The 65,889-nt window shown below is 56.6% G+C and overlaps 6 protein-coding genes across 9 annotated transcripts; 3 read left to right on the top strand and 3 right to left on the bottom strand.

The window, feature by feature from the left end:
- The first annotated feature begins 3,446 nt into the window (after positions 1 to 3,446).
- Positions 3,447 to 12,619, top strand: ROBO3 (roundabout guidance receptor 3). Its single transcript, XM_065738589.1, has 26 exons — positions 3,447 to 3,594; positions 5,216 to 5,542; positions 6,071 to 6,228; positions 6,299 to 6,419; positions 6,495 to 6,633; positions 7,107 to 7,234; positions 7,452 to 7,576; positions 7,650 to 7,821; positions 7,897 to 8,105; positions 8,350 to 8,431; positions 8,516 to 8,681; positions 8,768 to 8,934; positions 9,018 to 9,124; positions 9,204 to 9,420; positions 9,496 to 9,608; positions 10,043 to 10,214; positions 10,323 to 10,508; positions 10,577 to 10,718; positions 10,786 to 10,856; positions 10,929 to 11,099; positions 11,172 to 11,325; positions 11,391 to 11,552; positions 11,952 to 12,058; positions 12,136 to 12,213; positions 12,283 to 12,387; positions 12,459 to 12,619. The coding sequence occupies exons 1-26, from the start codon at positions 3,447 to 3,449 to the stop codon at positions 12,617 to 12,619; spliced, it is 3,888 nt and encodes a 1,295-aa protein (XP_065594661.1).
- A 284-nt stretch (positions 12,620 to 12,903) lies between these two features.
- Positions 12,904 to 17,951, bottom strand: ROBO4 (roundabout guidance receptor 4). The gene is made up of 13 exons (XM_065738590.1): positions 17,813 to 17,951; positions 17,443 to 17,721; positions 17,234 to 17,372; positions 17,031 to 17,158; positions 16,618 to 16,733; positions 16,324 to 16,543; positions 16,130 to 16,254; positions 15,571 to 15,742; positions 15,341 to 15,491; positions 15,134 to 15,264; positions 14,775 to 14,897; positions 14,419 to 14,698; positions 12,904 to 14,305 (listed from the first exon to the last, which is right to left on the bottom strand). Exons 1-13 carry the CDS (start codon positions 17,928 to 17,930, stop codon positions 13,015 to 13,017), a joined length of 3,273 nt encoding a protein of 1,090 aa, XP_065594662.1. The 5' UTR covers positions 17,931 to 17,951; the 3' UTR covers positions 12,904 to 13,014.
- A 1,299-nt stretch (positions 17,952 to 19,250) lies between these two features.
- Positions 19,251 to 23,816, bottom strand: HEPACAM (hepatic and glial cell adhesion molecule). Of its 2 annotated transcripts, XM_065738342.1 has the most exons (7): positions 23,457 to 23,816; positions 21,452 to 21,793; positions 20,941 to 21,222; positions 20,758 to 20,851; positions 20,192 to 20,262; positions 20,054 to 20,124; positions 19,251 to 19,971 (listed from the first exon to the last, which is right to left on the bottom strand). In XM_065738342.1, the coding sequence occupies exons 1-7, from the start codon at positions 23,518 to 23,520 to the stop codon at positions 19,753 to 19,755; spliced, it is 1,143 nt and encodes a 380-aa protein (XP_065594414.1). In that variant the 5' UTR covers positions 23,521 to 23,816; the 3' UTR covers positions 19,251 to 19,752. The 2 variants fall into 2 exon arrangements, with proteins under 2 accessions (XP_065594414.1, XP_065594413.1); XM_065738341.1 differs by lacking the exon at positions 23,457 to 23,816 and having other exon boundaries at positions 21,452 to 21,875.
- Positions 23,817 to 24,962: 1,146 nt separating this feature from the next.
- Positions 24,963 to 39,607, top strand: CCDC15 (coiled-coil domain containing 15). Its single transcript, XM_065738306.1, has 10 exons — positions 24,963 to 25,127; positions 27,033 to 27,182; positions 27,903 to 28,091; positions 28,678 to 28,818; positions 32,342 to 32,500; positions 34,191 to 34,310; positions 36,092 to 36,195; positions 38,220 to 38,399; positions 38,467 to 38,615; positions 39,363 to 39,607. The coding sequence occupies exons 1-10, from the start codon at positions 24,963 to 24,965 to the stop codon at positions 39,476 to 39,478; spliced, it is 1,473 nt and encodes a 490-aa protein (XP_065594378.1). The 3' UTR covers positions 39,479 to 39,607.
- A 39-nt stretch (positions 39,608 to 39,646) lies between these two features.
- SLC37A2 (solute carrier family 37 member 2) lies at positions 39,647 to 48,376 on the top strand. 3 transcript variants are annotated; one of them, XM_065738592.1, is made up of 19 exons: positions 41,253 to 41,348; positions 42,878 to 42,959; positions 43,058 to 43,145; positions 43,441 to 43,519; positions 43,605 to 43,740; positions 43,910 to 43,986; positions 44,058 to 44,224; positions 44,535 to 44,572; positions 44,819 to 44,938; positions 45,015 to 45,105; positions 45,191 to 45,253; positions 45,612 to 45,697; positions 46,276 to 46,324; positions 46,657 to 46,730; positions 46,987 to 47,065; positions 47,169 to 47,266; positions 47,387 to 47,451; positions 47,539 to 47,590; positions 48,292 to 48,334. In XM_065738592.1, the coding sequence occupies exons 1-18, from the start codon at positions 41,290 to 41,292 to the stop codon at positions 47,579 to 47,581; spliced, it is 1,494 nt and encodes a 497-aa protein (XP_065594664.1). In that variant the 5' UTR covers positions 41,253 to 41,289; the 3' UTR covers positions 47,582 to 47,590; positions 48,292 to 48,334. The 3 variants fall into 3 exon arrangements, with proteins under 3 accessions (XP_065594665.1, XP_065594664.1, XP_065594663.1); XM_065738593.1 differs by lacking the exons at positions 41,253 to 41,348; positions 47,539 to 47,590 and adding an exon at positions 39,647 to 39,860 and having other exon boundaries at positions 48,292 to 48,376; XM_065738591.1 differs by having other exon boundaries at positions 47,387 to 47,590.
- Positions 48,377 to 51,557: 3,181 nt separating this feature from the next.
- Positions 51,558 to 52,620, bottom strand: TMEM218 (transmembrane protein 218). The gene is made up of 3 exons (XM_065738623.1): positions 52,511 to 52,620; positions 52,312 to 52,414; positions 51,558 to 51,703 (listed from the first exon to the last, which is right to left on the bottom strand). Exons 1-3 carry the CDS (start codon positions 52,618 to 52,620, stop codon positions 51,569 to 51,571), a joined length of 348 nt encoding a protein of 115 aa, XP_065594695.1. The 3' UTR covers positions 51,558 to 51,568.
- Positions 52,621 to 65,889: the final 13,269 nt, after the last annotated feature.

Below are 65,889 nucleotides of genomic sequence, written 5' to 3' on the forward strand. Positions count from 1 at the left end.
CTGCTCGCCGTGCCCCAGCTGCTGAGCCCTGCCTGCAGCCCCCGGCCTGAAGGGAGCCCGGGCTGATGAATGAGCTGGGCTAACTCTGTATTAAAGAGCTGGAAATGGGATGTTAATATACCCCAACTGCTCATCTCGAGAACACATGGGCTCCGGCTTCCCAAAGGCAGCGGTAATGAGGCGGGCTGGGACGCCCACCACCTCCTGCACCTGCCAGGCACACAGAGGACAGCCTGACACCGTTCCTCTAAGGCATGCTGGCATCTTCCCACCGAGCATCCCAGTGCCATCCCACAAAGCATCCCAGCGTGCTCACTGCAAGCATCCTGGTACCATTAAAGCGTCTGACCGTCCTCTAAAACAACCCGGTGCCATCTCCTGAAACATCCCTGAATTATCTCCTGAAGCATCCCAGAATCATTTCCTCAGTGCAGCCAGCACAATTTCCTAGAGCATCTCAGTTCCTTCCCCTAAAGAATCCCAGCGCATTCCCCTAAAGTATCCCGGTGTGCTCAGCTAAGATACCCCAATCGCTTATAAAGCCTGGCATCACACTCTGAAACTTCATACCACCACACCTAAAGCATCCCAGTATTGCCACCATCACCACCAAAAGCACACCAGTTTGCTCTGCAAAAATATTCCAACATCATGCCCTAAAGCATGCTGGCACCGTCTCCTAAAACCGCATAAAACACCCCAGTGCACTCGTCACATCAACTCCGCAGTACATCAGTGTTATCCCCCGAAGTATCCACCAAAGCACCCCTAATGCATCCCACGTTATCCCCTTAAAGCATCCCACTATGCTTCCCTAAAGCATCACATCACCTCCACAACCTTCCAGGCGTCATGCCCTGAGCACACCTCTATAATCCCCCCACAGCGGTCCCAGTACTCTCCCCTGAAGCATCTCACATCACCCCATCAATGTTGCTCCCCAGTGCACCTCACGCCATCCCTTGAAGCATCCCGTGTTCCCTAAAGCACCCCATGTCACCTCCCCAACCCCCCAGCCATTTTCCCCTGAACACACCGTGATCATCCCCGCAGCATCTCAGTGCGCGTCCCTAAAGCTTCCTGCCCGCTTCAGCAGCACCCCGCGGTTATCCCCTAGGACACCCCACTTTGCCCCTCTCGGGAGGTGCTCTGTGCCCCCCTTGGTCCCCGGCCCCGCTGCTGGCTGTCACCCCGCCGCCCCCCAACCCCCGACACGCAGCCCTTTGCAGTGTCACACCGCTCTGTATAAATATTCAACACTCCGCATTTCCAGGCGGCAGCGGGGGGCTCCCGGGGGGTATGCTAATAGCGGGGCTGGATGGGATTTACACCCCTCGCAGGCACGGGGCCGCTCATTTGCCCATACAAATGCCTTGTCGCTTGTCATTACCGCCTGGGCCGCCGTGCAGCTCTGTGCCTCAGTTTCTCCATCCCGATGCCACCCGCAGCGCGCAGGGGGTTCTGATGTGCAGGAAAAAGGACAACACCGGTAAAAAGGGACACGGAGATGAAGTCTCCATAACTGAAACTGTGGGTGGAGCACCCAGGCACGCAAGCCCTGAGCAAACAGCCGCTAATCGCCGAATTAAAGGGCAATTAGGAGTCGTGGCGGCGGAATCAGTCTGCTCGCAGCCCCCACTTGCTGTTTGCCCAGCTGATTGTGGGGACAAATGTGGGGATTAGGCACCAGCGGTTCCTTTGTCTGCTTTCCCCGCTCCCAAGAGGACGGGATCAGGAGTGGGCTCTGCGTGTGCCACCCCTGGGAGCCCATCACTCCGCCTCGGGCCTGGGGTGACCCCCAGGTTAACAGGGGGGTTTCTCTGTCCTGTTTGCCAACCCGGGATGTGCCACGTCCTCCCTGCTCAACTTCTAGAGGTGCTCAGATTCCCTAATGCCACAGCACTCAATGTTCTGGCATCACTTCCGATTACCACTCCCAAGGACTGTTCAGGTAATAGTTGGATGAATGTTTTTCTGCAGGCCATTTATTTCCACTTTTTCCGACTAGGAGTGCCTGGGCTGCAGAAACCCCGACGGGAGAAGTGGGAAATCTTTGTGTTATTCTTAAATTAATATTTATTTGCTTTCTCTTTGCCCATGAACAAGAGGGAGCGTGAATAATGCATGGCCCTGAAGCTGCCCAGAAAGGAGTGCAGCATCGCTGGGCTCCAAGGATTTCCCTGTCTGGGGCAGCTCCCAGATGTGCACAGATGTGCGCCCACCTGCAGTGCCAGCACGAAGCATTGCTATGCCTCCGGACAGCCGCAAATTCAAAGCATCCAACTGCTCAGATGTAGCCATGCTCGGGCACACACGGACCTGCAGATGTGTGCACAGCTGCCACACCGGGGCTCCACAGCTGTGCCCTGCAGGTGTCGGAGGGCACAGCCGGGTGTGAGCATCCCAGGGACGCAGTTCACCCACAGACGGCTGTGCTGCAACGCAAGGACGCTGCCGGATGAGAACCCATGCTGGAGCACATCTGTACCTCTCATCTGCAGATGTTCATCCAGATGTGAGCATCGGAAGTGGCCCCTTCTGGGTGCACGGATGGGAGCATGGGCTCCTCCAGATGTGCATGCAGCTGTTTCCCCGTTTTCTCCCCATCACCCACTCCCACCTCTTCTGCCCACCTCAGCTTTGTGCTTTTCCAGCCTGGTCATTAGTGGCACCATAATGAGCCCCTTCCCGCTCCGGGGGGGTGCACTGAGGGGCCGCAGTCGGACTCCAATTAACGCCGGCAGGAGCCAGCTTCCAAAAGGCGCATTGCTTCACACGTTCATAAAGCAGCTAATTGCCAATTATGAATTCGAGAGATACGTGGTGACTGTAGAGCCGTGGGGTGACGGCTGCCCCAGGGGCAATGCTAGAACTGGGATCCAACACAGATTTTGGGATGAGCTGGGGATCCCCAGCTGCCTCTTCCTCCCCTTTCTCCTCCTGAAGTCAAAGCGGAGCTCCATTGGTGGAGCTCTCTCGGGACATGCCAGGATTTCAACAGCCCCCTCCACCCCCGATTCTCCCCCACAGGGGATCCCCCCAACTCCATCCCTTTGCCCCTTATTCCCTCACCCCCCCCACCCTCAGGTCACCCCTGTATAGGAAAGTCCCACCCCATCTCTCTGTCCCCACTCTTACGGTGATTTCCATCCCCCCCCCTCCCCCCCTCGGGACACCCCCTCTCTCCGCATCCCCCGCTCCACATCGCGATGGCCGCGCCCCCGCTCCCCGCCGGGACTGGGGGCGGTGCTGCGGGCTGGGCCGTGCCGAGCTGAGCTGGGCTGGGCTGGGTCCGGCCGCGCTGTGCCGAGCCGTGCCGGGCCGTGCCGCGCTGGGTCCGGCTGAGCCGGGCCGAGCAGAGCCGAGTCGTACTGGGTCCGACTGAGTCGTGCCGAACCGGGTCCGGCCGTGCCGCGCCGAGCCCGGCCGGACCGAACCGGGCCAGCATGCTGCGGTACCTTCTGAAGACGCTGCTGCAGATGAACCTGTTCGCGGATTCGCTGGCGGCAGAGATGTCCAACTCCTCCGAGCTGCTGCTCGGCATCAACGGCAGCGAAGCCGCGCTCGACCTCCGCAACCTCACCGCCGGTAACGGTACGCGTCCGGCCCCGGCCCGGCCCCCGCTCCCCCCCGTCCCACCGCCCCATTCCCCGCTGTCCCCGCGTCCCGCTCTCCCGCCGTCCCTATCCCGTCCCGACGCGGGACAGCCCCCAGCTGGTACCTTCCCCTTTTTCCCAGACCGCGTGTCCCCATACCGGGATCTGTCCCGTGTCTCCAAACCAGCCCCGTTTTCCCGAGGCTGTCCCTTGTCCCCAAGCGGGGAGCGGTTCCTCGTCCCCAAGCAGACCGTGTGTCCCCAGCCTGGCTCCTTGCTCCCAACCGAGAGTGACCCGTGTCCCCACATTGCTCCCGTGCCCCAAACCGGGGCAGTTCCCGGGTCCCCAGACCGACTCCGTGTCTCCAAACTGACCCTGCGTCCCCGAACCGACCCCCCATCCCGTGTCCCCTAATTTGTCCCGTGTCACCAAACCGGCCTCACGTTTCCGTGTCCCCGCAGTTCGCTCCCGTGCGCGGGAGCCGGGACATCCCCGGGGCACAGCGGGTGCTGGAGGTGCGGGGCCGTTCTCCCGAATTTAGGGCACTTTTGGAGTTTTCCCTATTTCTTTGAGTCCGAACTTTCTGCTCCGTTTGGGTGCAGTGACCGTTCCACGCTGGGATCCCCGCGGGACACCCGATCCCACCGCGGCCGGTGGGCTCAGGAGGGGGCGCGGCGCGGACTCCCCCGTGCCAATTAGCCCCGTGCCCAGCTGCGGCCCCCACCCCGCTGCTCCCCCCTACCCCCCTGAACTCTGCAGCATCCTATCCCCATGGCAACGCATCCCGTCCCTATGGCAACGCATCCCCCCGCCCCGCAGGGGTGCCCTACCCCCCCCGTCCCCCCGCTGGTGCCACGATCGCCACGACCCCCCCAGCCCTGGCGGGCTGACACCCGCACCCCGCACTGCGTGGCGGCACTGACACTCCGCGACCGAAACCCGAACTGCAGCTCCGGCGCTGCCCCACGGCCGAGCGGCCGCGGGACACGGAGGGACGCGGGGTGGTGGCACTGGGGCCGCGTGGGCCGTGTGTTCCAGCCCCGTTCTGATGGCTCCGTGTGCTCAAAGCGCTGCTCTGAGCTCTGGCGTGGCACAAACCCAATTGCAGACATCGGCGCTAATGAGCGTTAGTTATTTCTGCGGCACTAACTGTAGGGACTTCCCTGGATCCACTGAGATCCCAATATACCCATATCCCATGGCCCATACACCCAACGCAGAAGGACAGGTTTGGGGTTTTTTTTCCTTTTTTTCTTTCCCTTTTTCTCTTTTCCTTTTCCTGTTCCTTTCCTCTTCCTCTCCCTTTTCCTTTTTCCTTTTTTCATTTTTTCCCTTTTTCCCCTTTTTTTTTTCCTTTATTCCTTTTTTTCCTTTTTTCCTTCTCTTTTTTTCCTTTCCTTTCCCTTTTTTTTTCTTTTCCTAACCTCACGTCTCTGGGGGTCCCACACATTTCCCAGCCTTGCCCCCACCAGCACCAGCATCCAGCAGGAGGACCAGGGAGGGGACACAGCAGGGTCAGATGGGGGGACACCTCCCCTCTGCAGGCTGAGCCCCAGCCACGCTCCGTCTCGTGTCCTGCTGCCCACACATCCCCAGGGCTATGCCACACCCTTCCCCAGGCTCCCACCCACGGCTGGAGGACTCTGCGCCCCGCATCGTGGAGCACCCCTCGGACCTGCTGGTGTCCAGGGGCGAGCCGGCCACGCTGAGCTGCCGCGCAGAGGGCCGCCCGTCACCCACCGTGGAGTGGTACAAGGACGGGGAGCGCGTGGAGACGGACCGTGAGGACCCCCGCTCCCACCGTACGCTGCTGCCCAGCGGATCCCTCTTCTTCCTCCGCATTGTGCACGGCCGCCGCAGCAAACCCGACGAGGGCATCTATGTCTGCGTGGCCAGGAACTACCTGGGTGAAGCCACCAGCAGGAACGCCTCGCTGGAGGTGGCTGGTGAGCCCCTGTTGTGTGCTCCCCACCTCCATCCCCATTAGGGGCGGGGATATCACCCCGCTGAGTGCTGGAAAGTATTGTCACCTCAGATAATGACTCTATGAGGGGGATGTGGGGATCTGGGAAGTCTTCCAGACTTCCTGTTTCCCATTGTCACCTCTGATCTGGGCTACTGCCAGTCCTATGGGGACAAGGGAGTGGACGCTGAAAGAAAGTGAAAATGTTGACCCAGATGACATCCCACAGCTTCCTTCACTTTGCCCGTTGGGAGACACAGCCGTGGGTCCTGCGGGGCTGGGATGAGCCCCAGCAGTGGGGTGGTGCAGTGCTTGGGGGGACGGGGAGGGGACGGCGTGACAAGCAGGATGGGGACAGATGCGGGATGGGGTTCAACCTGTCATCCACATAAGGGCTTGGTTCGAGAGCTGGGAGAAGGCACTTTGTGCTGCCAAAAAGGGCTTCTGCAGCAAAAGGAGGGCAGGGATGGGGAAACTGAGGCCCAGCCGACACCGCACCGTGTCCCTGCAGTGCTGCGGGATGATTTCCGGCAGTCCCCCGGGGATGTGGTGGTGGCAGCGGGCGAGCCGGCCGTGCTGGAGTGCGTCCCACCCCGCGGGCACCCCGAGCCCACCGTCACCTGGAAGAAGGACGGCACCTGGGTCAGCGACAAGGACGAGCGCATCACGGTGAGGGCCGGGGAGTCCCCAGAGCCACGAGATCGGTGTTCGGGCGTCGGCTGAGCGCGGCTCCCCGCAGATCCGCGCTGGGAAGCTGATGATGGCCACCACGCGCAAAAGCGACGCCGGCATCTACGTCTGCGTGGCCACCAACATGGTGGGGGAGCGGGACAGCGAGCCGGCCGAGCTGGTGGTCTTCGGTGCGTGGGGACGGAGAGGCGGCTGTGGGGGGAGGGTTGGTGGCAGCACGGGCACTCACAGCAGCCGCCCCACAGAGCGCCCCGCGTTCGGCAGGCGGCCACAGAACCAGGCGGTGCTGGAGGACCAGGCGGCCGAGTTCCCCTGCGAGGCACTGGGGGACCCCACGCCCACTGCCCGCTGGCGCAGGGAGGACGGTGAGCTGCCGGTGGGAAGGTGAGTGGCCAGAGGGGGGCAGCACCTCCTGGGTGGGCTGAGTGTCCGTGGAAGCCATCCACGTCCTCTCTGCGTCCCAAACCTTCTCAGCCAACATCTCCGTGGCATCCCACACCCCATGGTGTCTCACATCCCCATGACATCCTCCATCCCCATGACATCCCGCATTCCTATCACATTCCAAATCTCCATTTGCATCCTGCACCTTTGCTACATGCCAAATCTCTGTCATATTCTTTATCCTCCTGATGTCCCACGTCCCCCTCACATTTCGCATACTCATCCCATCCCACATCTACATCACACCCCACGTCCTTGTTGCATCCTCCACACTCGTTGCATCATGCCCCTCTATCCCTATTGCAACCACGTCCTCCATCCTTTTTGCATCCTGTATCCCCATCACATTCCCACATCCTCCTCGCGGCACCTGGTGCCCTGCTGGCACCGTGGGCTCTGGGGTCTCCCCCCAGGTGGGAGCTGCTGCCTGACAACACGCTGAGGATCAGTCGGGTGCGGGCGGAGGATGAGGGAACCTACACCTGTATGGCTGAGAACAGCGTGGGCAGGTCGGAGGCCTCGGGAACCCTCATTGTGCGCGGTAAGGAGGGGCCAAGTGTGTGTGCCAGGGTTAAAGTTATGGTCGGGGTTCGGGTTAGGGCATGGAACAGCTCCCCAGGGCTGTGGGCATGACTCCGAGCTGCTGGAGCTCAGGGAGTGTTCAGACACTGCTCTCAGGCATAGGGTTTGGCTTTGGGGTTTGGACTCCATGAACCTTGTGGGGATATCCTGTGAGTCTGTGATTCCCTCTGTGCCAGTGCCCCCGCAGCTTGTCACCCGGCCCCGCAACCAAACCGTGCCCCCGGGACAGAGCGTGACCTTCCAGTGTGAGACCACAGGAAACCCTCCGCCGGCCGTGTTTTGGCAGAAGGAAGGCAGCCAGGTCCGTCCCCTCCCCACCTCCACCCCCACAGCACCCCACCGTGCACCAAAGCCTTCTGCCTCCCCCTGCCCAGACGCTGCTGTTCCCTGGGCAGTCCCCGCCGCCCGCCAGCCGCGTTTCGGTAGCACCCAGCGGTGCCATGACCATTGCCGCCGTGCAGCCCTCCGACGCCGGCTATTACCTGTGCCAAGCCATCAGCGTGGCTGGCAGCGTCCTGGCCAAAGCCCTGCTGGAGGTGGAGGCAGGTAGGTGGTGGTGGTGGGCAGCAATGCTCCGGGCACCAAAGCAAAGAGGTTCACTCAACTTTTTCTGCATGGCAGCGCCCGCTGAGCCCCAACCGCCGGCGATCCGCTGGGGCCCTGCCAACCTGACGGTGCTGCCGGTGGGGGCCACGGTGCAGCTGCCCTGCTGGGCTGACGGTGAGCCCCCACCCCGCGTGGGATGGCTGAAGGATGGGCGCACCGTGCCGGGCTCTGAGAGCCGTGCCAGCCTGCTGCAGAACGGCACTCTGCAGATCAGCGGCCTGCGGGTGAGCTGCACCGGCACTGGCAAACGGGGAGACACCGTGGAGCTGGGGGGGCACTGGGATGGCTGAGGGGCAATTTGGGTCCAAAGGGTGGTGGGTGCAAAGAAGGATGGGTATCCAAGGCGATGGGTGCCCCAGGTGAGAGGTACCCAAGGTGATGAGCGTCCAAGCTGTTGTGCACTGAAGGTGATGTCACTCAGGGTGACACGCGCTCAGGGCGCTGGGGCAGGAGCTCTTCCCCTTGCAGGTGACAGACTCAGGCCAGTACGAATGTGTGGCCACCAGTTCAATGGGTGAGATGCGCTGGAGCGGAACCCTGCAGGTGCAAGGTGAGTCCCGGGGATGCTGTGGGACCAGAGATGCTGTGCAACTGGGAGTGCAGCTGCCATGGATCTCGGTGCCTCTGCCCACAGGTGATGGATCTCTCCTCCCCCTGCCATCCCCAGAGCCTGGCATCCTTCCAGGGCCACCCTCCACCCCTCTGGTCACCAATGTCACCAAAAGCAGCGTCACCCTGACCTGGAAAGGGAACGAGCAAAGCGGTGGCACTGCAGTCACCTACATCGTGGAAGCTTTCAGGTACCCCACAGACCTCCTCTCCAGGCTCAGGGGTGACGTGGTGACGTGGTGCCACCAAGTCATGGGGCACCTCTGTGCCCCAGCAGCGAGGCCGTGGGTGGCCCATGGCAGACGGTGGCAGCCAACGTGGAGGGAGAGACACACACAGTGCGAGGCCTCGTCCCCGACACCGTGTACCTCTTCCTGGTGCGGGCACTCAATGCCCACGGGCTCAGCGACCCCAGTGGCATCTCAGAGCCCATCCGCACGCAAGGTGAGACCCAGCAGAGGTGCAAAGGGACGCAGCACTCTGGGTGCACCCGCATTCCCACGCACACAGCTCCCGCCCCTTTTCAGCGGACACCGGCCCCACGCCGCAGGTGCCCCCGGAGCTGGCACGTGTGGCCGTGCACCTGCAGGAGCCCGTGGTGCTGCCGCCGGGTGCCGTGCGTCTCGCCTGGACCGTGAGCGTGGGGACACGGCGGGTGGGAGGGGATGCGGTGCTGCCCCTCCATGACCCCTCCTCGTCCCCCGTGTCCTCAGGTGGAGCCCCCGTCCCCCTCCGTGCAGGGCTACCAGGTGCTGTACCGGCGGCGTGGTGGGCGCTGGGAGGCGTGGGATGTGCGGGCTCCCGGAGAGCGGGGGGCTCTGCTCACCGGGCTGCGCCGCGGCCAGGACTACGAGGTGAAGGTGCGGCCCTACTACCTGCACCTCCACGGCCCCGACAGTGCCGTGCGTGCCCTGCGTATGCCTGAGGCAGGTGAGTGTGGGGCTGGGGGAGAAGGGCATCCCCCCCACGGGATGCACCGTGGCCGTAATGCTCCGTGTCCCACAGCCCCCAGTGCTCCACCACGGGCTGTCAGCGTGGCTGGAAATGGCACCAGCGTCCGCATCTCCTGGCAGCCTCCACCGCCAGCTGAGCAGAATGGGGTCATCCTCGACTACCGAGTAAGTGGGGCCTGTAGGGCCCTGCATGCCACCACATCCCATGTTCCCATTGTGTGTCACATCCCCATCAAATCCTCATCACATCCCACATGTATGCCATGTACCTCATCCCTATATCATCTTACATCTCCATCTCATCCCATACCTTCAACATATCCCATATCTGCATCACATCCCACATCCCCATTGCATCCTATATCCTCATCACATCCTACACGTCCACCGTATCCCACAACTCTATTGCATCCCACATCCCCATCTCTGTCCTCATCCCCATTAAATCCCATGTCTTGATCTCATCCTACATCGTTATCACACTCTGCATCCCCAGTGCACTCTGCATTTCCATCACATCCCACATTTCCATCGCATCTTGCATTTCCAACACATCGCACATCCCCAGGCCCCATTCTAACACTACACCTCCACCCCAGATCTGGTGCCTGGGCAACGAGAGCCGCTTCCACATCAATCAGAGCGTGGAGGGGACAGTGCTGGCCACAGTGCTGCGAGGGCTGGTGCCCGGTGTCCCCTATCGTGCTGAGGTGGCTGCAGTCACAGGGGCGGGTGTGGGTGCTCGCAGCGCACCCATCTCCATCCACATCGGTGAGTGTCCCCGTGGTGGTGTGGCTCCCATGAGTGGGGGTCTCTGTGGGGTTGGGATCCAGGGATGGCTGCTCGGCACCACTGGCGTCCCATGCCATGTACCTGCAGCGCCTCCAGTGGAGCAGGACGTGGGGCCGGCGGGATGGGGCAGCGTGGCAGAGCACGTGGCGGCGGTGGCGAGGCGGCCGGCCTTCATCGCTGGCGTCAGCGGTGCCCTCTGGCTCATAGTGGCTGGGTTTGCTGCATGGCTGTACGGCCGCCGCCGCCGCAGGAAGGAGCTGAGCCACTTCACAGGTACAGATTGCAGCCTGGGACCCCCATCCGCTGCCCACCCCGCACCCACACAGCATGTCTTGTTGCAGCCTCCTTCGCCTTCGCACCCACGGGTGCATCCATGGGTGCTGTAGGGCCGCGTCATGGCCCCACTGCGTCCTCGCTGCCACCCCCTGCTCTGTCCACGCTCACCTTCCCGCACACCCCGGTACCGGCACACAGCAGCCCCAGGTAGTGCCCCATTCCCCCGGACCCACAGCCCACCCACGGGCCCCCATCACCACCCATATCCCTGCAGGAATGCTCACCCGTGGCTGGCGGATGCGTGGCGTGGCGGTGGCCTGGATGCCACCGATAGATACTACAACGGTGAGGGGCTGCGAGGAGCTGGCGGTGTGCTGGGGGTGGGAGCTGCCCTAACGGGGTGGCCGTGCTCTGCAGAGGCCGGCATCTCCCGCTACATCGCCCAGACGGAGCCCTTCGGGCCCGGGAACGTCGAGGGGCCCATCTACAGCAGCATCGAGGCAGGGGGCGAGGAGCTGCGCACCTTCCACCGGCCCTGCTCACAGCACGGCCCTGAGTCCCTGTACGGACACCCGGCCCCTGGGCACGGTAGGATCACGGCGGGGGGGGGATGCTGGTGCACATCCCTGAGCCTGCAGCCCCACATCCCTCATCCCAAAGGGAAAAACTTGGGGAAAGCAGTGCAGACGCCAGTGCTGAGCTGGACCGAGCTTCTGCCCCCACCACCTTCAGCCAGTGAGCTCAGCCAGTACACTGAGGAGGAGGAAGAGGAGAAGAAGGAGGAAGAGGAGATGAAGGAAGAAGAGGATGGCATGTGAGTGCACACGGCTGGGGGGCTGCGGTGCGCTGGCTCCAGTGCCCACCCCATGCTCCCCACAGCTCAGGGCTGGAGGAGCACTGTCCTTGCGCTGAGGATGTCCCCCGGCACGCTGCGTCCTCACCTGCCACCCCCACCGGCTGCTGGGCTCCGGCTGCACCGGTCCCTATGCCCCACGAGGACACTCACAGCCTGCAGCGCTTCGGCAGCCCCCGTTCACCCCGGTAGGAGATGTCACATCACCCCACGTCCCATCGCCATACGGCCACACCAGCACAATGGGATCATCACTACCCGTGCACGACACTGCCGAGGGCCCAGGGTAGAACAACGTGCCCGGGACACAGCAGTGCGCCGTGCCACCATGCCCCGGCCCAGCGGTGCTGCTGCCGTCCAGCTGAGCCACTGCAATTCAACCCTGCAGCTGTGATCCAGCTGTGCTGTTGTGATCCAGCTGTGCTGTTGTGATCCAGCTGCGCCGCTGAAGCCGGGCTGTGCCATTACAGCACGGCCACACAGCTGTCCTCCAGATGTCACCCTTCCATCCCACCCCATTGTGTCACCGCTCTGCCCTACTCTGACACAGCACAGCCCCACATCCCCCCATGTCCCTTCTTTCCCAGGAGGCCCCCACGTGGCAGTGGACCCTCAGCGAGCCCCCCGCTGAGCCCCCGCAGCCCGGACACAAACAAGGGCCCCGTGCCCCGATCCCACCGCCCCCACGGTGCAGGTGAGCCTCGCAGTGCCAGAGCAGGGCTTGGGGGGCTCTCAGCATCCGGAGGCTGTCTGGCATGCCATCTCCCCCAGGGAAAACACGCTCAGAGACCCCGAAGAGCCATCCAAAGCCCAAAGGCGGCCGCTACCCTCGGGAGCAGTGGATGGGAGGTGAGTGCGTGCCCGGGGGGGGCCGGGGGCTGCCCGTGGCTCCCAGCCCCCGCTCCGTCCCCGCCGCAGACCTGCCGCCACCGCCGCTGCCACCCCCGGGAGAGACCCCCTCGTCCGGGAGCCGGGAGCCGAGCGGAGCCGAGCGCAGAGCTGCCCACCGCCCGCCCCGTCAAGGTGAGCCGGGAGCCGGCGGCAGCGCCGGACCGCGGCAGTGCCACCAACCCGGCGCCGTCCCTCCCCGGCAGGTGACGTCGTCCCCTACAGCAAACCCTCCTTCCTGACCCGCGGCTGCTCCACCGCCGGCAGCGCCTCGTCCTGCGGCTCCTCGGGCTCCCGCGGGCACGGTTCGGGGCGCAGCCCCCGCCCGGACCCCCTGACCCCCCGCCCGCCGCAGGAGGAGCGATGAAGCGGCGCGGGGACGGTGACACAGGGACGGTGACACAGGGACGGGTACGCGTGGGGTGCTCGTTCATTTCTGTCTGTAAATAGGTGTGCGCAGGGCCAGAGGGTGGGGCTCAGCTTGAGGGGATTGAGGATGTTCTGGGTGGGGACAGGGATGGGATAGATGAGGGGAGAAGACAATGGGAGGGTTGAGAACGGTTGGGACGGTCGGTGGGGACGGAGAGACAAAGACCCTGGGGACAAGGGCAGCCGGAGGGGGACCTGAGCGGGAGGGCCACCCGCCCACCTCAGTGCTGCCCCTCTGTGCACGTAGCGTTTGCTAGTGGGGAGCCCCTTCTGGGGGCACGATGAATAAAGCTGGATTGTAGCCGAGCTGGGGGGGCTCTGACCTCAACACCTCTAAAACCTGGGGGCTGCTGCACTGCTGTCCCTCCTGTCCCCGGCGAGGAGCCCATCCCACTGGCCGCCCATCCTGGCCCAGGGGCTGCCCACCCCAATCCCGGTCCCCGCCCCCAGGGCCGCCTCCCCGCACAGAGGGGATGATGCCAGGCGGTGCAGGGGGGCAGCAGCTCCCTGACAGCCCCCATCAGCGTCCTCGAGGCTGAAGCAGAGGCTGTCAACGGCCACAGCCAGCGCACGGGCAAAGCTGGCATCGAGCAGGAAGGAGCCATCGGAGGAGCTGGCCAGGCTGCAGCGGGTGCTGGGGAGGTTGTCCTCTGAGACAGACCCCCATCCGTTCAGCAGGGACCCTCCCGGCGAGCCCCCATGACCCCACACCTCGGACCTCTCTTCCTCCTCCTCCTCCTCCTCCTCCTCCTCCTCCCCCTCGCCCATCTCTGAGGCGGGAGGCCCGCAGATGTACCCATAGGTGTGGGGAGGGGACAGAGGCCGGGGCACTGGGACCCGCTGGGGACGTGCTGGGGACACCTCTGGCCCAGAGGTGTTCACGGGGCGGAGGTTGTCCTGCACCCGCTCCAGGTCCTCGGCCACGCGCTGCGGTGTGAGGACCCCATCACTGAGTGCTGGGGAGAGGCGGCCGGGCTCTGGGGACGCGTCCTTGGGGGCCATCAGCACGTCCCTGGGCCGTCCGGTGAGCACAGACGTGTCCCTGGGGCTCTGGGGGACCGTGGACATGTCGTGAGGGTGCCTGGCTGCTGGGAACACATCTCTGGGGCACCTGGTGGCCAGGAGCTTGTCCCTGGGGTGCTGTGTGACCGGGGACATGTTCTCCTGAACTATGGTGGCCAGGGAGTCACTGGAGGCTGGGGACGTGTCCCTGGGGCTCCTGGTGACCGGGGACTCATCTCTGCTAGATCTTGTGGTCAGCAACACATCCCTGCGGTTCTCAGTGGCTGGGGACGTATCTATGGGGCTCCTACTGACCAGGGACATGTCCCTGTAGTTCCTGGTGACCAAAGGTGTGTCCCTGGAGTTTCTAGTGACCGGGGACATGTTCTTGGGACTACTGGTGACCAGAGATATGTCTTTGGGGTGCCTAGTGACCAGAGACATGTCCCTGGGGCTACTGGTGACCAAGGACATGTTCCTGTCATTCCTGGTGACCAGAGATGTGTCCCTGGAGCTCCTGGTGACTGGGGACATGTCCCCAGGGTTCCCGGTGACTGTGGATGTGTCATTGGGGTTCCCAGTGACTGGAGACATGTTCCTTGAGCACCCCATGGCTGGGAACCTGCAGGCACATAGGACACATCTTGTGGCTTTTGCTGCTGCAGCACGTGACCGAAGTAGGGCAGGGGACAGCCTACAGCACCCGGGGCATCCCCTAGAGACACACAGACTCACCAGGTCCCCGTGGGGTGCCAGGCGTGGGGGTGTCCTGCAGGAGCCACCAGCATCCCAGCACTAATGGACGCCAGAGAACTGCGCCGTGGCTTTGGGGAGCTGATGGTGGGCAGCCACCACGGGTCCTCCTCTGCTACTGCTGTGTCACCATCCCGTCCTTTCTGCTGAGGCCATCTGTCCACCGAGTCAAAATGTGTCCCCCACTCCCCACCACACAGGGGCACAGGTGTGGCCCTGAGTGCAGCCACCGGCACTGGGGAGCTGTGCGTACGATCCAGCTCTGCATGGGGACACAGCCATCAGCCACCATCCCGCTGTCCCCAGCGTGCCACCCCGTCTCCGTGCCCTGTCCGTACCTCGCTTGCGGATGCGCTCCCACAGTGCCAGGCTGGAGGTGCTAGTTTTGGGGTGTTCCCTGCAGAGGTGGCTGCAGATTGGGGTCATCGCAGGGCTGATGCTCGGCAGCTCTGAAGTCAGTGCTACAGGGAGAGAACTGTCAGATCTGGGCACCTTTGGGTGCTGAACCCCTGAGCCCCTCCATCCCAGGCACTGTCTGTCTCAAATGGGGGCCCCATAGCACCCTGTGTGGGTCCCAGGCACGCTGTCCAATGGCACTGAGTGGTAATCCCACAGCACCCCGTGGTATTTCCATAGCACTGAGTGGAGATTCTAAAGCATGGGGGTTCCCTAAATGGGGTCCCAACACAGCGCTCACGAGAGGGCTGGGGGTCCCTGCTGTCGCTTCCCAGGAGCCGGCTGCTGAGGCTGCTGCTGCCACTGAAGTTCTGAGGAACACAGACAGGTTTCCAGCGGCTGCTGAGCCATGGCACGTCACCGTCCTCCCGCCTGCAGAGCAAGGGCTGCCATCAGGATCCCATCCCCCCTGTGCCATCCCCCCCAGATCCCCACCGCAGTCACTCACCCGTGTTGTGCCATGGTGTCCTGGCTGGCGCGGCGCTGGCAGATGAGGAGGAGGACAACAAGCAGGGCCAGCCACAGCAGTGAGCCAGTGGCTGCGATGACCGCAGGCTGCTGCAGCACCTGCACCACCCCAGTGCTCCCCGCCATCATTTCTGTAAGGACGTGGCTGATGTCACCCCTGTGCCACTTCTCCATCCCCTGCCACATCCCCCTGCAGGCCCCATTCCCTACCCAGGACACCACAGGTGGCATTGCTGGGGGTCCCCAGCCCTGCGCCATTGAATGCAGCTACTTGGATGCAGTATTTGGCCCCAGAGCCGTGCAGGAGGGTCTCCAAGCGCCGCGTTCCTCCGTCCACTGTGCGGTTGGTGGGTTGTAGCCAGCCCTCGCCCAGGGACCAGACCTAATGGGTGCCGATAGGCGGTGGGACACGGTCTTGTATTCATGTCCTGTACTGCTACAGCAGCACATGCGTGGATTCCCGCTTGGATGGAACCCCACAGATGAACTCCCCTAGCACAGACCCCTGCTGACTCATCCCACTCGGATGATTCCTTTAGTGATATTCCCTTGGTGAAATTCCCCTGAGGAGTCCCCTTGGGATAGATTCCCTCGGATCACCACCCTTAGAAGACCCCTTGGATGGATTTTCTTGGATGGGCCCCACTCTGATGGTCCCATTGGTTAGATAGTCTCTTTAGATAGTCCTCCCACCTTGGATGGATCCCTCTTGGAAGGAACCATGCCTTGGAAGAAGCTCCCTTAGATGAACACCCTTGTCCCCCCAAACCTGGTAGCCCCGAATGATGCCATTGTGGGCATCAGGAGGAGGTGGCTCCCAGCTCACGATGACGGTACCATTCCCCGGTGCAGCCTGGCCCACGGTGACACGCTGGGGTGCCGCGCTTGGCACTGCTGGGACAGGGACAGTGAGCCTCTAGGACCTCCACATAGCTCCCCACATCTCCCGCCACCCCAACCTACCTTCCTCGGGGATCCAGAGGTGCCAGCTGTTGCTGTCCAAGCCCTGGGTCCCACCAGCATAGGGTCGGACCTTGAACTCATACTGGTAGCCCCTCTGCAGTGCAGGGATGATGGTGCTGAGCTTCCTGCCCACGTCCTGCTGGGACCAGGCAGTGCTGGCAGGGAGCAGGCAGCGATACAGCACCACATAGCCCTCTGGAGCTGGCCCTGGTGTCACCATCTGGGTGGGACAAGGAGGGTTACAGGGACATCAGGAGAGGATCTCATTCCACCGCTCTGCGGAGGCACACCTACCCGCCAGCGGAGCCAGACAGCGGCGTTGGTGGGCAGTGCAGTGCCATTGTCCAGCTGCAGCTGCACAGCCAGCAGGTTCTGCCGCGTGGCATCCCACCGGGCTGCTGGCAGCTGCCCTGCAGGAAAGAGCAGGGGTAAAAGTGGCACCTGAACCCCAGAAGACCATGCCTGGGGACCGAGATGTCTCCTCGCATGGTTACACTTAAACAGACCCTTCAGATGATTCCCACTGATGTATCCTTCTTAGATGGACCCCTTGGATATCTGGATACCTCCTGGCTGGATCCCACTGTAATGAATCCCCCCTGATAGAACTCCCTAGGTGGATCTCCTTGGAGGAAGCAGATCGGTTGAATCCCACCAGATGCCCCCTCAGATGCCCCCATGTGGTGGCTCTGGTGGTCCCCACTGACCCTCCACGCGGAGGCGGGCGGTGGCAGCGGCGCTGCCCAGCTGGCTCTGGGCCGTGCAGACGTAGGCTCCGCCATCAGCGGCCGTCACAGCGTAGAGTCGCAGCGTGTGCTCCTGGTCCACCTCATACCTGTGGACACCAGCATCCTGTCACCCTTTGTCACCCACTCAGGAGAGAGAACCTCAGCCCCCCACCGCCACCTACCTCCCCCAGGGCAGGTCCCCGCTCTCCTTGTGCCACTGAACCCGCGGTGCTGGGTCGCCCTGTGCTCCACAGCTCAGCTCCACCGTGCTGCCGACCACCGCTGTGACATCGCCTGGGCGCCGCACGATGAGCGGCTTCTCTGCAGGGAGGAGACACCGGGGAGGTGACACGGTCCCCGTGCCCTGGGTCCCACACCCACCGCAGCTTACCCAGGATGGTGACACGGGCACCCCGGCTGTGCCGCTCGCCCGCTGCATTGGCTGCCACACAGACATAGACCCCCGCGTCGCTTCTGCGCGCCGAGGCCACGCGCAGCTTCCCACGGGTGAGCTGCTGACGGCCCCCGGCCAGGCGCAGGGTGACGCCGTCCTTCCTCCAGGTGACGCGGGGCTCGGGGTGCCCGGCGGGGGGCACGCAGTCCAGCTCCAGCGTCTGCCCTGCCGTGAGCACCAGGTCCCCGGGCTGCAGGCGGAAATTGTCCCGCAGCTCTGCGGGAGAGGGCACTTTGGAGAAATGGAAGTGGAAACACCTTTTAGGGTATCCCCCACCCACCCATCACCGACCCCACCACGTCCTTACCAGCTGGGCGTTGGGTGCTGTGCAGCTCCGTGTCCCCTCCGGAGGGGTGGCAGCCCCCCGGGCACAGCACAGCGGCCCAGAGCCCCAACCCCAGTGCCACGGCCCAGCCACCCGCCATGGCCTCACGCTTCCTCCCTGGATCCGGTCCTTCCCAGCACGGTACAATGGCCGGATGCGAGGGACGGGAAGCGCTGGGGGATGCGAGCAGCCGGGCTGGAGGAGCAGCCAGTGGGCTGTGTGGGAGGGCGGGTTAAGGAGCACGGCGTGGGGAGGGCTGCAGGGCACGATGCCATCAGTAGGGACCAGAGTGAACAGTCTCAAAGGAGAACTGCAAACTGAAATCTGAGGGAGATTTTAGCATTTCCCAAACTGCCTTTGAGTGCTACTTCCCTCCAACTTGTGATTTCCCCACCAGCCATCCTGCTGACCCCGTTCATGCCACCTGAATGGGCACACTGAGTTGGTCCTTCCTCAGCTGCCACCCTTCCTCGCATTGTCCCCACCCCCAGCACACCACCGCAGCACATCAAGCACCTTGGAGCTGGGTAACACAAGGAGTTTATTGGTTAGTAGCGTCCATGGGTGCTCGCACACGCCGAGCACCGCGGGGTGCCCCGGCACCCGCTCTGCACCCTGGCCCTTCAGCTTTGTCCTAAACCTATTCCTGGGGAATCCTGCAGCAGTGCAGATGGGTGTGCTGAAGAGCAGGTGATTTTCACAGAAAATCCAGAGGCAGCAGATGACGGCTGGCAGCTGCGAGGGCGCTGCTCACTGCTGGGACTTGGGCCCACGTTTGGGTACAGTGCAGCCAGGGGGCTGGGGGGGCTTTCCTCCGGTGTGTTGGGTGTGTGTGCACAGGGGAGCCTGCACACCATCTTGCATGCACGGGACTGTAGCCACGTGCACAGCACTCGTGCATATGCATAACGTGTGTGCTCTGTGCGTGTTCTCCCACACTCCATGCATGCTCCTTGCACGCGCCCCATGCATGCCCTCTGAACACTCATGCTCTCTGCACGCTCCACGCACACTTGGAGCACACTCCAAATGCTGGCACGCTCTCTGCAAATGCCATGCACACTTACCTGCACGGTCCATGCACACAACCTGCAAAGGTACTTCTGCTATGCAATCCGTTCCACCTCAGCTGCATGCTTTGTGCACGCTCTCTTGAGATGCTTTTGACATGCTTTATTTATGCACTCTTGCATGCTACCTTTGCACACTGTGTGCATGCTCTCTTGCATCCTTTGTACGTACCCTTGCTCCAGACTCCAGGCTGCTCTTTCCACATGCTCCATGCACATTCTCTTGCACATGCATGCTCTCTAAGCACGCTCTGTCTGCATGCTCTCTCCACATATTTCATGCACAGTCTTTGCGTGCTTTGTTCACGATATTCCTGCTCACTTTGTGCACAGTGTTCTCCTGCATACACTCCTGCATGCTCTCTTTGCACACCACAGACATGCTCTCTGCATGTTCTGTGCATGCCCTCCATGCACACTCAGTTCACACTCTGTGCAAGCTCTGTCCGTACTCACTCTGCTTTTTTTCTCTCTGCATGGGCTGTGTACACTCTCCATATGCTCCACCTGTGTCCTAATGCACAGCCCGTGCAGTGTCTGTGCACACTGCCTACAGTCTCTCTGTGCACGCTCTGTGCACGCTCACTCCACACGCTCCATGCTCACTTTCTCTGCAGATGGTGTGGGCTCTCTGTGCATGCTCTGCGTACATCCCATGTATGTGTATGTGTGCTCCCCCTGCACCCCACACCCAGCCCCATGGCCACTACAGCAACACCCCAGCGGGGCGGGAAGGGCGCAGCTCCAGCAGAGTTCAATACCAAATTAGTGACTCCCCGTCGTGCCCCACGTCACCCCTCCACGCCTGGGCCGGGCTGGGCCATGCATGCGTTCCCCAGCAGCACCGCCAGCTCAGGCACTGATCTCCAGGGCGCTGCCTTCCTCCTGCTCACGGATGGCGGGGACCCCGGTGGCCCGCAGCAGGCGAGCAGCGGAGCGGGATCGCGCAGGGGACCCGGGGGGTGAGCGGGGCGGCCGGGCTGGGGCAGGAGAGCGATGGTAACGGCGAGCACCGCGTCCAGGAGAGCGCCCAGCGGGAGGAGAAGAGTCCTCCTGGGGTGTCGCGGTGTCCTGCAGGGACAGCATAGGAATTGAGGTGAGTGCGATGTTCCGGATTGCATTGCAGCACATCCCCGTCCCACCGCCCACTCACCTGCTCCTTGAGGATGTAGAGGGCCAGAGGGGTCTTGCGATCATGGTCGGTGCCACGCGGGATGGTCTCAGCTGCGGGAAGGGGGGTAGGTGGGTGCCCACGGCGCAGCGCTGCCCGTGCTGCCGGCACCGCACTCACCCTCGTGCTTGGGGTGCTCCTCGTCCTGCTCTGTGTAGTCAGGGGGAGGTGGCTCTGTTTGCTGCTTCGGCCTGGAGAGGGAACAGAGGCTGTGATGATAGTGATCACAGGTAATCGTGATAGTCACGGTGGTGGTCATGGTCATGTCGGTGCTGGTGCTGATGGTCATGGTCATAGTCATTGCCATGGTGGTGATGGTGATGATGGTAATGAGAGAATGGCCCCAAACACAGCCGCGGGAGCCTGAAGTACCATAGTGAGAGTGGGATGGGCTGAGATGGGATAGGATACGATGGGACAGAATTGGGTGACATGGGATGGGATGGGATGAGGTGAGAAAGGACATAATGGGGCAATTTAGGATGGGATGAGATGGGATTAAATGGGATAAAATGAAACAATGGAACAGGATTCCATGGGAGGGGAGCACATGGAATGAGACATGACAAGATGGGATGGGATGGAAAAGGGAAGGATAGGATGGGATGGAACAGGGAAAGATAGGAGGGGATGGGATGGGTTAGGAGAAGGATCCCCTTTATCTCCTGTATTCCCACAAGCCATACTTCTTGGAAGGTTTCCAGCAGGCACAAACAGTCACCAGAGTTACGAGGAGGAAGATGCCACCCGTGGAGAGGATGATGTAAAGGGAACTCCGGCCTAGGAGAGAGCAGTGAGGGGGGAAATACCCCCAAAAGCTTAACCAGGAGCACCTGCCAGCAGTGGCCAGCTGTGGGGACACGTCTTACGGTAGACAGTGAGCTTCACGGGGACACTGCGGCCCTGGCTAATGGGGTTCTCCACCAGGCAGCTGTAAACATCATCATCTGCCATGAGGACACGGGTGATGGTGAGGATCTTCTGGTCAGGGGAGAGGAGGAGGCGGGAGTCGTTGTTCAGCGGCCGCCCGTCCTTCAGCCAGGTGTAGGTGGGCTTGGTGCCATTCTCGTGCGAGCAGTTGAGGGTGAAGAACTCACTGAGCTCCAGCACTGTTGAGGATGCCACCAGCACTTGTGGCTTTGAGATGGGGACTGTGGATGATGGGAGCCCAGGTGACACCAACGCCCTGAGAAACATGGATGGACCCAGGGGATGGGGGGAGGACCTCAAAACCCCACTGAGAACGTGATTTGGCTGCAAACAAGCTAGAGCCACCTCTCCACATGGCCAACATAACTCCCTGCTGCTCAAATCCCTCCCAAAACAAAACTGTCCCGGTGGGAAAACCCAAACGTGTCCGGGCACCCTCCTCGCCCTTACTGTCCACTGTGAGGTTGATGGTCTTCTCGCCAGTGAAGGTGTCGTCGGTGATGGAGACCTCCACCTCGTAGCTGCCCTCGTCGGCCAGCAGCAGCGGGCTGATGAGCAGCGAGCCGTTCTCCAGCACACGGATGCGGTCACGGTAGTCGGGCCGCAGGTTGCCGATGATCTCGGTGCCGATGGACTGGACGACGGTGACGGGTTTGTCCCGCTTCAGCTGCCACTTCACCACGGGTTTGTCGGGGCTGGCGCTGGCATAGCGCACTGACAGCAGCGCCGCTTTGCCCGCAGTGCCGCGCACCAGCGCCGACGGGCTGGTGATGTTCACCCCCGCCAGCAGACCTGGGGACGGGGGGAGACAGCGGGCGCCGCGTCCCGGCTCTCCGAAAAAGGGGAAATCCCCTCCCGGAGCTGCGGCGAGCATCCCCAAGGAGCCCTCGACTGCAGCACCCCCACTGTCTGCCTGGTGTCTTTTAAACACGCATACGTTGCCTCAAAAAAGCGCTCTGCGAGGTCTGATGCAGCTCTGCAAAATGCACTGGAGGGGCTGATGCGACCGTTTGCAAAGTGCACGGAAGCACCGATGCAAAGTGCATCGGTGGAGTTGATGAAACCCTTTCCAAATGCATTGTGGAGCTGATGCAACTCCTGCAAAGAGCGCTGCAGGGCTGACGCAACCCGTGGCAGAGACGCACGCACAGGGATGGGATCTCTGCATCACACCCCCCGCTCTAGAGGATGCTCTTGCCCAGACAGCACTCCTCCCCCCGTGTGCAAGCACAGTGAAGGGGATTTACCCCCCGTATCCCTCTTTCAAGGGGACCTACCAGTCCCCATCACCCCACAGGGAAATGCAGACTAGCTGAGCTCAAAGCAAACAACACGGCTTACAAAACTGTTCTCTGGAGAAAAATAAATACACAAATAAATAAGGGGGTTACTCTCCAAAACACCCTATCTCCACCGATCTGAGGACTTCATGGGTGCCTGTCCAGATGGCATCACCCGGAGGTGAACGAATACCAGACTGAACGGGAGAAATCAGCTGGGGAGGGAGAGGAGGGAGGCGAGCAGAGCAAGAAAGGGTTTAAACAAGCTCGAAAGTCACGGGACCTATTGGTATGCAGCGTCCGTCCATCCGCCCTCCCCAGCAGCCGTGAAGCTCGGCCTCAAAAGGGCGCTTTGGGGTGAAACTTGGGGGAAAACCTGGCCGTGGGGTCAGGATGCAGCCCCTGCCCTATCCCTCGTACGTAGCTGAGTGCCTGCTTTAATCACAGCTCTTTGTTTTTTCAGGCTTTTGGGGGGGGATAATGGGAGGAATTTAGGGATCATCACACAAACCTCCCCAAAACCCTAATGCTTCCCCAAAAGGCCAGTAATTTCTTCAACCCTTCCCCTCCACTGCATGTTCTAATCTATTAATTAATTAATTAATTAATTTTGGAATGCAATACCAATGCACTTTGCATCCTCAGCCCAACATCTTTTGTGCTATTTACGGGTCCAAATTTCAGAGAAATGGTGCAAAACAGCAGCTGCCTTCCTGCACCAGGCCCAGGGTGGGGGCCAATGCCTCAAGGGGGTCTAAGTTCCCAAAATCATTTTTTTTTTGGGGGGGGGAATTAGGGAACTGTGATACTTTGGGGTGAGCTGCAGTGGGATGGGGATAACAAGAGAAAACTGAGGCGACCAAAGGGCTTTCGGGGGAAGGTGAAGAGGGAGCAAGGGTTTGGGGAAGGCAAGGAGTTGCTGCCAGATCCTGGGGGGCCACCCCCGTCTCCCAGCACAACCCATTTTCCCTGGAACAGAGTTCATTTCACATCTTTCAGCCCCATTTTCCCCCTTTCCACCCCTCTGCCCAGAGAGGTAGCAGCACGCGTCCACCTCCATTGCACCCCAACCATCCCCAAACAAATCCCCCATTAAATTCACTCCCGCCCTATTTAGGAGAATAAAGGAAAAAGGGGGAAAAAATCGTGGTGCAGGCGGTGCCAGCCGCCCCTACCTGCGTGCAGAGCCAGGAGCCAGGCAGCGGGCAGCAGGCGCGGGGTGCCCACTGCTCCCCACATTTCGGGCTGGCTGCAGGGGCCCCGCTCTGCGTCGCGTTCCCGCTCCGGGCACGTCCCTCTGTGCTGCTGGCCCTAAGCCCGGGCAATTTTTTTCCCTTTTTTTATTTGTCCCTCGCTCTCTCAATAGAGCCCTGTGTGTTTCGCCTCCCCAGCAGCCCAAGCTGACACTTGTTTGGGGAGAAATCACCCAGATTTGCAGTTTTCCACTCTGTTTCCATGGGATGGCTGCAACATCCCATGGGATTTGGGGAACGGGGTGCTGCATCCCAGGTTCTTGTGAGTTTCTTTTTGTTATTTTTTTTTGGGGGGGGATCATATTTTGCAAAGCTGCCCCCACCTCCAACCTGCACTCCCTTTTTGCTGTTTCCAGGCTGCGTTCCAGCTCCAGTGCCAATTAGTTCCCGGCACGGCTCAATGGGGCAGCGGGAGCGGGGCAGGGTGCCCGGAGCTGCGTCCCACAGAGCACTGCCAACTCGTCACACCACCGCGTTGCGCTCCCCCGCGCTGCCTGCATGGCTCAGAATGCTTCAGGGGATGCTCAGAGGTGTTTGGGGGTGTTTGGGAGTGGGGGGCACTGGGGGATTTTGGGGAGACACTGGAGGATGCTCAGTGATTTGGGATGAGTTTTTTGGGGGAGTGCTGAAGGATGCTTGGAGGTTTTTTGGGAGGGGAACTGGGGGAACTTTCAGGGATTTTAGGGAGATGTTGGAGAACGTTCAGTGATGAGACACTGTGGGGGATCTTTCAGGGGGGTGGTCCAGGGAGCGCTACAGGGGAGCATCAGGGGTGCTCAGAGGGACTTTCTAAAGGGATACTCAGGGAATCTTCCCAAGGGATGGTCCAGAGAATGATTTTGGGATGTTCTGAGGGATGCGTTAGTGGGACGGTGTCAGGGTGCTTCGGAGATGCTTGGACAGACGTTTTGGGAGACATTTTGGGGATGCTTTGGGGATTTATGCGGACTGTGCTCCTCAATAAATGTTCTCAGGGTCTAGATTGCGTTTTCAGGATGCTCTGTGGGATGTTTCAGGGGTTCCCCCCCCCCCCCCCACTTTCCGCCCGCGCCGGGACGCGAACCGGGGACGTTCAGGAGCGGAGGTGCGTGGGGGCGTGGCGGAACCCGGGGCGGGGCCGTGGGCGGAGCTGTGGGCGGAGCCGTGGGCGGGGGCGGCGGGCGGAAGTGGCGCCGGATTCAAACGGAGGGCTGAGGCGGAAGTGGCGGTTGGTGCGGGGTCTGTGGGTGCGGAGTGGACGCGCCGCTCCGGGGGGGCGGTGCCCCCGGGACGCGCGGGGTCCCTGCGGCGTGGGGGGTCGGGCGGCTCGGTCGCGGGTGTGGGGGTGAGGGTGTGGGTGTGGTTGTTTGTGTGTGTGTGTGTGTGTGTAAGGCCGCGGGCCCGCGCTCACCGCCTCCGTTCCTCCGCAGGACCCGGAGCCGCGTCCCGATGCTGCCATCCCGCGGACCGCGGCCGCGAGCGCCCCGGGGGGGCGGGGTCCGTCCGGCGGGGCCCCGCCGGCCGCGCGGAGCGGTGCTGGGCGAGAGGAGCTCGCGCGTGGCCGCCGTGGGCGCGTGGGTGGAGAGCGGCCCCCGCGAGCAGCGCCGTGCGTCCGTGAGTGCCTGGGCCCGGGCGGGTGAGCGCAGCGCTCCGTGGGAGCGCCTCTCGCGGCCTTCGGTGCGGTGCCCGCCGGCCCTTTGGCACGCGCTCCCAATTGGTTCGCTGCGTTTTCTAAGAGAAACGTTTTGATTTCAAAACCAGACCGCTGGGGACCCTGCCTGAACCTATGGAGAGCTGCTGTCGATTGCTTTTATGCGCCCCCCCCCCCCCCCCCCTTTAATTTTATCTGGATCTATGCATTTCTGCCTCGTTACCAGCATCTCACCTCTACCACACCCGACAGAGCTCACAGTTACCTGCTTTTTGCCCCATGGCAGTGCGCCTTGTATTGTTTGCCACCTCCCTCTTTGTGCCTGAGGGTTTGTGAGCAGAGGTTTTATTCCAAGTCGCAGATTTAAAAAATAAATAAATAAATGGTGTAGGGTTTGGAGCTGATCTCTGCAGTACCCCATTAGAAACGCTTAAGAAAATCTTCTCTAGTGCTTATCTCAGGGATTTCTGCTTTGAGGGTTATTGTAAGAGGACTAAAAGTGCATTAAATATAGGATGATGAGTTCAGTCCCCTGTAATTAATGTCAGAATGTTACAGAGGTTCCTGTGCTTCTGCAATGATTTATTTCCATATTGTAATTTAAATTCTGAAAGGTTGAGATAATATATGGAAATGAATTGTCTCTGTATTCATACAACTTCCACTGCCAAACTTTGAGGTGAGCTGGAGCTTTCCTGGGGCTCAGATTTTGAAGCCAACTGGGAACTGCTGGTCCTTGCTGGGGGGCTGAGCCCTGGCTGTTTGTCAGAGCACCTTCTGCACATCTGCCACACACCAGCTGTGCTCGTGCCTCCCCTTTGCCCTTGTGCCTTCAGGTGTGGACAGAGCTGTGTGAGGTTTTTGGAGCTTGTCCAATGCACCTGCATACAGCAGTGAGTCAGGGAGCATGGCGAGTTGGAGATGGCATCTTCAGTGCTGCTGGCAGTGCCTTCGTGCTGTGGCTGTGCCAACAGGGCCCTGCTGCCATTCGTGTTCCTGGCAGTGAGGTGTGGGGTGCAGCCATCCGTGTGATTTGAGGTTGTAAAAGTTATGTGGTGGGTGATGTGATGTAACCATACCGGCCCCACAGCCCTGTCAGCTGCTTACCAGTGGCTCCACTTATTGCCCTTCATTCTCTTCCTCACAGCTGTGTTTGATGTGAAGCAGTATAAAGCTGAGTGTCTAAGTGAATAAAACTGAATTACCCTGCAGCAGGTGACGGTCTGCCCCTGCAGATCCCTTTTCCAGGGTTCTGCCCAGTGACTTTACTGATCTGGCAGCCAGGGAGTGGAGCTGGTTTTCTTTAAGCCTTGGTAGCGTTAGCAGGATTCTCTGGCATGGCTTCAACTGGGAACTGTGAAAACCTGATAGGTCATTCGTTTTTAATCTTTCACTTTGGATGGTAAAATCATTGTCAGAGCAGTAGCTCTGCCTGTGCTGTGGTCTGCAGTGTTTGATACGCTTCCAGGGCTGCTCTTGCAAGATGTTTAGTGAAAAATGGATATGGGTCATTGTACGGAGCATTAACGCGACCTGGGCCACCCTGATTCTTTGGCTTTCAATGTTTGAGCATCCATTTGTGGCACAGTGATCAGGGGTCACTGCATTAGGCGTGTTCTTATTTTTCCTTTTTGTGCATGAGGTCAAAGTAGGAAGTGTGACTGCTCTATAACAGCACATCTAGTTAGATTTGATTCCAGCTGATAGCAGTTCAGTAGATGTTGTCCAAGCTGGTGCCATTAGTATGAAGCTCTCTGAGTGCTTCTTGCCTGACCTGCAGGTACGGGTCTTTGGGGGAGAAGCAGCAGTATGAGATGTTATCCTGCAGTGCTGCAAAACCATGTGATACCTGCTTTCAACTCTTCCAGGCTTCGGCACTTCAGGTTGAGGAGGAGCTGAAGGAGCAGCAGAGGAGGAAGGCAGCGAGGCTGAGGCACTTCCAGGGAGAGGTGAAGCGGCGGGTGAACCAGCAGGTCAGGATGAGGAGAAAGCAGCAGCTGCAGAGGTCCTGTGAGGCGGTGAGCAGCCCCCTCCCTGCATTCCAAAGCACTGTGTCCCTCTAAATGGGGAAAAACACCATCAACCCCAAGTCAGGGTGTTAGTAAGAAAAAGCCAGGAAATCTGTGGCTCCAGCAGGCTGCAAGTGGCAAGCCCACAAGTAAGGCAGGCCAACACCTTGGCTTGCTCTGATGCTGAAGGTGCACTGAGCCTGCTGCCCTCTCAGATCTGTACAGTGTTAAAAAATAACCAAGCTGAGCTGTGAATGGTGTGAGTGTATCCTGGTTGCGCTGGGGGAAAGCAGCCTGTTTCTGCCAGTCTCTTCCCATAGCAATTCACAAGCAGCACTTCCATGGCATATTCATATTCTCATTTCCCTCCAAGAGCTTGTTTTAGATGATCCTTTGAATATATTATTTAATCCTTTCTCCTTTTAAAGTCCAGTGGTGGTTGCCAGAAATTCACATTACAATGAGAGAAAGGGAAGTACTGAAGTATCAGCAGTTCTGGACACCCCAAGGGTGTTGGGCTGCTTCCAGCAGTGAGAAGGCACAGTCGAGTGGGTACGTCCTCACTGCTCAGAGCAGAGAGCTGCCAAACCGATGGTGTTTGCTTGTGGGACTTTAGTGTCTTGGTTTTAACCTCAGAAAGGTGCAATCCTGTGAGCTCGGCGTGAGGCACGTGCCAGCCAGGTGGGAGATGAATTCTGGACATTTGCACGTGGCTTTTTACCCTGGCAGGCAGAGAAGGAGAGCAGCCTCGCTGTGCAGTGCTTCAGCTCCGTGCTGCACCTGACACCCAAGAAGAACACGTGTGTGTTCCGGAGCCGCCCCGCGCCCGTCATCTGCAGCCCCAGTGCCCGTGCTGCCCTGGCACAGCAGCAGGAGCAGGGGGTGCCCACTGAGCCCTTCCAGCAGCAAGCTGCCCAGGTGCGTGGGGCCCTTCCTCTCTTATCCTTTCCATCCCTGTTCCATCGTGCTGAGTGCTTGAGGGTTGAGATGGAAGATGGGCAGTGTTTTGTTTTCTACCCTCTTTTATAACAGTTCCTTAATATTTTTTTGTTATGCTGAATGAAGCATTGGCTTACACTTTCCTTGCTTTTAACAATTACTAGTGTGTCACTCCATAGGACACTTATACTTGCCCCACTGCTTGTAGATGTGGTGAATTTCAGTTGAAACCTGCTGGAAATTCTCAGCTGTGACCTGTTGCTGTGCTGGGATGTCATGTTGGAGAAAAAGCACTAGATGGTGCCACCTCATTGAGCTTTTGTCCTGCAGGCCAAGAATGTGGGATCCTGAAATCTTGGTAAATGTGCTGTAGGGGCTGTCTTAAGTGCTTTCAATAGCGATGGTTACTGCAGTTGTTCCTTTTTAATGTGTTTATCCAGGAGCTGGAGTCGAGCAGGGCCCATTGGGACACCTCTTTTATGTAAATGAATTCCATGGTGCAGCACTTGTGGAAAGCATCCGTTGACCTGCTGTCCTGTCTGTCCTTTTGTCCCTCTCCTGACAGCTTAGCAAAGCCATGAGACAAGTTCGGCACAGGCTGGCGTCGTGTCGGACAGTGCCCAAAGGCGCGGGGCCCCCGGAGCTCCCGGGCGGCACGTGGAAGCTTGGCCGGAGGCAAGACATCCGTGGGGCAGCTGGGCAGGGGGTGAGTTACCTGCGAGGCTGTGGGCAGGGCTGGTGCTAATTACAAACCCAAAGCATCGCTCGGGGAAATTGTTCAGCAAAACCTGTGGTTTTGTGACCCAGGTGGTGATGTCCCTGCCCATGGGTGAGCAGAACCCAAGGGCTCTCTTGCACGGACACTTCTACCTTTGTTCTTTCAGCCACCTTTCAGAGAAGGCAGCAGGACAGGGTGGGTGGAAACACCTCTGTTTGCAAGATTAATGGAAGATAAACTGGGAAGTAAGAATTCAAATAATATTTTAAAGGCTTAGATTGTAATCTGGGGATCTGGGAGGAATGTGGTGATCAGCCCACCCCTTGTGTGCCCTTCAGCGAACTTCTATTGCAGCAGTCTGTTTTGTGCACATGGCAGAGATCTGGAGGACTTTCCTGATTCAAGGCTGGCTTCAGGCAGGTAGTTGTTGGCATGCATCTCCTTTTCTCAGAGCACTAAGTACATAGGAGCCACATAACAAGATTAGTCCCAAGTGCCTGACCTTTTGTGCTGTTGAATTTCATCCTGTTCTGATCACTCAGGATCAGCTTTATGCCACAGTTATTGGCATAACCGTATCCTGCTTTGTATGCCAAGACCTTTTTTTAACTGATGTACTTTGCCCATCTGCAAGTCCTGCAAAACACTAGCAGCAGCTCAGCCTGGTATTTTGTCTCATTACCTCCACTGGAGCCAGCTTCCTGCCCATCTTGCACTTCTTCATTCTCTTCTCTTTTCAGGTTCATCAAAGGTGAAGTGCATTTTGGCTAGCTGTTATCTAGAAAATGCCTTTTACATAAGGACTGGTCTGGTTCTTCCTACTCTGCACTGTTGGATGTCTGTTCAAGAAAGTCAGGCTTGTTAACAAGAGTTGCAAAAACACTGTAATTATGGCTCGAGAAACTTGCATCTATTTCAGACACTACACATACCTTCTATTTAAGTCCTTGATGCGTTCGTACTGCTCAGCAAGATGGAGAGAGAACACCACTGTTAGTGGTGGTGTAGCCTGACATGAGTAACACAGTCCCTGCCTGTGCAGGGCAGGTGCTCATAGAAGACAACAGGGTGAGAGATGTGTGGTTGTCCACAGCAATGAGGAGCAGTGGGGGGTTGTGGGTCACCCACCCTCCTACCTGAGCTGCAGAAAAAGGCTATTCTATGCCTTCTTAAAACCTCTGGCAAGAGGCTCTGATAGCTTCCCTGGGCAACTTTAGTCTAGGGTGAATGTGTTAATTGATTGCCTTGCTTTCTTTTATTACTCCAAGATGTCAGAGAGAAGAGCTCTTACGTTAATGTGAATCTTTTTTCTTGCATACGTGCCTGGTTTACATGGTCATAATTAGGACAGCAGCTTATTCCCTTCTTTTTAGGTGTAAAGGCTGTTGCAGACTTAACACTGATAAATTGCTGCTCTTCCTTTGTGTTTGCCCTGGTTGAGCTTCCTTGTGTTGGCTTCTCCATGCAGTCTCTTTGATTTGGATGCAGGCATTTAAACTGTTCTCAGATACTTCTGCATCTTCACGTGACATTCTGGGGTCTGCAAATGTAATCAAGGCACTTCTTTGTTCCACCACCCTGGCTGATAATGAAATTACTAAACAGAGCCCACTCAGTCTTTCTCTTTCTCAGCAAACCCAGTGTGACTGAGTCTCAGTAGTGATTGTCATCAGAACCACAAGTCCTTTGTAATGGTTTCATGTGATAGATGCTTCCTTCCCAAACTGCTGAATTAGGCCATGTCAAAAGCTGGGTTAAAACTGACATATGTGCCCATTCCTGATAACCTAGGCATCCACTTGCTTCTAAGGGAGGCTGCTAGCAGCTTGTCTGCCCGTCTTGGAGGGAGCCCAGGGCAGGGCCTGCACACTTACAAAATAAGTCTCTATTTGTGGGAATAATCAGACCTTTTTCCTCCCAGTCCTAGTCCAGGATTTTCCTTGCTGTCGTTACTAGCTCACGTAGCTCAGAACAGTTCTTTGGCTGAAAACTGATGCACAGGAGGATAAAGGGGTGTTGTTTCTGGTGTCCTTTGATAGCTGTCCCTCTCCTTGTGTACTGAGCCCCCTTACTGAAAGCCTGATTTCTTGTTGCCTTGATGCATCTTGTTTTACTTACAGCCTTGGCCTTTGTGGAACTTGTTTTATGTCCCTGCTTGCTTGTGTTGTCTCCTACATGATTCTTTTTGTAATCTGACCCATGCTCCATTTCCTCCATGCTCACACTGATCACAAGCACCAAAAGAGCTTGGAGCTGAGCCAGGTTTGTCTCACACTATGCATTGTGGCTTTCATCTCCAGTGGCGTGGCTTGTACTTGCTCAGTTAGCATTGTTTAATAGATCATCTGCTTCTTCAGTTTTGTTGTTCACCTTTCCTTTTTTACTGGGAAGAGTTAAAAAAAAAAAAAAGTCTTGCATTCCCTGCGATTGTTAAACAAGAATTCTGTTCCTGAAACCATCGCTGTTCTCTCCCAGGGATTTCTTTTCAGGTCAGACACTCTTCAGAGATGTTGTTGGTCTGTTTCCTGCTGCATGTCTTTCCCAAACAGATACCTAGATTGCAATTGAGTGGAAATTACCTGTCCTGCATTCTGGGTGATCCTGCTCATCAAGCCCTTCATTGCTTTGCCTTTAGTGTTTGTAGGTCTCCAGCATGATAGCACCCAAATTCTTTTCCCCAGCTGATCATTCCCCAAACATATATTTTTATTTCCCCAGCTGTTTCATTTCCTTCTGTCTTCAGGGCTTCAGAACATCCTTGCAAGGCAATAACTGTTGCTCTGTACTCTCTTGTCCTCACTGGAAAAGCTTCAGTGTTGTATTTCTGTCATTCTGGTGTTGATAGAGTAGTTCCTATGCCAATCAAGTAATTTCTTTTTCAAACTGGCTCCAGGCTGTCCTCCATGCCTCATGCGCTGCGGCAGCACAACCATCTTGAGCGATTCCTGGCTTGACCCACATTCCTCCTGTTGACACACCTATGAGCACTTCTGCTCTTCTCATCCTGTCTGTTCCTATCTTGCTGAAGGGATGGCAAGGGAAAAAAAAACTGGCTCAGAGCTTGCTTCTGGCGTTTCGGTTTTCAGTTTGTAGGAAACAATCTGCTGCCTCTCAAAATATTTTAATATCCTTATAGGAGCCTGCCCACTTACCATCTGAACGAGCACAGAATGAGTGTCACTCAAGCAGTCCTGCTCACCCCACATCCTTGCAGTCAGGAAGTGTTGCCTAGGAAGGTCTTTTTCTTTCCTTCACCCCCACACACTTCTGTCCCTGATTCTGCAGTCGGAGAGAATGTAGTCAGGAGCTGCCCTGCTAGATTTTCTGGCTCTTGTGCCCTGTGGTGATGCTTGAATATATTGCACTGCTGCTTGCCAGATCTCAACTTGCTTCCCAGAGCAGGTGCCCTGAGGTTAAAGCCTCTTCTAACCCTTACTCGAGGACATTGCCTTTGTGCTCTGCACTCAAAGCAGTCACATTCAAACCTCATATTTCCTCCTCTCCCCTCCAGGAATCAGTGCTGTATGCCCCAGTGCCCACTGAAGATGAGAACGAGGAGCTTCTTCTAGCAGGACATCATGATCTTCCAGCTGAACTACAAGAGCAGGTGGCAGCCCCACGTCGGGCTGAGCAAGATGATGATTTCTACATCAAAATGGAATTTAGAAAAGTAAGACGTGAGTCTGGGTCAGTTGTTCTTACAAAGTGCAAATCTTTGGGAGTTAGGTTCAGGCAGGGGCAGTGAGGCTGCTGCTGTGCTTCCATTTGTACCTTCACACCTGGCAAGCTCGTGCCTGCTGTCACCTGTGATCAACGCAGGCTGGAGAAGAGTGTGAAAGCAAGGTGAGATTGGAGAAGGCCCTCTGGCACACACCACACACAAAGGCTCTGCGAGAAGGTGTCTAGGAACTTTGTATCTTGATCTGTAGGCATAAAGGCAGCGTTTTTAAATGCCAGAAGGCTGTTAGTGGGTAAGTGTAATGAGAGCTCTTGTGCCTGCTCTTAGAATAGCCGTATCGTTTCGACGTGACGCTCTCATTGCTTTAATCTTAGTGCTGCAGCTTCCAGAGCAGTTCTGTGTGCCTGCCTTGTCATGCCAGTTGGCTCGTGCTCAGCAGAAATCTGAGACGCAGCGTGCAATTGCTTTAGGTGCTTAATCAAGCTCCAGGCTGGGGCAGGAGGACCTGCAGCTACCCTGTGTCCTGCTGCCCTGCTGGAGGCAGTGGTGGGATGGGAGAGCTGTGTGTGCATCAGACCATCTGGAAACCTTATTTAAAAGGGGAAAAAATAAGGTTTTTATCGAAGGAATGAGCTGACATCGCTCACCGTCGCCTCAGGGATGGGGAGAACACTTCCCTTAGGGGCAACATTAATGTGCCTGCTCCTGAGAAGGGATCTAATATATTAGCAGTGGGTTTTCTGTGTTCTGGCAGAGTTTTATTAAGCATCTGAGGCATGGAAATGTTTTGCCCTTTGGGTTACTTGGAATAGTTAGCAAATAGTTTATGGCTGTAGCAGCATGTGCCCAACCTTGCCTGATGACTGGTCCAGCTGAAATACTGACTTGACAAATACTGTGAGTGGAGTGAAGAAGGCAGAGGTTTTGGGAGATGCTTCCTGCTGTCCTCTGACAGTTTTCCTGTGTTGCTGTTGTTTTCTTGCACTTCATGGAGCTCACAATGACATCTCAACAGGTGAGGGGGTTCTATGAATCCCTCTTTGAACTGAAAGAGAAAAGTTTCAGGGTACTTTTAGAAGTGTTTTCCCAAAGCTTTGGTGCTCGTGCTCCTGTATGGATACAGAACGTGTCTTCTGGCTGGTGATGGGGAGAAGCCAACCTACTGGAGTGGTGTGACACTGATAAGCAGCAGAGCTCCACCTCACTGCTCTGTCATTCCCATTCCTCAACAGAGCAGGGTGAGAAAATGTGATGGAAAAACAGCTTTTGGGTTGAGATGAGTACAGAGATCACTCACAGATTACTGTCATGGGAAAAACACTTATAGCATAAGGGGATTAATGTAATTTATTACCTATTGATAACAGATTAAAGCAGTGAGAGCTAAAAGCGAACTAAAACTACTTTGCTTCCTATCCACCCTTCTCCACCTCTTCCTGAGTGGTGCAGAGGAACAGGGAATAGTGTCCAAGTGCTCCATCTCTGCTGCTCCATCCTCACAGCTTCCCTGCTCTGTATGAGTCCATCTGCAGGGTGCTGTCTTTTCAAATTGTTCCTCTGTGCAGTTAATGCTGAGTGTGTTACCTCTGGGGATCATGCACAGAGGACCCATCTCCAGCCTGGAGGACTTTGCTGGGGAAAGATGAAGGTGCTGATGCTGCTCTCTCATATTATCTTTCAGTTCAGTGATGGATCAGCTAAGGATTTGAGCCCATCTAAGTCTCTGCAGAGAACAGCCCTTGGTTGTCGAGCTCCCCTTGTCCTCTGGGCTGGCATTGACCAAGAGGAAAGCAAGAAGCAGGTTTGTCTGCTGCAGCCAAGTGCTCATTGTTTTATATCTGTTTTAGGAGTGGAATGCACTGAAGCTAGGTGATGCTGCTGGCTCAGATAAGAAGCCTCAGGAGCAGCAGTGGTGCGTGAAGCATCTGCTGAGTTGTCAGTGCTGATGGTGTCCTGAGCAAACCCACCAGGTTCTTTTTTTAAGGTCTGTTGTGACCCCAAGTGCCAACACTAGTTGCTATTCACATGACATATGGGATCTGAATAATGCAAAAATGTTTTAGGAGGAAAGATTTGATTCATGGTTCTTTGCAAAACAAAGGCTGAGAGGTGTTGAGATCTGTTTCCTGCAGTTGCATGGAGAGCGTGGAGCTGCCAAAGATGTGAAATAAAAAGAGAAGAGCAAATGAACAAAGCCCCTGTTTATCTGGTTTGTGTGTAAGGCTGGAGTATAAAAGGTTCCCAGCGTATCAGCACGCAGCAGGAGGGGCAGGCACAGCCTGCAGCCCTGACTCCTGCAGGAGCTTGGCTGCGCTCAGCATGAGCTGCTCTGCTTGGTCAGCACGAGGCAGGGAGTTGCCTCCCTCTTGGCTGGCCCTTTGCTCAAGCAAAGCAGCACTGCTTAACTCCATTCAGGAGTGGCTGGAGCATGCTGGAGTTTGTTGTGTGCTGCTAATGGGATCTGGCTCCTTTCTGTAGCATGCTGAGGGTCTGATTTAGTCACCAGGACCAATCTGTGGCCAACACTTTGGCTCACGTTAATATAAGAGATGCTAAGAGATTTCTTAAGGAATCTCAGGGAAGCAAATGGCTTTTTTTTTTTTTTTTTACTGCTTCCTTCTGACTTGAACTTTTTTTTTGTTAGCTTCTTTGCAGTCTGCAGCCTAAAACTCAAAAGGACTTTGAACAAATTGTGTTTTTGTTCTTTATGTGCATTTTCTGACAATCTGATCCGGAAATTCAGTTGAGGTTTCTAGAAGACATGATGGCAGCTGGAGTTTGTCAGACCGTTCCTTCCCCCCACACCCCCCCCTTCATTTCCCTCTGCCCCTTGCTTTGTATCTCCTTGGCTCTGATCCACCCTGAGATAACTGGTTTTGCAGCAGGATCTTCCGTGTGGTTTTTTTCCATCCAGTTTTCTGTGCTTTCAGCCTGCCAATCTCTCCTGTGCTTTTATCTCCATCTGTGCAAGGCTCTCTGCAGAGAACAGGGTGGACACCCTCAACCCAAAGCTCTTGGTACTGATGAGAAAATCCACGCCTTGAGCTTGCTGGTATCATGGGGGTCAGGCACACTGCTTGCTGACTGCTTCCCCTTCCAATGGGAGAGCTTTGCCTATGAGCTTTAGCCAGCAGCTTTCCTCACCCTTGCTGCAGCTGTAGGTATAAGCTGAAGCCCAAACAGTCTGCAGTCCTGCACATGGTGAGTTTAACTTGGTATTGTGCACTGTTGTTTGTAGCTCTCTCCTTTAGTGGAATTAGGTGAGAACAAGGTCTTTTTCCAGGAGGAAAGCAAGAGTTTAGGGATTTATCAGATGGGGGACTCTGTATCCATAGGAGGGTCAGTCACAGCACTGGTACAAAGCTCCCCGGTGCCTCAGGATGCTTTGGTTCTCCTTTCCTCATCTCTCCAGCTCTTCTTCAGTCCTGAGCTATTAAGAGATTTCTGAGGATCCTTTGGAGAAAGTGAGGTTTCCATCCTGATAATCAAGCTCCAGAAGTCAAGCTGGCTGTCTGTACTACGTGATGTTAGGTAAGTCTGCTCCAAGATGTCCTTCTCAAAGCTGCACCTTCATTCCTGCAGCGCCAGAACGAGTTCCTGAGGTGCAGGCGCCTCTTCATGAGCGTTGAGCGAGAGCAAGTGAAGGAGCAGCAGAGGCAGAAGGAGCGGCAGAGGAGGACTGCTGAGTGAGTACATGTGGGTGAGCAGCACCCTGTCACTTGCCTCTTGCAGCCCAGCCCCCAGGATGTGGAGGCTTTGTGTAGGCTGTGCAAAACCACCTGTGATGGGTCCTATTCTTTCTCCTTTGCCTCTTTATCAACTTTTAGGAGTGAATCAGACCATCAGCTGAAGGAAGCCTTGTGATACAAATGTCTCCTTGCTGTTTTAATTAATTTAACCCAAGCAATTAACTCTGGGATGGGTTTCATTCAGCTGAACCAGGGGCAGAGACCTTCAGGCTCTGCTGAGTCCTTTAGAGGTGCTCAGCACTTCTCTGTTCAGTTTCTGAGTCCCATGCAGCTTGGGGGGAGCTGAGGTGTCAGGCTCAGAGAGATGCAGTTCACCACAGCACAGCTCCCTGTGACACCAACACCCAGACCACATCAGAAACATTGGGGTGAGATCACATTGTTCTTAAGAACTGAACTTTTCCGGAATGTTTATGTCAGACCCTTCACCCTCACAGCTATAAACATCTATATGGCATAATAAAAACTTTTCTAGCATTTGGTCCCAGAATTGAAAACTCAGCATCTATGTGGAAGTTTCTCTGTGTTTTGGGGGCTGGGTCATCTTTCCCATTTTGAGTCCTTAGGAGAAGCTCTGCAAATTCCCACCAGAAGAGGAAAGATGCTCTATCTTTTTGTCTTTGACTTGCTCTGGAGTAAAATAACATATCTCCGTGATCCCCTTGTTCTCTGATGCTGGTTCTGTGGGACCAGGCTTTGAGGGCAAGACTATTCTCTTCCTTTCCATTCAATTTAAGCACAGTTTCAAAAAACAAGTGTAGCCCAGCTGCCACCTGCAGCCAGTTCCAGTCAGTCCGAGGGAGCAGCAGCAGCATAAATGCTTCAGACCTTACATGACAAGGTCAGCCTGCTGCCCTGCAGTGTCATGATGTCCTGATATATATTTTTTGTGGTAATTTTTTTAGACAGAAATTGCAAGGAAATGTTTCTCCAGCCACATTCCTGAAGGTTAAGTTGGTACTCAGAGCTTTGGAGACCCTTTCTTGCCCTGCAAGTGCTGGCAAGACGTTAGGGACCTCCTAGTTAGTGATAGGGCCTTTTTTTTTTCCTCTTTTTTTGTTTTTCTAGTTGCAGGGGCTCTGCTGTGCCTGTGGGCTGCTCAGCTCATGTGCAAAGAAGAGCTGTTTTTGCAATTACTTTGTGTAATGCTAAGCTGGCCTTGGCCTTAGTTTCTATAGCAGAAGATTTATGACAGTGTAGTTAAGGCACTATTACCACTTCATAAAAAAGAGTTTATAACTTGACAAGAGAAGTTTGGCTTCAGTACTTTCGTTCTCAGTGTTCATATTTGGCCCAACAAATAGAGTAACATCTGAAATGTCCCGTTGGATTATGCTTCCTTCCCCTGTCTTCTCCCCAGCTTTGATATTCTGAATGCCTTTTGGCCGTGATCAGTGTGCAGTGTGATTGCATTTGGTACTCATCAGCAGGAATGAAATGGCACATGCTTTGGTTTAAGGTCTCTGTGCTCTGTAATTGCCACTTTCAAGAAATACAGTCCAGATGGCATGGAAAGGGCTGCAGTGCCATGTAGGTGCAAGGGAGATGGAGGCAATGGAGGAAGGTTCAATAAATCAACTTCTTGAAGCCTGTTTAGAGTAGGTGTGGGATCCTTGGTGTTCTGCTGTACTTCTGTAGCCTTATTTTCCTCATTATGGAGTTCTTGCAAGAACAGCTTACAGTAGGATCCAAACTGCCCAGTTAAAAAAATCAAAAGTGGGGAGGCTGAGCAGTTACCTGCTGCACTCTGGGTGGATATAAAGGACCTCAGGCTCTATTCGTGGTTTCTTAAGGGTGGAAGGGCATCTCAGGAGGCTTTTTAGGGCACTGCAGTGGGCACTTGGAGGACAGGAGCATGTGTCAGTGTGGGTACCCACAGCACAGCGCTGGTCTGGGTGTGGAGGTCGTGTTGGGAATCTTCCCCCTCTGAAGAGGTCAGTGAAAGCTCTCTCTGTCTGCAGGATTAAGAGTGAGAAGGAGAACCAGCGCCAGATGGAGGAGCAGAGAATGCAGGAGGGGGCTGACCAGCGAGAACCCTTCCTGGGGGAAGGTGTCTGTGAAGATCTGGCCCAGCTTGAACTGGAGGAGAAGAGGCTAAAGAAGGTCAAGCAAAAAGAGCAGCAAAATAAGGAGTACATAAGGTGAGCTGGCAACAACTGGACCTCTGCTCTTTGTGCAGAGCCCAAGTGACTGCTTTGTGCCTTGCAGGTACATAGAAGCTTTAAGAGCCGAGGTGAAGGAGAAGATGAAGCTGTACAACATTGACTTGCCTCCCCTGTGCTCCTGCAGCTCTGACTTCTGGGAATCCCACCCTGATACCTGTGCCAACAACTGTGTCTTCTACAAAAACCACAAAGGTAGGAGCTCCTGCATCTCGAGAGGGGATAGCACAGACCCAGCTGAGGGTGTAGATCTGACTGTACTGGGAGAAATCAAACCTGACCAGATGTACCTGAAGCACACAAAGGCATCTTACTGCACAGATGTGCGCCTGCTGCTGGCTTTCCTAACGTGGGACTGGGGCAGCCAAGGGGAGAAGCCAAGTGCTGGTGCCTGGGGAGAAGCCAAGTGCTTGACTGCTCCTTTCCAATCCCTTCTACCTCTGTCTCTTCAGGGGCTCAATGGCATCATCAGCCGAATGCCAACTTCTGTGTCAGAGCATTAAATAAGTGCTGTAATGTAGTTATGTTGATGGGGAGAACAAACAGACTGGTTAGGGGCATGGGAGCCCACTGGCTTTTGTAGTGCTCTCCTTAAATGCCAAAACTGCTCTTGGAGATTGCTTGCAAGGTGACGGAAGTCTTTATGTGAGAGCACTGATCTTGGCCGAAAACCTGGCTGAGTAATTGGGAGCCCTCTGCTAGGTGGTTTTCCAAGGTGTAGAAATGGGAGCCTTATAAAAACCTCTGGCTCACAGTAGTGCTCTGTAATGGGGAGGCTGTACAGCCTGCAGGGTGTAAAAAGAGTGTGGAAGGCATCTTGATGAATTTTGTTTTTAAATAGCAAACGAGTAGAGGTCTTTTCACACGTTAAAAGCCTGAAGCTTTGGGTTGTAGTGAAATGCTCATCTTGTAACACTTCTGCTTGCTCCCTTTCCTTCCCAGCCTACAGCCACGCACTGCAGTCTGTCATCTCATCCTGTGACCCAGTGGATGGAAGGACGAAGCTGCCCCTCCGCCACCTGGCTGCTCTCTGCACCTGTCCTGCAAAGCACGTGTGAGGAGGGCAGCGGTGTCTCCCTGTGCTCTGGGAGCAGAGGCAGTGCTGTGGTGTCCCAGTGCCAGAGCTGCACTGTTCTGGTGCATTTGGCTGCTGCTTGTGCTCAGATTTGAATTGCACATCTTGGACTTGGTGCAGTTGACTATTGTACAGAGCAAGGGCAAGTGTGGAGGAGCAGATTGCTCTGTGGCCTTGGTTAGAGTCAAGCACTTGGATTTTAGCATTCAACTGCAGGATAAACTTTGCGGCACGGGTGATGCTCTTTGGTCTCATTTGAGTGGGAAATGTGCTGGAAGGAGGTGCCTGGGATTGAATGTCATGTTGCCTCATTCATCACTGGAGCCCTGCTCCAGGGATTGCTTTTGCAGAGGGTTTTGCTGCAGGTGTGTGCACCCAGCTGCTGCCTGAGGTGTGTACCTGCTGCCCAACCTCCCCCCACACTGCTCACTTCACAGAATGAATGAAGAAGCCTTCCTGAGCCCAGACCTTGTCCCCCTCTTTTCTGTTCAGCTTTGTAAGGCATCCTGGCCCCTGTATCTCAGAGCAAGGTGTATTGCTTGCTGCCTTCTTCCAGGTGAGCACCTGCCTAATCGCACCCATCCAGAGCAGCCCCCAGCCCATGCTCCCAGTGCCTTCCTGCATCCCCATGGGCTGCCACGGCCAGGCCCCCTGCTGCCTCCTCTCCACTATTAACCCAGGCAGGAAGGGCAGGCGCCCAAGCGCAGCGCTGCCGCCGTGACCCCGAACCGCGGCCGGAGGTGGCTCCGCACGTTGGTGCCAGCAGTACTCATTAACTGGGATTTGCGTCATGGGAAGACGCTGGAGACCACCCACAAGGGTCAGTCACCTCTGCCGACCCACCAGGATCGGGGTTGGGGATGTCACCATCACCTTCCTTGTGCCCTGCGGATGGAGGGAGGCAAAGGGACCTCGGCTCCATCCATCCCAGGGGCTGTAGGCTGCACCAGGGCTGAGCTTAAAGGGATGGAGGTTCATCAGAGCCACAGCCAAGCCGCCGTCTCCATCTGTCCCTTGGCTGATGCTGAGCCCTGCTCACCCCTGTCATTGTCAGCAGGACTCAGTGGCAGTGCCAAAATTGTCCCACAGCCCTTCCCCGTGTGCTGCAGTGATGGTTGTGGGGGAGGGGGGCACCTAATCGGGGGGCGCAGCCCCACAACAGCTCCGGGGGTGGGAAGGGTCTCCAAAAGGAGTTCCAGGCTGGGTATGTGCTGTGCAGTGCTGACATTGCTCTTCAGTTGTGTCTCCATCCCTTTTTCTTCATCCTTCTTTGTTTTAGTTTCTTTTTTTTTCCTTCTACACTTTTTCTGATTTTTTTATTTTGTCTTTTTTTCTATTATCTATTCCTTTTCCTTTCCACTTTATCATCTTTCCTTTTTTCCTTTTTTTTCATTTTTCTTATTTTATTTCCTGTTCTTTTTATTTATTTCATTCTTCCCTTTTTTCCGTTATTTTTCTTTTTTTCCCCTTTATTCTCTTTCCTATTTTTCTTTCCCATTTTTCCCCCGTTTTTCTGTGTTGTTTTTTTTCCTCCTCTATTTCTCCTTTTTTTTTCCCTTTTATTTCTTCTCCTTCTTCCGCAATTTTTTCCTTTCTTTTCCCCATTCCTCCCACCACCGCTGTTTCTTTTCCTCCTTTTTCTCCCCGTTTCTCCCCGCTCCCATCCCGCACGCCGTGACCGTCCCGGGGCGGTGCAGCGGGGGGCGGTCCCGGGGCGGTACGGGGCGGGGAGCGGCGGCCCCCGGGGCAGTAAAGGGCCGAGACCGGGGCCGGGGCACGGCCCCACCGCTCATCATGAGGGCAGCACTCGCCCCCGGTGTCCGCCTGCTGCGCGCCGTGCCCCGGGACAGCCGGTGAGCGGGGACCCAGGGGGACGTGGGACGGGGACGCGGTGGATGCGGTCACGCTGCGGTGGGGGACGCGGCACGTGGCGGGACGGAGCTGACGCCTTCGCAGCCCGCGTTGTCCGTATGGGCTTTGTGGGTGGGTGGGTGGGTGGGCAGAGGGGCTCTGGGGCACCGGGAGGAATGCCTCCGGGCGCTCCGAGGCGCAGCGGCGCGGGGCCGCCCCGGGCAGAGGATGCGCGGTGCTGGGGGGGACCCCGAGCGTGTCCCTGGGAGCGCTCCGGGATGGAGGATTCCCTCTCGGGACGCGCAGTCCGTGGGTTGGACGTCCTCCAGGCATCCCGCCCGTCCTGTCCCGCGGGGTGAGGTGCTGAGCCTGCCCTGGGTTAATGGAGCGGAGTCTCTGAGCCGCTCACTGCGGCCGTTGCCAAACACCCCGGCAGCCGCGTGCTTCCCCTCTGCTCGCCCCGCACTGCTGTCATCTTTTCCACCCCCAGCTCAGCTCTGCGGCTCGGGACGTTTCTGTTCCCCTTTCTAAACCCTCAATGCCCCGCAGTGCTCAGCGGTGATTTTATTACAGAATTATTTATTTGGAGTGGGAAACAGTGATTTCTACACCGCGTTACAGCCGCAGCCACCCCGACCCCCAAAGCAGAGCTGTGCCCCGGCCCTGCGTGGCCGCCGGGCGCTCCGTCACCTGCGGGCACTGTGGGAAGAAGTGAAACTGTGCAGAGGAGCAGTGCTGATTTCAGCTCTGACAGAATGGTTTTCCATTGTTTTTGTTGGGTTTGCTTTTCTTCTTTTAGCTGAATGCAGCACACACTATTTGCGTTGAGATCTCCCGGACGCTCCCCATCAGCTCTGCTCACGACAGCATCCTCTGGAGACACCTATCCCCATTTTTCCCATTTTCTCACATTTAATTGGAGCAAACAGGAGGGAGCAAAGCTCGCAGTGCCCCCTCCCTTTCCATCTCCCTGCTCGGTTTTGCTGAGTGCTGGCAGCACTGTGACTCAGCCGTGCTTCCACGCGTGGCCCCTCGTGACAGAGGGCTGCGAGGCCACAGAAGCACCGGCCCCGACCCAGGCGGTCACTCCCCGTTAGCAATAATCCTGCTCTTATCTTTCATCCCAATTATAATCCCAACCTCCCAACCATCCCAATTATAATCCCTGCCTCCTCCTGGGGCACTGCAGTACCCAGGGAACTGCCCCTCTGGAGCTGAGCCGGTTGGGCGGACCCATCTGGCAGGAAATCCCCCACCATCCTCATGGGAACTGGGGCCATTTTGGGGGAGAACTGAGAGAAAATGGCCTCGCTTTTCCCCATTCCCATGCTTTTCAAAAGAAATGCCCAGTTCTCCATCACAGGCCAAGAATAGTGTGCGTAGACACCAAATATTGCAGCCACCCCCTGCAAGGATTCATCCTGTATCCTGGTGACTCTCATCCTTCTCATCTCAGATTGAAGAATGAAATTATTTGGGGTGGAAGTTCAGTTTTGCTCAATCCCCTATCCCTGATTCCCCTCTCCCATAGGTACCGTGGACTGACTCTGGTGCTGACCTTCCTCAGCTACACCAGCTACCACCTCTCCCGAAAACCCATCAGCATTGTCAAGGTGAGCGACACGGCACCCCATACCCCTACCCATACCCAGCCCAGGAGGATCCCTGAGGGCCTCCCTGATGTCACCCCATTTGCTCTGTGCCCCCCCAGAGCCAGCTGCACCTCAACTGCTCAGCGCTGGGCACCAACCCACACAATGGCTCCAACAGCACTACGTGGTGCAGCTGGGCACCCTTCGGTAAGGCTGGTACCCCAGAACCCGAATCTCAGCTGTGTCCCTGAAGATGGTTTCAGTCATTAATGGGTTAAGCTGGGCAGGCAGGGGACCAGCACTCATTAGGCTGGAGGTGATTAAGTGGTGCAGGATTGTGCCCTGTGCCCTGGACCAAAGGACAGCGGATGTTGAAATCAGGTCAGGGTGGGATTGTTCCCAGCTCCCAGCCCTACAGCCCGACCCCAGGAGGATCTGTGGGGTGGGGATGGGGATGTATGATGTGGATTCAGCTGCAGCCCTAACACTCTCCCTTCTCCAGACCAGGACAACTACAATGAGCTTTTCGGTGCTCTGGACAATGCCTTCCTTGTGGCGTACGCCATCGGGATGTTCATCAGGTACAGGGGCTGTGCTCAGGCTCCCCAGCTCAGCCCCATGCCCCCCATATGGCCGCACTCCACTGTCTCCATGCTCTCCCCACAGTGGCATTTTCGGGGAGCGGCTGCCGCTGCGGTACTACCTGTCGGGGGGCATGTTGCTGAGCGGGATCTTCACAGCACTCTTCGGCTTTGGCTACTTCTGGAATATCCACGTCCTATGGTACTACATCATTGTGCAGGTGTGGCCCAACCTCGTCCCAATTTTGGCATTTCCTCCCTGCTCAGCGTGGGCGCCGATACCGCCCGCCCAGTTTGGCAGGCGCTCCCAGATCACCCTCTGAGATTGTTGCACTGCTTCCTTCCACCGGGAAGAATACCCACGTTGGGGTGTTTGCTGTCTCCCTGCAGGTGTGCAATGGGCTGGCACAGACGACCGGGTGGCCCTCAGTCGTGGCGTGTGTTGGCAACTGGTTTGGGAAGGGAAAGTGAGTGCGCGTCCCCGTCCCCGTGTCTCCTGTTCTCAGCCAGTGCTCACCCCACTGTCCTGTCCCCACAGGAGGGGTCTGATCATGGGCATCTGGAACTCACACACCTCTGTGGGCAACATCCTGGGTTCACTCATTGCGGGTGTCTGGGTGTCCTCGGAGTGGGGCTTGTCCTTCATCGTGCCCGGCATAATCATCGCCGCCGTGGGCATCATCTGCTTCTTCTTCCTCGTGGAGCGTGAGTGGTGATGCAAATACCCAGCGTAGATTTTCTCTTTGCTCATCTCCAAGTGGTTTTGGTGACCCCCAAAAGCAGTTTCACATTGGAGGCAAGCAGGGATGTGTCCTCGGTGCTGGAGGCAGACCAAACCACACGGGGATGCACAGCATCCTTTGGGATCAAACCCTGGCCCTCCTGATGCCATTGACTCCTTGTAGCTTTGCTCAGAAACGCTCTGGGAGGCCTTGTGGGTTTTGTGGGCTGTTTCACTGCTAGGGATGTGGCACATGGAAGGCAGTGCTCCCAGGGGTGCCCTTTCCTCCCACAGATCCCGAGGACGTCGGCTGCAGCCCACCCCTGCAACACGTGAGTTCCCTCGCTGTGCCCTGGGTGGGTGGTTGGGGTCTGCAGCCACACAGTGCCAGGGATCGACCGGTCTGCAACTGCCTTGGTGCTGTCAGAAATCTGAGTGATGCCTGACTGTTGGGATGCTCACTGCATTGGTGTGGGCATCCTATGGGACAGTTCTCAACCCATGTCATCATATCTCAGCAGCAAACTTTATGGTTTTGGCAAACCTTAGGGTTCAGCCCTACATCTGCTTACTTTTAGGGTGAATCAGATGAGAAGGACCCCGAAGGGGGGACCTCTGAGGACCACAGCAGCACCGACCCCAAAGAGCTGGCTGAGGAGCTCGAAGCCATCAGCTTCCTTGGGGCACTCCGGATCCCTGTGAGTCCCTTCCTCCATGTCCCCCAGAAATAACACTAGTGGGAAAATGCTCTCATGATGCCTTCTCTCCTCACAGGGTGTGGTGGAGTTCTCCCTTTGCCTACTCTTTGCCAAGCTGGTGAGCTACACCTTCCTCTACTGGCTGCCCCTCTACATTGTGAATGTTGGTGAGGTTTTGGAGACGGCAGAGCAGAGTGGGATAGAGTCAGCCCCCTCCTCACCTGCGTCCTCACCCCGCTCTTCTTCCTGCAGCTCATTTTGGTGCCAAGGAAGCTGGAGACCTGTCCACTCTCTTTGACGTTGGTGGTATTTTAGGTTTGTGTTGTGCCTGGGTGCAGGGTTGGGTGGTGGTGGGCTGGGGGCAGTCCCGGGTCTCGGTCGCTCAGGATCACCTTTCTCTTTGGGAAAATATATTTTGGAGTGCAGAGTTGCATGGGGTGCAGGGAAGCCATGCACAGGGGGCTGGCAGCTCATGGATAAATTACAGCTCTTCTCTGATGTGAAGATACTGAACTTGGATGTTCAGCCTTTAAGATATTTAATTCTGGGGGCATCTCACTCAGAAGATGTCCCCAGAAGAAAGAGCATTGCAGTGCAGTGAACCATCCGATTTTGGGCTGACCCAGTGTGAAACTGCTTCGCCCTTGGGACTGATGTGATTCCTTTATCACAGGGGGGATCTTTGCTGGCCTCATCTCTGACTACACTGGCGGCCGGGCCACCACGTGCTGTGTGATGCTGGTGGTGGCCGCTCCCATGGTAAAGAAAAAGACCCCGAAGGGATCTTTGTCCTCCATCCCACTCTGTCTTAGAGCCCGGGTAATGCTGCAGCACTGTGGTCTCACTGAGCCAGTCCAGCCTTCATCCCTTTGCTTTGTGCCCTGAAAGCTGAGAACATGAGCACCTTCATGCAGCTCACTTGGCTTTGCCACCACGAAACGCAGCTCATTATGTGCAACCCAATCCATGCTGACTTGAAGCTGTGAAGCTCCTCCTTCCCACAGCCCTTCTGGAGCTGGCGAGCAAGGCCACGTCCAGCAGCCATGATAGCACTGCTGGGGCAAATCCATGCCTGGCATGCAATGCTGGGCCATAAATTGCTACAACACATCTAGGGTGTTGGCAGTCTGTCTGCTGGGACACATGGCCAAGCCTGTGTCCCTCCACCTGCATCCTGGCAATGCTCACCACTTCCCAGCCCACTTGGCTTTGAGCTCAATGCAGTGATGATTTGGGTCCCCAAGGGGCTCCCATCCCACACCCAGAGTACTGATGCTGTGAAAATGCTCAGGAAAGTGGAATACTGAGGATGGGTTTGTGCTGTGTCTCTCTTCCAGCTGTTCCTGTACAACCACATTGGGCAGAATGGCATTGGCACATCCATAGGTAGGGAGCAACTGGGTGCAGCGATTCCGTCGCTGATGGGCAGTGGGAGAAGTGCCTCTCGCCGTCCTGGCTTCGTTTCTCCCCTCAAGTTGGTGCTTAGGGCACCCTCCTGGCTTTATTTTGGGATTTGGGGAAGGAGACCCCCGGTGGTTGTTCAGTACCAAAACAGTGGGCTTTGCTGGGGAAAACATGAGCTGCTGAGTGCCATGCACACAGAGCAGGACTCGCTGGGACGATGATTCCCCATCCTGCTGCTCCTGGGAGCACTCGAGTTCAGCCTCCCCACCCGGTCCCAGCTCTGGGCTGACCCCGGGCCGTCCTTTTCCTCACAGCAATGCTCATTGTCTGCGGCGCGCTGGTGAACGGCCCCTACGCACTCATCACCACGGCAGTGTCAGCGGATTTGGTGAGAGTCATGGGGCTGTGTGTGTTCTGAGCTGTGTTCCAACTCCTGTCCAGAAAAGCAGGATGGTCACACTGCGTGCTTCCCCAGCTCCTCAGCTGTGTGACTCCTCTCCCTGTCCCCATGCACCTCCTCTAAGTGTACACCTAGCGGAAAATTTGCTCCTGAGTCACACAATCCCTGCATGTGCTCAGTGTTCCCATTTGACACGTGGAAATTGCTGATGCTGTTCTTCCTCCTCCCTCCTCTCTCCTCACAGGGAACCCATGAGTCGCTCAAAGGCAATGCGAGAGCTCTGTCCACCGTCACAGCCATCATCGACGGCACGGGATCCGTGGGTCCGTGTGGCTGGGGGGTGCTGGGTGTTCTCCTGGTGCTGTGGGGCTGGGGGTCCTCGCTCCCCTTTTCCCATGTCTTCACACCCCTCGCGTTCCCTTGCAGGTGCTGCTCTGGGACCTCTGCTGGCAGGGCTTATTTCCCCCACAGGCTGGAATAATGTATTCTACATGCTGATAGCAGCTGATGTCTTGGCTTGCCTGGTAGGTCCCTCCATGGAGCTTCCCCATCCCAAAGGTTCAGCCCCACAAACAGGGTTTCCCCAGGAAAATCCCCAAAACGCATCTCCCAGCAATGACAAAACTCCCCCTTTCCCCTTGCAGCTCCTTTCTCGCGTGGTGGTCAAAGAGGTGCGCGCATGGTACGGCTGCATGGCGAGGAAGAGAGGGTACGTACAGCACAGCATGGGGACGGGGCTGTCTGTGGGGCATGGCCAAGGAGTCGGGGTGCTGAGCACCATCCTTGTGTCTTGTAGCTCTAGTGTGCAGCTCACAGAGTCAGTGCTGGACGGGAGGTAGTGGTTTGGTGTGAGTACCTTTTCAGCACCAGCACTGAATGCAAACACTCACTGACCCCAATGCTCAGCGGGTCACCTGCAGCCACACTCCTGCTGGACGTGTCCCTGTTCGCTGCAGGGAGTTGGACCTCATGGCCCTTAAGGGTTCCTTCCGACTCAAACCATTCTGTGATTCTGATTACAAATAATGCAATGGCCAAACCAAAGGATCCAACCGCAGCGAGCAGGGCACGCCGCAGGCAGGCACGCAGCACATCCCCACCTCCAGCGCCTCGGGACACAAAGCACTGATTAACCCCAAGCAGACAAATTTAGGGGCTGCCCACCCATGCTAATGATCAAATCACGCGGGTCATCAGCTGCTAATTGTGGCCAGATCGCTGTGGTGAGGGTGCACTTGAATCGCCTCCAAATCAGCACCGGCCTGATGGCCGCCAGATCCCACCCAACCCTTGCCCCTCCATCTTGTGCCCGCAGGTGAGGAGCAGCGTTGGTGCGCGCGGTGGTAAGTGCGGCCCGGCTGCTCCGTGCTGCTGGGGTGGTGGGGACGGTGCCGCTCCTGTCCTGTCCGCACCGCACTGCTTGCAGCGCCCTTGGGAGCACGGCGGGGCTCGGGGCCGCTCCCTTCTGCGGAGGCACGGTGGTGGCGGATCCTCTCCTCACACCTTTTCGTCCCTGTTCCCGCAGCTCAGCCCTCCTCTGTCCCCGCAGGTTCCAGCAGTTCTGAGGTGCTGTCACCAGCCGCCCCGCGCTGCCGGGGGTGCAGGGACGCGGCCTCCGTGCCGCCATGTCACCGTGCCGCCATGTCACCCCCGGGCATGTCCGGCCGCCATTTTGTCTTGGTGGGAGGAGGAGGTGGCCAGGAGCCAGTGGACGTTTTTCTGGGCCGGTTCTGTGCCGTCGGTTGTTTTATTAATAAAAGGGTGCAACGCCTGTACTGCCCACGTCTGCCTGGGTGCCACGGGCCCCCCACCCGCAGGATCACCCCGTGCTGAATGCGGTGCGACGTCAGACCGCCATCACCCAGCGCGGTGCACAGCAGTGCCATTCCTTCGCTGTGAGGGCTGTGGTGGAGCTGCTGCTGCTCCTCATTGCTCCGGCCACTCCATTTCCCCCCCGATACCACTTGGCATCAAAACAGGAGGCAGGTCCTGATGGGCAGATCGGCATGTGTGCTCTCCTCGCTTCAGCGCAGGAGGCTGATGGACTTCGTTAGCCATCTCCTAATTAGAGGAGCGGAGCAGGAGGGCCACCTAATTAGCGCGGGGCCAGCTGTGCAGCCAGCTGTGTGCTGGGGGGGCTCAGTGCAGAGGGGCAGTGTTGATCTGGGGCTGGTGTGTGGATCCTGGCCCAAAGAGAACACATCAGGGCCCCATGTTTTATTATGTGCTGATTTCATCACTGGAGAGGAAAAGAGGGGAGAAATGAAGATAAAAAGGCCCTGTGGAGCAGTGTGCAGTGCATCCCCACACAGAGATGGATGGATTTGTGAAGCAATGGCAATCACTGTGCACCCAGCAAACTGGGGAGGAAAGAGAGAAAAAGTGATGGGGCACACAGAGAGAAGCAAACCCCCATTGTGCCGGCAAGACATCACCAAGCTGGGCTGAGAGCGGTTAGAATCAGAGAATATCCTGAGCTGAAGGGACACATAAGGACCATTGAGTGCAGCGCTGAGTTGTGTCAGTACATGTGAGACTGAGCTTTGCCTTAATTGCAATAGGAGGACAGGGAGGGCTGAAATACTCTTAAAGCAAAAATCCCACGAAGGTGACACCCACAGGAACTTATTGCAAAACCAAAACCAAGGCCTTTTTTTATCTTTCTTCCTTTTTTTTTTTTTTTCCACCTTCTGCCCTTTCCTGCCACAGCTCACAGGTTTTTCCAGGATGAACTGAAGCCGTGTGCTGCTGCTGGGCTTGGAAAATGTGAGCAGCCCTGGCTGCGGTGCTGGGAGCCCAGGAGCCAAAGGCCGGGAAGTTCGGAGACGGAGGGGTGGGCAGGAGGTGACGGCGTCCCCAGGTCCAGCACAGCACTGTGCATGAAACAAGCTCACGCCCCTCCTGTTGGGAAATTCGGGATTTTAGGACACACAGAGCTGTGCCTTGGGCATACACAAAGGGCAGGACTGCATTCCCTTCCAGCAGCCTTCCCGGGGTCTTTTTCCATCCCTGACCCCACGGTGCTGTTCTCTGAGCTGTGCCAGGAGGAGCCATGCTGGCTTTGGAGCAGTGCCGGCTCTGCAGAGGTGAGGAGGTGGTTCGGGCACGGTCCGTAATTACCCGCACAAGGAGCAGCCAGCGGGCGCTGAAGGGCTTTTTAATTAGCAGCCAAAGGCAAAGCGGGACTCAACAGCGGGAAGCTGAAGTCAGCAAAGTCAGGGTGGAAATCAGAGGCCAGTTCTGTGCCAGCGAGAGTAATTAAACGCCGGCAGAGCGCGGCACGAGGAGCGAGGAATTGCCGTCACTCACAGACCTTAAATCAGGACCAGGAGATTCTCCTGTGCTGGGCACCAGAATCCCCACAGCAGAGCAGCCCCGCTCCTTCCTAATGAGCCAGGCAGAGATTGGAGCAGGGAGGGCTGGAGTCCCAGCGGCCACGAGCAGCTCTCAGCCACTGCTGCTGGTGTGAGCAGTCCTGGTTCTCTTGCTGGGATCCAGCATGATCCTCCTGGATGAGGCAGGGTCACTGGGACACGGATCACCTGCAGGAGGAGAGCTGGCAGCAGGAAGATGTCAGGCTCCATGGCAGTGACATCTCCCAGACTCCCAGTGTCTGTCCCGCAATGGAGGATCACAGAGTCACAGGAAGCGATGGAAAAGACCGCTAAGATCATCAGTTTTGGTTTGGGCAGGGGACGGCAGCAAAAGCTTGGAAAGCAGCTCTGGCGCATCGAGATCCCTTGATGCACTCCTTCCTTCCCCAGAAACAAACAGGAAAGGCCCTGCACGGGGAGCAGAGCTGCCACACTGCACCCAGAACAAATAGTACTGCAGAGTGCCTGCGGCCATCCCAGCCTCCCCGGGGCAGCTCAGGACAAGGATGGGGTCACCCTTCTGGTCCCCCCAGCAGGAGGAGCCTAATGACCAATTATAGTTACAAACAGACGACTAAGAGGAGTGTGAAGCAAATATTCTGGGTTTATTTCCAGGGAGAAGCCTCACACTTCTGCTTTTAGGGCTTATTTTTGAGCGCTCCAGCTGCTTTGCCACAACTTCCCTACTTGTGGGATGTGATACCAGCAGCAAGACTTTGGGAACTGCTTGCTGCTGTCAGAGTTATTAAGAGGAAGAATCAAATACAAGTTTTGTTTCAGGCTTAGCTTCAGAATACCCCAGAAAGCCAATGTGAGCACTGCATAACCAGGAGCAGAGCACAGGGACCGTCCCAGAGCACCCACACCTGGAAAAGGAGAACCTCCCAGAAGGATGGGAAAGGGCAGCGTTCAGTACCACCACACAACACACTGCCCTTCCTGGAAAATAGACAAGGTCTGGGCCAGGGGTTCCTCCAGAAGTTTTATTCACGTTAAAAAAGAATTTAAAACACCCAACAACTTTGAATATTGACTCGGTAAACATCAACGCCCCGACTCGGTCTCACGGTTCAGTGCTACAAAAATGGGATCTCCTCTTCTCAAGGACTCTCCCTCTGTGCTACTGAACTAAAACAAAACGGAGTAAGCACCCTCCCTCCATTCCCTAGAAAGTTTAAAAAAAAGGACAAAAAAAAAAAGGAGATGAAGTATTAACTCCAACCAACCACGGCCTCAGGCTGAGCCTGAGATAGGTGGGCTCGGAGGGGTAACAGCTGATCTGCAGAATCACGGAGGTGGGAGGAGGCCTCCAGGATGGTGGGGCCAACCACCAGGCCAGTCCTCTCTTTCTTCTGCACTTCCCATCTCCAGTGAGAAGCAGCTCAGTGCTCACAGCTGCTCAATGCCTGCCACAGCCGAAATCCCCCCGGGATGGGCTCCCCCGGCGCGGTGTCACCTCCAGCTGCGCAGTGCCTTGGCGTGCACCGGCTCCACGAGCTGTGTCCCCAGCAGCAGCAGGCAGCCCAGGAGCAGCAGGGCCATGGTGGCCAGCAGCAGCAGGCGGCCCACCAGGAAGGTGTCCACGATCTGAGGGCAGAACACAGTTACAGCCTCTGTCCCTTTGCATCTGGGGAAGAATAGGGGCCACAGGGGAACGTTATGCCGGGAGGAAACTCTTGGGGTTCCACTACGTTTCCCTGGGTTGTCAAATCTTCTTCAGGTGTGGAAAAAGTGTAAAAACAAAGCAGCCCAAAACAAGGCAGCTCTGAGAAGGCGGCTGGCAGCATCACCGCCGCTCCTGGGGCCGCCCCAGCTCCGCCGCACAGACGGACTCAGCCCCGAGATGCCGCAGGGAGGGTCTCCTGCCGACGCCACGCTGGCTCCTTCAGCACGATTCACTTATTAATTAGCCAATTAGCAGGGTCTCACTGCAAAGAGCCCAGGTCATGTATTATGTATAGACAGGGCAGGTCCTGCCCGACTGGGGGACCAAGAATATAACGCCGGACATCGGGGCTGGCCAGCCCAACCCCGCTGCCCTCGCTCCCGTCCCTGCCTTCACGTGGGTGGGATTCACGCGTGGCAGAACGAAGCATCTGCAGCAACAACTGCTGTGCATTAACGTGGGGGAAAACGCACCTTGAAGCAAAGCGCGGGGGGAGCGAGAGGGGAAATCGGCGCCCACCGCTGCTCACCTGGGGGCCCGCGGGCGGCCCCGGGCTGCCGTCCTCCCGCGGGTACAGCAGCAGCGCGGCGCTGAGCAGCGCGGCGCCCAGCGGCACGAGCAGCGCGCCCAACCTGCGGGATGAGAGAGCGGCACGAGGCCTCAGCGGGGCCCGCAGGACCGCGCGGACAACCCCGGCAGCGCCGCCGCGAGCCCCGGGACGCCCTTACCGCGCGGCCCCGGTTGCGCGGGCGAGCAGCACGCAGAGCAGCACCGCGAGCACCCACAGCGCGGACAGCAGCAGCACGCCCGGGCCCGCGCCCAGCACCGCTCCCGCCATGCCGCCGCGTCTTCTGCCTGGCAACCGCGCCGCGCCCGTCCAATCAGCGCCGCCCGCCGCCCGCTCCGCGCTTCCCATTGGCTGAGGGAAAGGGGCGCGGCTTCAAGGCCCGCCCCGCGGCCTAAGGGCGCCGCGCGGCGGTGCGGCCCTCAGCGCGGGAGCGGCACGCGCCCACGGGCGGCTTCGCGCCGGGGCACGAGAGTTCATCGGGAGAAGCCCCGTGATGAGCGGAAGCCCGTGCTCGCGCGGCGCGGCCACGAAGTGCTGTTGGAGCTGTCCTTTATTTCTGCTGCTGCTTCCGGTGGGAGGAGTGGAGCTGCGTCACAGCGCGGCGTCCGCAGCGGCTGCCGCGCGTGGGGACGGGGGCGGGAGCGGGAAGCGCGGCGGGGCGGCGGTCGGGGCTGTGCACTGTGCTGGGCGGCCCCGTTGGGTAACGGCCCCCGCCCGCCCCTTGGGCCCCGTCGCACGGCTGGGACTGCTCTCCCCGTCCCGAGCCTCTGCCTGCCTGCCGGCCGCCATCTGCACTGTAGGGCTTTTGGGGGCGATTTGGGATCAGATGGTTTACACCAAATTCCCTCTGCTGTGCCCCTCTTTTCCCGCAGTGCGTTCAGCACCGTTTTCCCGGCCCTCTTCCGTTACTCTCCAGGCTTCCTCCTGTGGCACCCAGGTGATAAATCTGACAGTAGTGCTCTCCCTTAATTGTGTTTTTATTACCCCGTTTATTTGCATTCTTTGAACCCTCACCACCAAATAAAAGACAAATCAGAAAAAGCATTCAGTGCTTTAAGTAAGGAGGGTCAGATGGCACCGGGTGGACCTCATGTTCCAACAAAGCCTGGAGACACAGGCAACAAATAGATATTCACCATTATTATTATTATTGTTAATGAATTATTAATAACAATTGCTGAGTTGTTATAGGAATGCTTTTCTTGTTATTAATTTGTTACCAAATAGTAGTTCATCTGCAGATTGGGGAAGGTGGATTTCCAGCAGTGGAAGATGGTGAGGTCCTGGAGTGAGGTGGTCCCACGGAGCAGATGAGTTGGACAAATGCAGCTCTGAGGAGATGCAGTTTCCCAGCACCGAGGCTAATTAAGTGCTGGCCCAGGAGGACACAGAGGTCACCTTTCTTCAGAGGCTGCAAGGCAGGATGGGCTGCACCAAAAGCTCGTTTGGAAAACACCGGGAGATTAATTGGCTGAGGTACAGGGCAGATTTGAGTTGAGGGGGTCTCTTTTGGGTGGTAACTGCACACTGTGATGCTGGTGGGCACGATGCTGTGTCCTCCATTGCACTCAGAGATGCCAACCCGAGGCATTTCACCCCCAAAAGTTCGTGGAATGGGTATGAAATGAGGAAAATAAGACATCCTCCTTGCAGCTGGACCAGCATGGTTTGGAGCTACTTTCTGACCCAGAACACGGATCTCATGATGGTGTCAGCTGGAAACGCCCCATCCCACTCCATTGCCAGTGAAGTGGGGTCTCCATCTCCAAAGACAAAAATGCCACCATCCAACCCCAACCACGAGTGCCTGGCTGAGGTCCAGCAGCAGCGAGCTGCAAGAGGTCAGACATGGCAGTGGGTGCTGCAGAGCGAGCAGAGCAGGGGAACCGGTTCACAACTCCTTGCGCCGTTGTAAAGCTTGCCGTGTTACAGCTAAGTTTGAGCTGGGTTATCAAATATTAGGAGCAGCCGCTGATGCAGGTCTATCCTACTCCTGATTTAAAGACAGCTGAATTGCTAAATATTTTTATTAGCAGCAAATTTGCGGCTTGCTGGAACTAATTTCACGCCCAGTAGATATGGAGCTTAAGCTGGGGATGGCGTTAAATTGCTCTCCGGTATGGGTGTGTGAGCCCTTCAGGGGATGCTGCTGGATGGGAGCAGGTGCCAGGGCCCCTTGGCGGGCACTATTTTGGGGTGGCATCTCTGGGGCTCGCCTACGTGGTGGGAAATGTGTCTGTAAAGTGCAAAAATGTTGTAGGCATGGCTTTGCTTTTGGAGGGGCTAAGCTTGCTGCAAGCTGGGATGCACCGCAGCGGGAGCAGGGAGCAAGGAAGATGCTGTTTGTGTTTTACTGGCAAATATTTGGCACATTTCTGATATCCGGGGCATTGCAAGCGTCAGCATCCTGTGGTTCTTCACCACATCGAGAGAAGGCTTTTCCATTGCATTGCTGCTGGAAGGGTTGATGTGGGATTGATGTAGAGGTGCTCCACTCGTTGCAGAGATGGGGAAGGTGGGTCTGGGGGTGCTGCTGGCTCTGGGCTGCGTGCTGGGACAGGTGCAGGGTGACGGGGCACACAGCGGTGTGGGGTTACAGCTATAAATACCCATGGCTGTGAGTGAGAGCTGCTCGATCCCTGCCCCGGCATTTCCCCAACGTCATGCACAGATTGGCCAGGGGATGAGTTGCCCTTTTCCAAAGAGAATCACTAATGAAAGAAAGTTAAAATAATATAGGAGAGTTCATAATGGCTCCAGTGGGGATACAGCTCTCTCTCGCAGGAACCCATTTCGTATTATCTTTCTCCTGCTCATGGCGGAAATCAATTTTAATAGCGGTGACAGGAAATGAGGATGTAAGACTTCAAATAGAACAAATCCTGCGACGCTCAGAAATAATAAAATGGGATATGAAGTCACTTTTTAAATAAAAAACTTGATCTTGTCAAGAGAAAATGCGCCCAAAAGCGCCCAGACATGCTGGGTTTGGGGACAGAAAGTGGTCCTGGAGCAACAGCACACAATCTGAGCCTGAACTCATACTGCTTTCTGAGATTTCTTTTTTTTCCCAGTTAGAGCTCAAAGGTAAAGAGGGAGAACAGAAAGCCTCGAGTCAGGCTGCATTTCAGTGCCAGTGTCGGGCAGTGCCTGCACAAGCCCCAGCCTCCGTGCATCTGGAAGACACCATGTGGTTGCAATTGAATTGCTTATTAACTGTTACTGTCTTGTTTATTCATTGTTGCTGTTCTTTTATCGATTATCATTGATTTGATTATCAGTCCCTTTTGTTCTGTTTCTATACTAGCCCACTGACATGTTTTAACCCAGGGACATCTTGAGGTTTTCATCTACAATGATGAGGGTTTGGGGAGCTTCCCAACCCAGGATGAGCCTCTGTAGACATGACACCCCCAAAAGCCCTAAAGCACACTGTGAGATGTTCCTGTTGCCTTTTCCCATAGAACAAGAGTAGGATCGTGGTCACTGCTTCCATCGTTTCTCCAGGTCCTTATCCAGCAATGAGTGCTGAGACTGCAGAGCATCGCCAGTGGAACTCCCAACACTTAACTTTAAGTGGCTCATCATCATTAGTTCTTTTGGTATTCCTCATAATGGCGTTAATCATGGGCCACTCATTAGATTTTAATGTGGCTGTAATATGTTCATCCATTGTCATTCAAGTGCAATTTGGCATGGGGTGACAGGCTGAGCGGTGTCACTGGGGTTTGATGGCAACACCTTGCATTCTCCTGTCTTGGCAGCCAACAACCATGCACCTCTTGGTCTTCAGAAAGTACATTTTGGGGTTTTCAGTGCCTCAGGGGACACTGGGGCTTTCTGAACTGACAGCTCGCAGCTTTGTCCCATCGTGCATGGGCAGACCCAGGATGAGGTCGCACCTCCTGGGGACATCCAGGGCATTTCTGCTCCTCTCCAACATGATTTTATTGCTGATGGGCGGGGGGAAAAAAAGAAAAGGAAAAACAGTGAAGAAGAGAAGGGAAGCCGTTCCCTTCTGCCACACTGTGACTCCATGGCCCTTCTGAAACCCTGTGTTGGTATTCCTGTGCTCTCCAAACACATCCTTCTATGTCAACCCTGTGGTTTACACTGGGATCTGGAGGAAACTTCAGTTTTCCCAGGTCCATCCATGAGTCGAGCTGACTCCAGCGGGTGTGTTATCAGGCATTTGGGTGGTAGCTGGAATGAGTTTGGGAAACCTGGGCAGAAAATCAGTAGTTGGCTCATCAAATGGCCTCTTGTAATTGCAGCACAGAGGAGCCTGGTCACAGCAGGGGCTGTGAAAAAGCAGAATCAAATCTTTGCAAACTTTCATGGGTATATTTTCAGGAGGGATCAAAAAAATGACACCAACCTCGGGATGTAAAGCTACTCAAAATTCAAAGTTTATAGTCCATCTGTCTCTTTGCTTCAGGGAGCCTGTATTAAATTTATTGCTAAATAAAACAAATAAGCCTAGCAAAAATCGGCACTGAAATCTGCATACCCAGATGAGAATTAGCGCACGTCTCTTGCTATGATGGTTGATTCTCAATTTGCATCTTTAAGGAGTTGTGACCAGAGCTGCATCTCCTGTGTCGCTGTGGGTTGGGTGAACCCCCAGCACGGGCCGAACCCAAAACGCTGCAGTTTGAGCCCAAATCCGCCGAGCTGCAGCAGCACAGAGCGTGGAGGGGAACAGTGGCTGGGAGACCCCGAAGAAGCAGCTACACTTTATTGCAGCTGGAAATCAAACATTTAAAAGCAGCAAGTTGGCAGTGGGGATTTTCTAATGAGAGCCATCTCGCCCATCATTTACCCATCACCTCCACCTGGAAGGACCCCAGCGTGCCTTCCCAACTCGGCGAGCTGCCATTAGCCCCTGTCTGGCTGATGGATGCCATCCCTCCTCCTGGTGCCCGTGGATTGTTGATAAAGCCTTCGCTGTGTCCTCTGTGCACTTATCTGCTAAGGGCTGCCGGGTCTATGGGCTCTTGTGAGGGTGTGCAGAGCACGCTGTGCCTTCTCTGTTTTCCAGCAGCGAACAGCGCTGCTGTGTTGCTGCCATGAATCTCCTGGGTTTGCTCTCCTCTTGTTCCCAGGAAAGTCGTGCGCTGGGATAAAGATAACATTGCAGAGGGGGATGGTTGTCTGAGCAGTGGTTATCTGGTGGTGTACCACGAGTGGAGGGAAATCAGAACAACAGAATGAAGCAAAGTTGAAAGAGAGATAAAAGCTGGAGGATCCCTTCATTTTGTCTTCATGCCGCAATCAGTTCTGCCTGTGTTCCTGTGATGCTGAGCTTGCACTGGATGACAGTGATGGATGACTCTTGAAACTCAATGGGATTTGGGCAAGGCGTGGGAAAGCACGTGAGCCCTAAATGCCCACATCCTAAATATCCAGCACCAACTCAGCCCTCGGAGCTGCAGGACATGCAGGGGGCCGGGAGCAGCCACGGGTCTGCAGTGCAGCCCATCTGACTCCTTGGAGCCATCCTGGATGGCTTTTGGGTTTTGCCAGCAGCTCATTAGGGGATAAGCTGTGTCCCTCTGCCCAACACCACACCTCACACGGGCTCATCATCCACCCCCACACTGTTTTAAGGTCTATTGCTTAATAATTCACCCCGCTCCTCCCTTATACATATTTCAGAGGATTTCAGCAGAGAGCCACGTGCTCATCTCCCATCACACCCCGTCACGGTGTGCTTCAGGAAATCCAACACCAGCCCTAATGCAATCTTGGAAGGAGGATTGAATTATTAATGGCGGAGTGGTCAAACGACAGAGAGTAAAACACCAGGCCTGGTGTAATTTCTCGTCTGCTGAAGCCAGTTATGTAAAAATGTAAATATTGCAAGTTATCTATGTCACTGCTCTTGCCAAATGTTTAATATTTTAGTAAAGTTGCTCCGAGTACTCTTGCCACTTTGCAGAAGGAACTCGGTGTGCTCTTGAATAAGTGCTAATTAGTTTGCTCTAATTGCATATTTACAACTTCAAGTGCACAAAACACAGCCTTGGTGTGTGGTGCAAAGCCCCCTATTTTTGCCAGAAGGGTTTAATTTTAGGGAAGTTTAAATTTCCTGATGTGGGATGGGGAGGTTTGAGCAAGGGCTGGGGGCTTGGGTTCCCTTTGCAGCATCACCCTATGGGGAAGAAGGTGTATGTGATATCAGAAGAGGTGCACTTGATATCAAATCTGTGTGTGTTTGAGCTGCTGGAAATGGAGGGGGAGGAAAGAGTGAGGTGAGGACCAGTGAGATGCTGGGGTAGTGCAGAGTGGCACCTGGCGCTGTGTCCTGGTAGGGATGCTGCATCCCACTGCACAAACCTGTGGTCCCAACCCCGGAAACACTGGGGGCAACCTAGGACAGCAGAGATGCTACTGTAGGGCATGGGATGCCTCAGATGGCATTGGGATGAGGAATGACCCTGAAATACTGGGAAATGGCAGTGGTGTTGGGGATCAAAATACATACAAAGGGGACTGCAGGGAGGGGTGGAAGGCGGTGATGCTGAAAACCCATTGACTTCCCCAAGTATCCATTTTTTTCCTGCTTTTCTCTTCTGTCACAAGTAACTAGCACGGTGATCCTGCTGCCCTCAGATATGGGATGGGTACTTTATGGGCAGCTCTGCACATCCATCCCATCCTATACAGCCCCAAAGCCCTGAGCATTTCTGCCCTGGCCCTGCGTGGGGCTGGGGACATTTTTAGGGCTGCTCCACAGGGCACTGCCCACGGAATAGCAACGAGGGTGGGATGAGCATCCCAGCCCCGATTTACTCCACTGTGCTCCAAACCCAAGCCAACATGAAATCCCTATAACTCACTGCCCTGAGATTTATGGGCTCTGTGGGGTGCAGTCCAAATATATGGAAATATATGGGAAAAACAGAAATTCCAGTGCATTTCTCCCCATTTGTCAGTAAGGAAAGATGGGTGGATAGCCTACATGACTTTCAATCTTTTTGAGCTGATTAGCAAGGGGAACAGGTGACACCTCACCCACACTCTGCAGCCAAGAGGTGCTGGGGGACACTGGCTGCGTTGTGTCCAGCAAGAAGCCAAACTTCAGGCCTTAGTTTCCAGGACCATGGAAATAAAAAGGGAGAGGCTGGAAGGTGGTCCTTCTACTGCCCCCAGTGCTCCCAGTGCCTGTTGCTCCCCCCCTTTCCAGTTGATGCCACCGCTCCCACTGCCCCAGCACCACTTCAGTGCCTCCAGTCCTTCCCATCTGTATGGGAACTGTTGGATCACGGCCTGAACCACTGATGGATCACCTGCGGTGAGCACTGAGTCAGACACAGAGCACAGCTGAAGGCAATGTACCTGTGTGATTGGAAGGGGTGCAGTCTGGCTCCGCCTCTCCCAGACCCCATTTAACGGCTGACCACCACCAGGGACGGATCTCTGCTTGGAGATCCCCCCCGTGCAGTTATCAGCGAGCCTCGACCATCCGGAAAAGGTGAGCCGCCCTGTTCACCACTTGTCTGTTTGCCGTCCATAGAAGCCGAACAAAATATAGCACCTCCCGCACTGCTCCGCAGAGTACCGCTCTCTGGGGTTATTCGCTCTACACCATTGTCCTCCCAGCGCCCGTTGTTCCGGGATTCCCCGGTGACTCCCGGTGCCCTCAGCACTCGCAGTGCGACTGCGACTGGCGCTTAACGCCGCCCGACGCCGGCAGCCCAACGCGAGCTCGCGTGGGGCGTGCAGAGCAGCGGGCGCGTGGGGCGTGCGCGGCGGTGGGCGTGCAGAGCAGCGGGCGCGTGGGGCGTGCACGGCGGTGGGCGTGCAGTGGGGCGGGCGCGTGGGGCGTGCACGGCGGTGGGCGTGCAGTGGGGCGGGCGCGTGGCGCGGCGCGCGCCGCTCCGGGGCCGTGGGCGGGACGCGGGCGGAGCTGCGCGTGGCGGCGGGCGGGGCCGTGCGCGGCGGGGCCGGGCGGGCGGTCGCGGCGGCGCGCTGTCAGGCCGGTGCCGGTGTGATGAAGATTGGCGGCAGGTAGGCGCTGTCACTCAGCGGCGCGGCCGCCGCGCGGGGGCGGGCGGAGCCGAGCGGACAAAGCGGCCCCGGGCGCCGGGGCACGTGCGGCGGGCGGCGGCGGGCGGCTGCTCCGCGCCCTCCTCCCGGCGGCGCTCCGCTGCGGGAAGTAACTTGGCGTTCCGCTGCGGCGCCGTTCCCCTCCGCCTCTCCCGGTGCGCGGCTCCCGGCGGCGGTGCATAGCGGCGGGGGACCGGAATGTGACCCCCTCCTCCCTCCCCCCTCTCCCTTTCCCCCCCCCCTCCCCCGGTCGTTGCGATGCTACGCAGCCGTGCGGTGCTCTCCGGCCGCGTGCGGTGCTCCCGGCTGGGGGCCGTGCCCCGGGGAGGCTGCGGTGCCCCCCCCCCCCCGGGCTCGGCACAGTTCCTCCCGGCGGTTGCAAGCCCTCCTGGGGCCCTCGTGATCCCTCCGGCGGTTTGTGTGCCCCCACCCGGCCCGCTGCAGCCCCTCCGCCTCGTGCAGCGCACCCCGACTGCTCGCGTTTCTCCCGGCCCGTTGCAAATCCCCCGCAGGGGGCTGCATTGCTCCCCGTCCCATTGCGGTGCGGTCCCCCGGTTCTTTGCAGTGCGTCCCTGCAGCCCCCTCGGCCCGTTGCGATGCACTCCAGCTGTACGAAGCGCCCCAATCTCTTGCAATCTTTCCCCCCCCCAGTCCATTGCAACGCATCCCGGCAGCCTGCAGTTCCCCAAAGCCGTTTCAGTCCTTCCCGGCCCATGGCAGTGCCCCCCAGCTGCTTGCAGTTCCTCTGACCCATTGCAGTCCCCTGTTTTTGCCTTGCACTTAGCAGCTCACAGCCCCCCCAGTTCTTTGCAATGCATCTTTGCTGCCTGCAGTCCCCCCCGTCCCATTGCAGAGGACTCTGTCTGCATGCAGTTTCCCTGGCCCGTTGCAACGTGCTCCAGCTGCGTGCTGCTCTCCTGCCCCATTGCAATGCACTCCAGCTGTGTGCAGGCACCCCAACCCATTGGAATTCCCCCCGGCCCGTTGCACCCCCTCGGCTCCGTGCAGTGTGCCCTAGCTTCTTGCAGTCCCCTGAACCCACTGCAATCCCTTCATCCCATTGCAGTGCACTTGGGGTGCACCATAAAGTGACACACGGGGCTGGGGAGCACTGCCCCAAAAGCGCCCACCCTGCTCAGTCCCAGCACCCCTGGCCAACCACCAGCCCAGGGTGAAACACCATTTTTGCATCTTTTTGCCCCCGTGCTCGTCCACTCCCCTCCCCAAGGTTTGTGTCTCTGCTCTTTGTTCGGGTATAAGTAGATGTGTGGGGATGTAGACCGGGGCTCCTGACCCCTTTGGGGGTTTTTATCTCTTATTTTCCTTGCTTCAGTGAAACTTTCTCTGCAGTGTTTTTGCAAGTTTTGGGTTTTATTTCTCAGTTTCTTTTTAAAGAAAACACAAAAATCCCCATTTGGGGACTGTATTGGGGCTGACTGAGGAACGAAACCCAAATAATGCTCACAAGGGAGCACATTGCAGCCCTTTGGGGGTGCATGGAGGGAGGTGTCAGGACTCCCCGTTTTCTTCCCACCCCTTATTTACTGAATTCCTTCTGCTGAGGTTTCCCTTATTATTAGGGGCAAAAGTTAATTGACTACATCTAATTGTAGGAGGGGAGCACCATTGCAGGTAGCAGCGTGGGACAGGACCCCATGTTCCTCCGCTGTTGCGCTGAAGCCACATTTTAATTCATATTTTAATTTTTGGTCACACTTTAATCCGTGTTTCAGTGTCAGTATCCACATTCCTATCACGGTATTGCTGGCTGTGTTGCCCCAGCCCTATCTGAACCTCCTCACTTTGCAATTGTTTTGCTTTCCCAGGGAACTTTCTCATGGCTGAACGGCCCCACCGCCCGCCTGCGCCTCCCAGCCCAGCCCCACGAGTTCTGCAGGAGTTGTCCATCCGTCCTCCAACTGATGTGCAGGTGTAGGTGAGCAGGGATGGCTCCGGAGCGCAGCGTGGTGCCGTGGGGTTGGCTTCCCCTCACTGTTTGCCTTTAGTCCTACAATGCTGTGTCTGAAAGTACTTTTTGAAAGAGGTTGGGGATGGGGTTGCCCACCCCAGAGCGGATGGGGAGGTTGGAGGTGGTGGATAAAAGCATGATGTGAAAATATATGGGGCTCAAAGTGGTGCTGCAGTGGGAAGCGCTGATTTAAAATGTCCAACTGGGGTTCTGGGGGCTGAGCTCTCTCCTGGATCTCTGTGCTGTGCTTTTGCTGTTTCTTCCCTTGCGGAAGTACTGAGTGCAGACAACAAAATGCTTTTTTCCTTTAGTTTTCCAAAGTGCAAAAAACCCGAAGGGTTGGTGCTCTCTGGGGGAAAAGAGCATTTTGGCATCACAGGCGTTGTCTGAGCGCTGCTGCTTTCTGCTCTCTGGTTGCACTTTTTGGGTCCAATTCCTGCTTCTCTGGTGGTGCTTTCGGGTTCGGCTCTGGGGTTGGGGTTTACTTGGAGCAGTGCTGGCGGCCGTTGTAGGGAACGTCTCAGAGAGGGCTGAGTGTGGAGCAGCTTTTCCCCTAATGAGAATTGCAATTGGAATCCCGTTAAGAACAAACGGCCACTAATTAGAAAAAAAATATCTTGTGGCATCATTAGCCCAGAATGTTAAGGTTCTGCCTCAACACAGCGGTGCGGGGGGAAATGGGCTTAATCCTCACAGGGCCACGGCACCGGGGGATGCTCCAGGTGGAAAATCCCGGGGAGAGTCCCACGGGATGGCCCCACAGCACAGCTGGAGCGGGGCGGCCCCGCAGCTGTGTCAATACGACGGGAATTCGGCCTTGGCTCCGCGCTCCCCCTTCGCCTCCTCCGCCAATGACCGCGTGTTGGGCTGCAGCGTGTGCTGATCATCTGAGATTGGTGTTGGTTCCCTGTGTGCGAGGGCGGTGAGGTGCAGGGCTGTGTCTGGCGTAGTAGGAGTTTTTTTCAATTCAAAAAAAAGGGCAAGGAGGGCCTTTTTGGTCATCGCTGCTGGAGTGCGATGCGGCGCTGCTAACGAGATGCAGATGCTGGCGGCAGCGCCGGGGCCGATGCTCACGACCCTTCTGTGAGTGTGGGAGCAAAATCGCCCCGGGATGCCTCCACCGGGAGTGCTGGGGTCATACTGAGAACTGTTCCCAGCCACATCATCGCCCCGCAGCGCCAGGTGGGCAGCACACAGCGAAAGGCAGAGAAGTGCAGGGGAGGGGCAGTGTGCAGCCACACGCAGGTCCCCTCAGCCCAAATCCCCACATCCCAGCATGCAACCACAACCCAAATCCCATCCCAGCCCACATCCCAACCCTGCATCCCAACCCTTTCCCAAATTCGAGAGGGCAGCTGCAGTGAAATATGACTGGAGCGCCTCAGGAAAGTGCCACCAGCTCCGTTATGTGCGTACCTTTCAACTTTAATAAGGTGTTGCAAAAACTATGAAAATAGTTATAACCAAAACCACATTTTTTCGGCGAGCGCCGGCTCTGTTCTCCGTCCCTCGGCCACAATGTCTGGCTTTGTACCCTCCATAAAGCTGTTAGAGCACATTGAGGAATGGCAGCGGGGCAGGACCGGGGTTAATGGACACGATGTGGATATCCGAAAATCCCAGCTGGGGTTGGAAGCGTTGCAGGCAGCGTGTGTTTTATTTCACTTTCAAAACCAGGATTTGGGGCATTCAAGTTGTGTTGCCCAGAGTTGGGAAGCTGACCTGAAATTCCCCCCAGAAATCAGAAAGTGTTTCTGTTGCCTCCCGTTATCCTGTGGGGCTGGTGGGATTGGATGCCTCGCTTTGTTGGAAGGTGCTTTATGGGTTTGCAAAGCCCTTCATGTGGTGTGAAGCACTGCCTGCTGCTTGCAGGGCTGGCATAGGGCACCACCATGAGCTGTAGGCTTCGGACTCGAGGAGGTGCTGTTGGGGTGAACCCTCGGAGGGACGGGAACGCGTAGCACAGAAGTTGCTGTCCTTCTCCATTAGGATGGGAGCCAATGATCGATTCAGTGGCAGAGAACCCAAAGCTGGGTACTTTGGCCGCTGATGTGAGTCAGCATCCCTTCAGAGGGTGTTACACAGGTGGGTGTGCTATCTGCACTTCTCCTAATGAGCCGGTAATTAAAACCCTTATCAGCACCTCCAGCGCAGCTCACTGCACCCCAGGACTGCAATGGGATCTGAGCAGTGCTGCTCTGGGGATCCCCAGGGGTTTTTGTGGGGACACTGTGGGACCTCAGCGGTGCTCCCACACTTTGGGGGTGACTTTGTCCTATCACTGTTCCCTGTTCCCCCCAGAGGTGCTGCTGCTCTTTAGGTCCCGTTCTGCCTCAGTTCAACCAATGGCCCCCGTTAGGCTGCCTTCCCTAATTCCACCCTAAACCTTTTCCATTTTATGTCCTTCACCCTCCTCATCCTCCCTATGCAAGAAGACTCCAAGACACGAAGTTTTTTGTTGTTTCCTCCCCCCGCCCCTGTTCTCCACTTTTAAGTATCCCAAGGAGTAGAGCTGGAGCATGGATACAACAAATAATCCCACCACAAAATGAGCGGGCTGGTGCAGTGCTGAGCACCTGGGAGGTGGCCAAGGTTATCTCAAGGTGGGATCACGTTGCTCCCCGCGGCCCTCCCTGCTGGGATTTGCTTGGGGGGCTGGGAGCATCGTGGGGCCGGGCCGTTATCTCTGCGTGCATCCTGCGCTCCACTCAGAATTAATTGCAGAGCGTCGCCTCCATCCTGCTGCTTGCAGTGTGTGTGCAACGAGCTCAGCATGCCCAGTGGAAGTAGTGCCTCTGTCCCTGCTCCTGCTTTGAGTTGTTCTGCAAAAGTTTGCAAAACAAAGCAGTGGTTTCCCATCCCTGCAAACCTTCCCCCTGCAACTTCCTAACCAGCCTCGAACCAAGCTGCTCCTCCAACTCAAGTCACAAGCGTGTTTGTTGAATTTTCCTCTTTTTTTCTTCTTGAACTTAGTCTCTTTTTTGAAGCCAACACCCAAACTAGCACCTCAGCCTTTGCATCAACACAACTGAGAGCGGGGTGGCAGAGGTGAGCCAGCTCCCAGGTGAGGTTTGCAAAGCCCTCTTTGTCATGCTCCCTTTGCAGAGTCCCCTTCTGCAACGATCTTTTTACAAACCCTTTTTACAGCACGTCCCTTTGCAAAGCTCCCTTTACAGCACCCAACTTTGCAAACTTTCTTTGCAAAGCCATTTGCCACCATTGCAAACATTCAGTTTGTGAAGCCCTCACTGCAACACACTTTTTCCAATACTCCCTTTGCAGAGCTTCCATTACAGCGCCCAACTTTGCAAACCCCTGTTGGAAAGACCTCCTTTCCACTGCTTCTTCTGAAAAGCCACATCTCTAACACTCTCTTTGTAAGGCCCCATTACAAACACCTGCTTTGCAAAGCCCCCTGTTTTAAAGCTCATTTGAAATGCCCCTTTGGCAAACACCCGTCCTGCAGAGCCTCATTTGCATCAATGTTTTTGCAAAGCCCCCACTTGTAACGCCCTGTT

This window comes from Cyrtonyx montezumae, unplaced genomic scaffold (assembly GCF_038088225.1).
Source record: "Cyrtonyx montezumae isolate F1298 unplaced genomic scaffold, pur_monq_1.0 scaffold_22, whole genome shotgun sequence".
In the NCBI taxonomy this organism is placed as follows: domain Eukaryota; kingdom Metazoa; phylum Chordata; class Aves; order Galliformes; family Odontophoridae; genus Cyrtonyx; species Cyrtonyx montezumae.

Excerpts from the sequence above, each read along its gene's own strand:
- CCDC15 (XM_065738306.1), top strand. The coding sequence starts at position 24,963 with ATGCTGCCATCCCGCGGACCGCGGCCGCGAGCGCCCCGGGGGGGCGGG. Across the intron at positions 28,819-32,341 it reads GTGGGGCAGCTGGGCAGGGG|GAATCAGTGCTGTATGCCCC; the intron begins GTGAGTTACCTG and ends TCTCCCCTCCAG. Across the intron at positions 32,501-34,190 it reads TCAAAATGGAATTTAGAAAA|TTCAGTGATGGATCAGCTAA; the intron begins GTAAGACGTGAG and ends ATTATCTTTCAG.
- TMEM218 (XM_065738623.1), bottom strand. The coding sequence starts at position 52,620 with ATGGCGGGAGCGGTGCTGGGCGCGGGCCCGGGCGTGCTGCTGCTGTCC. Across the intron at positions 52,415-52,510 it reads CGCGCAACCGGGGCCGCGCG|GTTGGGCGCGCTGCTCGTGC; the intron begins GTAAGGGCGTCC and ends CTCATCCCGCAG. Across the intron at positions 51,704-52,311 it reads GGCCGCCCGCGGGCCCCCAG|ATCGTGGACACCTTCCTGGT; the intron begins GTGAGCAGCGGT and ends TTCTGCCCTCAG.
- ROBO3 (XM_065738589.1), top strand. The coding sequence starts at position 3,447 with ATGCTGCGGTACCTTCTGAAGACGCTGCTGCAGATGAACCTGTTCGCG. Across the intron at positions 6,420-6,494 it reads GGCCGAGCTGGTGGTCTTCG|AGCGCCCCGCGTTCGGCAGG; the intron begins GTGCGTGGGGAC and ends GCCGCCCCACAG. Across the intron at positions 8,935-9,017 it reads AGAGCCCATCCGCACGCAAG|CGGACACCGGCCCCACGCCG; the intron begins GTGAGACCCAGC and ends GCCCCTTTTCAG.
- SLC37A2 (XM_065738591.1), top strand. The coding sequence starts at position 41,290 with ATGAGGGCAGCACTCGCCCCCGGTGTCCGCCTGCTGCGCGCCGTGCCC. Across the intron at positions 46,325-46,656 it reads TGGCATTGGCACATCCATAG|CAATGCTCATTGTCTGCGGC; the intron begins GTAGGGAGCAAC and ends TTTTCCTCACAG. Across the intron at positions 47,267-47,386 it reads CTGATGTCTTGGCTTGCCTG|CTCCTTTCTCGCGTGGTGGT; the intron begins GTAGGTCCCTCC and ends TTCCCCTTGCAG.
- ROBO4 (XM_065738590.1), bottom strand. The coding sequence starts at position 17,930 with ATGGCGGGTGGCTGGGCCGTGGCACTGGGGTTGGGGCTCTGGGCCGCT. Across the intron at positions 17,722-17,812 it reads CAGCACCCAACGCCCAGCTG|AGCTGCGGGACAATTTCCGC; the intron begins GTAAGGACGTGG and ends CCTCTCCCGCAG. Across the intron at positions 14,898-15,133 it reads CAGGGACCCCCAGCCCTCTC|CACTGACTTCAGAGCTGCCG; the intron begins GTGAGCGCTGTG and ends CTCTCCCTGTAG.
- HEPACAM (XM_065738341.1), bottom strand. The coding sequence starts at position 21,875 with ATGCTCGCCGCAGCTCCGGGAGGGGATTTCCCCTTTTTCGGAGAGCCG. Across the intron at positions 20,263-20,757 it reads TGCTGGAAACCTTCCAAGAA|GCCGAAGCAGCAAACAGAGC; the intron begins GTATGGCTTGTG and ends TTCCCTCTCCAG. Across the intron at positions 20,125-20,191 it reads GGAGCACCCCAAGCACGAGG|CTGAGACCATCCCGCGTGGC; the intron begins GTGAGTGCGGTG and ends CCCTTCCCGCAG.